This window comes from Erigeron canadensis, chromosome 1 (assembly GCF_010389155.1).
Source record: "Erigeron canadensis isolate Cc75 chromosome 1, C_canadensis_v1, whole genome shotgun sequence".
Taxonomy (NCBI): Eukaryota; Viridiplantae; Streptophyta; class Magnoliopsida; order Asterales; family Asteraceae; genus Erigeron; species Erigeron canadensis.
Genome location: NC_057761.1, coordinates 30,090,701 through 30,160,519, shown reverse-complemented (window position 1 = coordinate 30,160,519; position 69,819 = coordinate 30,090,701). Strand labels below are relative to the sequence as shown.

At 33.2% G+C, this 69,819-nt stretch overlaps 5 protein-coding genes across 5 annotated transcripts in view; all 5 read left to right on the top strand.

Annotated features, from left to right (window-relative positions):
* The first annotated feature begins 11,346 nt into the window (after positions 1 to 11,346).
* Positions 11,347 to 12,351, top strand: LOC122589448. The gene is made up of 2 exons (XM_043761744.1): positions 11,347 to 12,006; positions 12,274 to 12,351. The coding sequence occupies exons 1-2, from the start codon at positions 11,347 to 11,349 to the stop codon at positions 12,349 to 12,351; spliced, it is 738 nt and encodes a 245-aa protein (XP_043617679.1).
* Positions 12,352 to 15,140: 2,789 nt separating this feature from the next.
* Positions 15,141 to 16,184, top strand: LOC122589438. Its single transcript, XM_043761733.1, has 2 exons — positions 15,141 to 15,869; positions 16,041 to 16,184. Exons 1-2 carry the CDS (start codon positions 15,141 to 15,143, stop codon positions 16,182 to 16,184), a joined length of 873 nt encoding a protein of 290 aa, XP_043617668.1.
* A 5,904-nt stretch (positions 16,185 to 22,088) lies between these two features.
* On the top strand, positions 22,089 to 23,620 carry LOC122589427. The gene is made up of 4 exons (XM_043761722.1): positions 22,089 to 22,142; positions 22,243 to 22,464; positions 22,629 to 22,779; positions 23,073 to 23,620. The coding sequence occupies exons 1-4, from the start codon at positions 22,089 to 22,091 to the stop codon at positions 23,618 to 23,620; spliced, it is 975 nt and encodes a 324-aa protein (XP_043617657.1).
* A 19,569-nt stretch (positions 23,621 to 43,189) lies between these two features.
* Positions 43,190 to 45,916, top strand: LOC122589416 (replication factor A protein 1-like). Its single transcript, XM_043761713.1, has 10 exons — positions 43,190 to 43,333; positions 43,421 to 43,688; positions 43,784 to 43,880; positions 44,222 to 44,309; positions 44,459 to 44,526; positions 44,616 to 44,754; positions 44,833 to 45,044; positions 45,133 to 45,436; positions 45,534 to 45,569; positions 45,716 to 45,916. The coding sequence occupies exons 1-10, from the start codon at positions 43,190 to 43,192 to the stop codon at positions 45,914 to 45,916; spliced, it is 1,557 nt and encodes a 518-aa protein (XP_043617648.1).
* Positions 45,917 to 66,182: 20,266 nt separating this feature from the next.
* The window catches only part of LOC122601563 (ABC transporter B family member 20-like), an 11,985-nt gene continuing 8,348 nt past the window's right edge, over positions 66,183 to 69,819 (top strand). Inside the window, exon 1 of the mRNA XM_043774317.1 lies at positions 66,183 to 66,982. Within this exon, the coding sequence (XP_043630252.1) occupies positions 66,611 to 66,982 (372 nt within the window). The 5' untranslated portion in view covers positions 66,183 to 66,610. The remainder of the gene's footprint in view (positions 66,983 to 69,819) is intronic.

Here is a 69,819-nt window from a genome sequence, read left to right as displayed (position 1 = left end):
CCTGACTTATGTTTGCTACTTACCTTTGTGCAGGTATCAAGCCTCCCTAGGGAGTCCCATCTTCTTGCTGTCAGCGTATTTTCAAATATCTCAAAGGGACTTCCTCTTTAGGTCTCTGGTATACCCAAGGATTCTACTTTGACTTAGTTGCATACTCTGACTCTGACTATGCGGGCTGCATGTTAGATAGGAAAGTACCAGTGGTGGATGTCAACTGTTGGGGGGGCTGACTAGTTGGTCTAGTAAGAAACACATACAGTTTGCAGCAAGTTTTTGTGGCACAAGTCCTCTGGATGAAGAACCAACTTGCTGACTATGACCTAAACTTTTCCAAGATCCCCATCATGTGTGATAACACAAGTGCTATTGCTATCACACATTCCTGTTCAGCATTCCAAAACTCAACATATTGACATTAGTATCATTCATTCGTGATCATGTCATGAAAGGGAGGTTGAAATTTACTTCATCCCCACTGATGACCAACTTGCTGATATCTTCACTAAACCTTTAGATGAAAAGAGATTCAAGATCTCATTAACAGGTTGGGTATGCTAAATTTGATTTTACTATTCAACATGATCACTCATGTTTTTGCTGCCCATATTCCTTTTATGAAGATGAGCAGCGACTTCTTAAGTCAAAGTTATCAGCGAGCTCTTCCTTCTACTCGCTGATCCTTGTTGCTTTGGGAAAAGCAAATAAAGGCAATGGAAACCAAAAGTTTCCATCTAGTCCAGCGGCAAACGGCTGCTGGTAAAGACGTCTAAAATCCGTTGATCCTGATGCTTTGGGAAAAAGCATAACAAAGTAATAGGGTGCTGAAAGTCCCTATCTAGTCTAGCCTCAAACGGCTACTGGTAAACGTCTAAATCCTTTGATCCCTGATGCTTTGGGAAAAAGCATAACAAAAGTAATAGGGTGCTGAAAGTCCCTATCTAGTCCAGCAGCAAACGCTGCTGGTAAAGACATCTAAATCCGTGATGGCTGACAATTTGCCAAAATTGTTTGATGCTCATCAGCATCCACCTCTTCTGTTTTTGTGGTGCTGATCAAAACTTGGTAACCATTACTTCTTCAAACCATACAACTCTTTCAGTGGATACCTCAAGTTATCTGAGTGGTGTTCCACTACGTATCTTGTAATATTATATTATATATATCTCAAACGGTTACCTTGATTTTCTCCCAAATGGGCAACTTGTACACTGTATGCGCCGTATGAACTCGAGTACAGTTGAAATCGTGGTTCATATGGTCACATCATACATCTCTCATACGTATATGGATACAGTGTCCTTTTATTTCAAAATAATATTTTTTGTTGCCACGTATGAAAGAGAGTACACACGACAACTCACTTTTTGCAGTCATGGGACCCATATCCATGCCATATATATGCAAATCTCTTCCATTTCACCCTCTCTTACGTTCATTTCTTTCTACTAATCTTTCGAATTCTCTTAAACTCTTCATATTCTCTCAAATCTTTCTTATTTCCTTACAACATTCATTCTTCTAATCTTTCTTCACTTTCATCAAAAATGACTTCTTCATCTGAACAACAAAACATCTCTTATCTCAACTCTAAGGTATATGATAATGAAGGCATAAATCCTTCAATCAGTATCTTTCCAGCATCAAAACTGGTCTTAAGGTCACCAACACTATCTGGGGTCTGTAGAGATCCCATCAAAAACAAAGGGTATTCCTATGTTGGACTTCATTATGGGATGTTCTGCCAGAAAGGCTATCTATTCCGATCCAAAGGAGATGAGTGTCCATCTCCTTAGAGAGTTTTGGTGGACATGTGATTACAAGGTTGCCAGTAGCACCATCACTGGAACTGTACTGAAAGGAGAACACACTATCTCCCTCTCCGTAGACTCGTTGAGAGATGCTCTTCGTCTTCCCAAACAATCTGAAGAGCATCCATATGTGGAGTTGGTCCCCATTGGAGTGTGGAAGTTATGGTTGTTAACCATTGGATATGGGACCAACACGGAACCTGCATAACCTGTGCACAGCAACCCTTAGAAGAAATATCTGCCGGGTGTATGGAGGTTGCTGTTCACCCATGTAATCCAGTGTCTGGGTGGCAACAGTGGCTCTTTTGATCAGGTCACTGCTGCACAAATGCAGATGATTTCTGCGCTGGCAAATGGTCGCAACATTGACTTTGCCAGCGTAATTTTTGAAGATCTAAAGGGGAAGGTCACTATCAAGAACAGATCAAACTCTGTCCCCTTCACTCGCTTTCTCTCTCTGATTTTCAAGAAGGAGCTGAAGGAAAGGTATCTCCCAAAAGGGGCTCAATTCATTCTCTCTCCCAAGGTTGCAAGCTCTGTTTACAAGATTCCAGCTTGTGATCCTGAGCAGTTCGATACCAAGTACGCTGTGCTCACCCCATAAATGAAACAGGTACTTTATTCTGTATATCCTGACGTATATAGACCCAACCCTGCTGGAGCTGGTATGCTGATAATGCCCCCAGCAACCTCCAAAGCTCCCAAGAAAACCAAAACACTTTCTTCTTATTCCACTTCACCTCCTGCTGCTGTCCCAAAACAGCAGCAACGAGTATCAAAGGGCAAAACTACTAAGTTTAAGAAGTCCTCACTGCCCAAGGACAATAGAGACCCAGCCAGCCCATTAGCCTCAAAAAGGCTGCTGACGAGAAAAGGGTAACCGCAAGCACCACCTCAAACTTCTGTAGGCGAGGTTGGTGAAGATCAAGGGCCACCCCAGCCCATTAGAGTTGAGTCAACCGATCTAATCATTCCCTATTCTTCTCAACCCTCTGAGTCGTTGTCAGCAGCCATATCACAGGTGATGCTAGAGACAACAAAATCTACGGCCGATGATGCTTTGGTGATACAACACACTGAAGCTGAGGCACCCGGTTCCCCTACCCCTCTAAACTTCTCTGAAGAAGGGATGGATGTCGAAGGTGGTTGTGTAGAGGAAGGTGGAAATGTTGAAGGGGATGATGATGAGAGTGATTTAGATTTGAGAGAGTTTGTGGCTGATGAATTCCAGCTGGACTCCTCCATCCAGGCTGATGAAATGGAAGCAAGTGATATGGAGGTTGATGAAGAGGCTGCTGCTGCTGCTGGTGAAAATGCAGCAGCCATCAATGATAATGCAGAAGTTGCTGCTACTGACAACATTGCAGCAGCGACTAATGAAAATGCACAAGAAGCTGCTGCTGATGACAATGCATCAGCTAATACTGAAGTGACTAAGGTGCAACCTCTTGCCACACCTGTCGATTCTCAAATTGTTGACAGGCTGGCCAAAGTTGAACATCAGCTGAATGATCTCACCAAGGCTGCCACAATCGCTGTTCAACTTAAAACTCATGAAGATGACAGATTGGTGAAAATCTTGGAGAACTGGTACAGCAAGCAGAATGAAAACACTACCAGCATTGAGACAATAAAAGAAAAATCTGTATCGATGGCTGCTAATCAAGAAAAACTTCGCACCTATACAAATTCTATCAAAAAGGATCAGCAGGTCATTCGTGGGCTCTCTTGATCGTTGTGCAAGATTGGACCTGTTGTACGGTTCTCAGCACAGAAAGCATGCAGCAGCAGTGACTCCGCTGCTGCTGAAGTAAAAACAGTGGCCGACCTGGTTTCTCGTCTTTCCACCCAGGTTGAAGAAAACACCAAGGCTATCAAGGCCTTAGAAACCACTGTGGCCAGTCTTCCTCCTCCTCAAGTATCATTTACTGAGGAAGATCGTAAGTGCCAACAAAAATTGGAGCAAGAGGTTGGGGATATCAAGAAGATGTTATCCCAACTTCTCCAACAGCAGTCAGCCCCAACAGCGACGGTGGAGGTAGTAGTTAATGATACTACCTCCAAGGGGGAGAAAGTGGATGCCGCTGTAATGGCACTTGTCAGTGAAGCAGTGAACAAAGCTGTAAATGACATTTATGAAGCTTCTGCTGACAAGGTTGCAAATGAAGAAACACTGTAGCGCCACTGATGAACTGACCATAGTGGCCGTTAGTGAAGAAAAGGTGGATTCTTCCCCTGCTGACACTGAGGGGAGACAAGAACTGATGAAGTTCTCCCTGCTAGTGTTGAGGGGGAGACGTTGGTGAAGCATCTGCTGAGGGGGAGCAACAACTGATAGTTGCTGAAGCTCCCCAAGTTGAGAAGAGGAATGAGTCCTCGTGCAGTCAGGGCAGCTTGGGAAGCCGTTTTGCACAGGAAATGGCTAGGACACATCCAGGGAAGTGCTCAATATTTTCCATCCTCGCTTCCTTGGAAATGCTGAAGTGTCTAGAATAACAGCAGCTCAGAGAAAGCAGCTGACTGATGCTGGCTTTTTCAAGAATCCCTCGCCGCTGACTGCACAGAATGCATCCATCACATCCCCAGCAGGAAATCAATTTCAAGTCATCGATATTTTATCAATTACTGCTGAGGGAAAAACTCAAGAGGAGGCCCTGGAGGAGCTGGATAGGCTGAAAGCTAACAAGGAAAATGAGAAGAAAAATCTCGAGTATATCAAGCAGCTGGACCTCTTGGAGAAAGATGAGATGGATGGAGAGCAAAGAATGCTGCTAACCACTGGTGGGCCTGAAGCTCTCTACAGACAAAAGCAAGCTGATGTAGAGCAGCAACTGAAAGAAAAAAGAGAGAGAAATTTGAGGTGGAAAAGGCCAGGTGGTTGAAAATAATGAATGATAGGAAGAGGCCAGAGAGAATCACAGCAGCTGAAGTTCACAAAGCTGCCATGGGAACAAAAACCAATCTGAAGTTCCTGAGAGAAGGACACAGTGCCCCAACTAAGATTGAAGATGTAAAGTTAACCAACTTGGGAGCTTCAGAATGGTATGAAATTTATATGATCATCAAGGATAAAAAGGCTGCCAGCTATGAACAACTTCAGGGGATGCTGAAAAATTACTTTGAAAAGGCACTGAAGTTCGAAACAAAGTTCAAGGCAGACCTTCCCATGCCGAGGGCAGTATTTGGGTCTCCAGCAGCTGTCTCCTCCTCAGCAGGCAGGCGTGTCCAAAAAAGAAAGCTTGCTGCACAATCCTTGCCTGCTGACCTTCCTCCTATCTCTGTTGATGCAGCATTAAATCTGAGGCTTCCTCCCAGGTGTTCTTTTGAAGAAGGGAGAATACTAGAAGACCCTGCTGGCATTTTCTTCCAAAACTTCAGAAATGATCAACTCTTTTTTAGACTGGCAGAAATTGAACAAGCATCCACTGGTTTCTTGATCAGCATCAGAAGAAGATTTGCAAAGATGATCAGTGCTCGCTCAGTAATCAGCAGGATTGATGAAGAATTGATGAAGCCAGAGAGAAGAGAAGATCCAGTGCTTAGAATTGCCAAGCAGGAAGATGCTTGGGAGATAGAGGCAGCAAATCTTTAGATGTATATTTTGTAAAAGCTTTATGCTTTGCTTGTAACTCACTTTAATGATATAAAAGACATCTTCAGTTCATATTACATTCTTCTTACTTATTCAGCAAGTCTCTACAGCGAATAGGGGGAGATTGTTGAGACCTGGATTCGCTGATAAGACTTGCTCGCTGCTATGTATAATCAGCAAGTCTTCAGTGAGTCCAATTATGCTCTTCAACGGGATGCATGCTGACCAAAGTTCATCATGGCGGGAAACATTCAAATTGCATGAAGACAAAGAAGTCACATGGTGGTTAACCAACTGTAATTTTCCCTGAATGGCAAATGTACATGTTGGGACCAAAGCAAGGGTTCTCTCTCTCTTACCCGATTTGGTATAGAAGACAATGGGTACATGATTCAAGTACCATGAGCCAATAGGAAGTCGACAACCACCATCAAGTCACAATCAAATCAGGCTGTGTTGCCCCAAGTCTTCCCCTATATAAAGCAACACAGCCACATTGTATCAGCGTGTTAGTCACCTTAAAAAGTGTGTGTCACTTGTAATTGCTTAAGTTTTTAGTGTGTCTAGACTTAGCAATTATATTTGTTCTTTTGTATTCTTGTAAGTCAAGTGTAAGATCAACTATGTATTTATCGTTTAATCAATGATACATATGATTATCCTTGCATTGATGTATTACAATTGAACTCTACATTGTTCTTGTTATTTACTTACCTGCTTACTTTCTTTCTTATCTATTTAATTAAAAACATAAGTTGTGCATCGTGGATCATCATTTTTTTTGTTGAGAATATGTGAGGGTTTTTTTTAGGTGCTATATATATATTTATAAATAATAATAATAATAATAATAATAATAATAATAATAATAATAATAATAATAATAATAATAATAATAAATAATGAAGTAGCAATCCTATACTAATTCAAATTAATAGTATAATTTAATAATGAGATCGTAAATCTCTCTATATGACTAAGAGAGGATAATTTTTTGATTAGTTGACAATTATGAAATAATGTCATGTAGGATTTTGAAAGAGTGTCATGTAGGATTTTTTATTAAGTGTCATACTTAGATTAATTTCTTAAGTTTAAACATTCTTTTAAAAATTATTCTTTATCCTAAACATCAATAATTAATAATAAAAAAATTATAAAAAAAAAGAACATAATAACAATTCGGCCAAACAACATAACATGTCGGCTAACAAGTACAGTAAATAAGTTAAAATCTTCTTATATTTCCTCCTCATGTAAACTTAGAAGATCATCACATTGACTATTTTCAAGGCTACAAAATCGTGGACTTTGTTACATTGTTTTGGTAACGATAGTTATTAAATTATGAAATTGATTATAAATTTTGTTTTACTCCACTACTAATTCAGCAAAGCATTTAGAAATTTTATATCCATGTAACTCATACACACCTCTTTTCTTCTCCGGTTTCTTAGATTCCATGTTTTAGTGTTGTCTATGGTTAGACTTGATCAACAAACCGATCAAAGGTAATATGATGGTAATTTACCAGTTCAATCTGATTTACGAATATGCCTTCTTCCTTTTTTTCTTTTCTAATTTTCAATTCAAATACCATGTGAAATCATTTATAAAACAAGATATCGATTGATCGAATGTTTTTCCCTCATTATAGATCAATTATGGATGAAGGCTGGTATGTAATTTCCATATGATCATTGTTTACATGTATAAATTTGTTTGTTTAATCTTTTTAATTTTTAATAATTGTTTAGTTGTTACGTTTGTCTTTACAATTTAAGATTTCACATCATTGCTTGGACATACACCATTAAATGTGGTTATATATTACTAATGAAAACTGATTTGCAGGTTAATTTGTTTGTTTTGAAATAATTTGGTAGTAGTATTATATACTATATATTGTTTGGTTGTATGTTTAAGCACATAGATTTAATGGTTTTCGGTTGTGTATGAGATGGAAGACTATGGAAAATAAGCCAGACTTGCTATTGTTGTCGTTGTAAGTTTATACAAATCTGATAATCATCAGAACATGCTTTTATTACATATCATTGTATTCGTTGCATTAGTTTATACTATGGTTTTCGTTGTTTTGAACATCAGAACATGCTTTTATTACATATGTATTTAGTTACCGTGCAACGCACCAGTTGAATCTAGTAAATATATATATGGTTACTTGTTTATATGGTTACTTGTTAACATATTGTCGGCCTACCACATTTAATTTAATTAATAAAAAGTTATTAAAAAAATATAGAATTAATTCGGATGGAGGTTTAGACTAAGGAAAAGGATTAGAGTGCGAGTGTACCCCAATTCCCTCTTTTAGTTATATTATAGAAGATAGATATGAATATTTGTAATCCACGTATTGAAATCTATAAAAATTAACGAAATACCGTTGTTATTAATACCTAAATCCATAGGAAGATATACATTCCCACATATTAATTTTGAATTCTTGAAAATACTAAATTACAATAAAAAGTAACAATGCGAGAACATTATATATGCAATTCCAAGAAAATTGTTGAGAAACGAAACATCATCAGAATTTAATTAATTCCAAGACAAGCATGCAAACCCTGATTAATCTTCCCCAACTAACGGTCCAAACCTACACATATATATGTATATAAAACCCTCATATCTATCATATCATAATTAAGTTGACAATAATCCTTCAATGGCTACCCCAAAAATGAATCTTAAACTTCTTGTTGACAAGAAAGGCCAAAGAGTTTTGTTTGCGGAAGCAACAAAAGAATTTGTTGACTTTCTTTTCCAAATTCTCTCTGCCTCTTGGCACCCTGATAGAGCTTTTGGGTTCAAAACAAATGGTGGGTTGCTTAGGAAAACTTAAAGAAAGTATCGACACCTTTAATGGTACTTACCTTAACCTGGCATAAAAGAAGATGACATCTTTAATCCCAAAACAGCTTATGATGGAAACATACTTCTGTTGTCGTATAATGCTCCTTCTTTCCAAGATATCATTGCTTCTAAAGCCATGTACAGGTGTACTCGGGTGACATCACAAATATACTATGATTATGTTGGGGATGAACGTCCAGCTGATGCTTGTCTAACATATGTGACACCGAATTTGGATGCTGAATGTCCTGGTTGCAATGCTTCCATGAATAATAAGATAACCGTACGTTGTTATTCCGAATAACGAAAAAGCGGTGGAAGTGGAGAACAATGATGTGAATGGAGGTTATGTAAAGGAGGTGGTGACATATATGGTGATGGATAATCTTGTGGTGAAGCCCATGTCCACCATTTCAAGCATTACTCTCATCAACAGCTTTGGTGTTGTTGATCTTAATTAGCCAACTTGAAGAAATGGAGGTCTTTTTTGGTAAAGATGAGGTATTTTCAACTTCAACTAGCTTGTTTTTACCTAACAAATTTTTATAATCACTTAAGTAAATTACACCGCGTGTATTTTAGAAAGTATTCGAGTAAATAAATACAAGTTTGGTTATTATTCTTTTCAAAAGTTCAACAAACTAGTTGCAACCATTCAAAATTAATTATTGAAAAAGATATACTGTATTGTTTGTCCTGATTGTTCTGTATTGATATTAACTAATGTGTATCTTTGTTGTTTTAATCGATCTGGTAGGCGCTGAAGTTGTTAATGGCATCTTTGAAGACGGACAAGGTGCTAAGCGCTCTGTTTCTTAACAATCATCATGCTTAGCTCTACTTACGTACTGTTTGCGAACTCTACTTGACTGTCTTCGTCTGTTTAGTTTCATTATCATTTTTATGTTATGCAGTTTTATGTATTTCTGGCTTTTGTGGCTCATTCTTATGGGTTGAATATTATCAGTACGGGTATTTTTGATGTTTTTAATCACTTTCTCTTTTCAAATATGCTTGTTCATTTTATTTTTTAAAGTGGTCAAGGCTACCAGTATTTAGCACCATATGGTATTGAGGTAGATTTATATACCTATTATTATTGGTGAAAATTATAGAAGCTTTTTATTTGAAAAAGAAAATAACATTAATTCAATATATTTTTACACACTAAAAAATGTGACAAAATTTTTAATTTGTTCACATTCACCTAAAAATGTGAAGAAATGCAATATGATTTGTAGTGAGAGGTTAAAACTATAGCCGACATTAAGTTTTCAACGAAATTCACCTTTAAAAAAAAAAAAACTATAGCCGATTGTGACTTGTGAGGTAAAATAATCAAGAAATGAGCAATCCTGTTAAAAATTAACATTATAAAGAATATTGCAATTATCCACTTTTACTTAACGTCTACAAATGATAAACGTTTGTCACGGTTTTATATATTATCTTGAATTAAAAATGGTTTAGAAATTTATATACACTAATTAAAACGCTTGAAGTTTTAAAAATTCATAAAATTAGGTGTAGACTTTCACATATAATTAATTTGTCAAATTACAAACCATAATAGTTGGTGTGTACAAAACAAATAAAATATGAAACTCCACACTTTACAATTGCTGATTTTTAAAACTTCACTTCTTTTAATGTGGATTAGTTTTTATACACTTTTAATTATAATTTTACACACTTAACTTTTATATTTTGTTCATGCAAATTAAAAGAGTGGATATTTGCAATATTATTTGTAGTATAGCCTAAAAATCCTTAAAAAACAATAAAATGATAACATGTGGATTTCACTGATTCTCTTATCAATTATTATATGTCATCTTTTAATTAAAGGATTTTTTTTTCCGAACATCGGTCGGTATACGACATTAGGGATACCTAACCGTTTAATGGTGAAACTTTTGTACGTATACTAGACAATGAGATATTGACAATAGGTCGTTACAAGTATTCGGAAGGCAAAGCCTAAAGTTGTCATCTTTAAAAATCGAACTGATCGAAGATATTGGATAAAAACGAAAGTTCAAAGGGTTAATCTATTGAGTCATGGATTCACTGAGGGACTTAGCGAGCTAAGTTTATCACTCAGCAAATGACTTCTTCAGTGAGCTCTCAGCGAGCTTCTGTACCAGCAAGCATTCAGCAAAGCATCAATTATCTTCATGTCTAAAGGATAAGCTCAATGACTCACCGTCCAGTTATTGTAAATTAAAAATGGGCGGGAATATGAAGATAAGAAGGCTGGTCCCAAGGACACGTGTTGATCAAGAAGGATGAAGACATGTGACCTTGTACCAACAATGGTACCTTGATGTTTCTCTTTCATACCCGATATGGAAACAAACAAAAGAGAAACAGAGAACTCTACAGATCTGAGTTTTCCACCAATAGATGGTTGACAACATTTGAGGTGTCAACATCAACTAAGGTTGTCATGTGATTCCAATTTGCCTATATAAGGAATCACTTGACCTAACCACCAATTTGTTGGTCTTTGCATCTTTGATACTTAGAGTCTCCTTTGTATTTCATTGTTAAGTTTTTGGTGTGTCGAAAAACTTAACAATCTTTTCTTTTCTTCTTTGTTCTTATTGTAAAACCAACCGACCATGTATTCACTGTTTAGTTTATAATACATATAACTAAACTTTCTTTCTTTTTTGTTCCTGTTTTAAGTAGTTTACATTAGTTGTTAAATTTCAATAATCTTGCAAACGTTGGGACTTTCATAATCATTTCCCAAAATAATCCCCTTACTAAGATTAAGTTTATGTTGTAAAACTCGTCATTCGTCAAGCCGAAGTTATTGAACTTAAAATAACATCTTTCGAATTGAATCGAAGTCGATTCAGCTCTTAACAGCTAGTTAGTCCACAACCTGAATTCTAAATATTAATTCATCAATCGGAAGATATTCCGCACATCTTTAATTCAGAATTTAATCCGAGAAGACTTGCATGCAATGCAACACTTGATTATTCCGTAACGGACCAACCTCCACTTATATAAAAACCTCATATCTATCATAAGTACCTTGACAACCCATCAATGGCTTCCCCAAAAATAAGTCTTAAGCTTCTTGTCGACAAGAAGGGCCAAAAAGTGTTGTTTGCTGAAGCAACAAAAGAATTTGCGGACTTTCTTTTCCACATTTTCTCTTTGCCTATTGGCACCCTGGTAGAGCTTTTGGGCTCTAAACAAATGGTGGGGTGCTTAGGAAAACTTAAGGAAAGTATCGACAACTTTAATGGTACTTACCTTCAACCTGGAATAAAAAAGGAAGATATCCTTAATCCAAAAACAGCTTATAATGCAAACACACTTCTGTTGTCTGATGATGATGATGCTTCTTCTTTCCAACAACCCAATGCTTCTAAAGACATTTACTGTTGTTATCAGGCAGCACAAGGATACGGTAATGATCATTGCCGAGGATACGCAACACTGTATTTGGATGCTACATGTCCTTCTTGTAAGCAACTCATGAATTATAAGAGGATCCTTGTTATTCCGAACAAGGAATTGAAAGCAATGGAGGTCGGGAAGAATGTGAATGGTTACGTAAAGGAGGTGGTGACGTATATGGTAATGGATGATCTTGTCATGAATCCCATGTCTACCATCTCAAGCATTGCTCTCATCAACAGCTTTGGTGTTATGGATCTTAGCCAACTTCAAGAACTGGAGGTCTCTTTCGGTAGATATGAGGTATATATTACAACTTCAAATTGTTTTTACCTAATTAACAAATTTATATAATTACTCAACAAAATTACACCGCGCGTATGTTAGGAAGTATTATTCCAGTATTTATATATTTACAAGTTTGGTTATTATTTTCTTTACAAAAATTTAACAAACTTTTGTCGCAACCATTCAATATTCATTATTGAAAAACATATACTGTATTATTTGTCCTAGTTATTTTGTACTGATATTAATTAATGTTTGTCTTTGTTGTTTAAATTCTGATAGGCGCTGAAGCTGTTAATGACATCCTTGAAGACAGACAAGGTGCTTAGCACTCTGTTTCTTAACAATCACCATGCTTAGACGTACTCTTTGGGAATCCATTTGACTGTCTTCCGTTCGTTTCGTTTTCATAGTTTTTTTATGCTGTTATGTACTGTCTTGTTTTTGCGGGTCATGTCTACGAGTGGAATATTATCATTTGTGCAATTTAAGCTATTTTTGATGTTTTTATTTATTCCCTTTTCAAATTTGATTGTTCTTTTTATCTGCAAAATGGTTAAGGCTGTTTAGGAACCTTTGTTATAGTGATGATTAAGATAAGGTTTATGATAATGATTATTATATACCATTATAAAGACCAAAATATAATTCAAATTCAAGATAAACGAGATATCTTCAATTCACTTATACTTCGTATTTTGAATTTGAATTCAATCAAAAAGAAATAGAAAAAACTATATATTGCCGAAAAATCATGCAAATTCTACTCTTATACGTAAAGCATCCATATCCATAATTAGTCGAGAGTCCAACAATGGCATCCAAAGAGAAAATGAGTCTAAAGCTTCTTGTTGACAAGAAAAACCAAAAAGTATTGTTTGCTGAAGCCTCAAAAGAGTTTGTGGATTTTCTTTTCCACATTTTCTCTATGCCTCTTGGCACCCTAATTGAATTGATCGGATCCAATCAGATGGCTGCTGGTTGCTTGAAAACTCAAAGAATGCATTGACAATTTCAATGATATTTACCTTCAACCAGATATTACTAAAGATGACATATTTAACCCGAAAAGACCTTATAATTATCATTACAACTTTTTGTTGTTTAATGATGATTCTACAACTGATGAGAAATCTGGTACATCTACAACAGTTTACATGTGCCCTAAAGCAACACAAAATTGTTATGATTGTCGCACTTTTTGTCGACCAAATGTGACACTATATGAGAATTCGAGGTGTCCCTCTTGCGATAGGGCCATGAGTGTTGAGATGTCTTCCCTTGTACCCAAAGGGAGAAAAATGGAAGGCGGTTATGTGAAAGAAGTTGTGACATATATGGTGATGGATGATTTAATGATAAAGTCCATGTCCGCCATTTCAACCATCTCTTTTATCAAAAACAATATTGGTGGTAAGGATCTGAGTCAATTAGAGGAAAAGACGGTTACTCTTGAAAGCGCTGAGGTATATATGATATTGTAATATATATTGTTAGTTAATCTTTTGTAGAGCTGCTCAATAAGTAACACCCAATGCCGTCTTCCACGGGTTTTGGGTCCCAATACCTCGACGGTGTATGGGGAGGTTAAGATGTAGACAATCTTACCCCTACCACGACGGTGTAGAGAGGCTGCTTCCAGGTTCTATCTAAAGATAGAAAAGGACCTCCTGCCTTGCAAGGGATGAGGATAGAACCCATGACCTCTGTCTCCAGAGGCAAGGGTGTTAACCACTTGATCCAACCTTGCTGCTTGGAGAGCTGCTCAATGCCAGGCTTATTATTGTGTTTAAAAAGCTATGAAGGGTTAAAATGAGGCTCTAAAAGAATTAGAACGGACAGAACGGGATAGATCAGGCCAAGCTTAGTCAGACCCACAAATTTTTTGAAAAAGGTCCAGCCTCCCTGGTTTAGACCGGGATCTGCTTTGGGTTGTTTTATGCCCTTTGATGTCTACTTTTAGGTCTGCTTGAGACTTCTAGGCCGGCTTGCTGGGCACAGGGACCTAGTCTGACCTTTTTATACTTTTGAAGTTTAACAAGTATTTACTTCCTATAATTTTTTTGATTGAAACTCTTTGCTCCTACTTACTGTCTTTTGATATTAATGAGAGTTTTTGTTATTTGAATTTTGATAGGCATCGAAGCTGTTGAAGGCTTCGTTGATGACGGATAAGGTGTTAACCGCCGTATTTCTGTAAAACAGCCATGCTTAGAATGCCAGGCAATTGCGTTAGTCGTTCTGTCTTTGTCCCATTTAACATCTATATTTATTCCGAATTGTAATCCAATTCAATGGAAAATAAAAGTTACACCATCAAAGATGTTTTCCAGCTTAGTGAGTGCCATCAAAGCAATTTTTGATTCGAATTAGTCCACATAAGCCATAATGTTGTTTGAATAAGAGCATTGTGGGCTACTGCTCGGCAGTATCCCATAATGTTCTGTCATGTTCAAGCGCAGCCGTAGTTGTGATGTTCTGCCAATCTGCAATTGCATTTGATACTTGGCTGGCCACATTGCAATGGAGAAGTAATTAGTATTCACCCGTATCATATTTTGAATTGACCTAAAATATTCTTGTTTGTGTTATATAATACTTATGAAAATTATATGAGTTGATTGAGTTTTAGATTTATTTTCATTAGTATAATTTTCATCAATTATAATATAACACAAAAAATATCATATAAGGTCAAAGTTGAGAAACAAGGAGTTTAACAAGACACTGTTAATACTTATCAAACTGGAGGAAAGTTCCAATAAATTGTTTAGATTGGTGTTGGATTAGTGGGTACATCGATCATTACTACAGTTCTAGTCTACTAAACTATTAGTCTATGAAACAGAAGATCAATTTTGACTGTTTAAAAAAAAATTGAAAAGTATATTTGTCTATTACTAATGACAAATCAAAAGGTGATCACTTAGAAATTAAGATTCATAAAAATTAACGATTAACCTTGTAATAACTAAATGCGTCTCCATTCAATAGAGAAACCAAGAGACAAAGTTTAAGATAGATGCATGCATTATTCCCAGGCATTTTGAACACCTTGCAAGAAAGGCCAAAGAGTGTTATTGCTGATAACTTTTAAGATGTATATTTAAGTTTACATCACCAATCATTCATACTCAAAAAGTTCAGCAATGGCTTTCCCAAAACTGAGTCTTAAGCTTCTTGTTGACAAGAAAGGTGAAAGAGTGTTATTTGCAGAAGCCTCTAAAGATTTTGTGGATTTCTTTTACCACATTTTCTCTTTGCCTTTGGGTACTCTCATCGAGCTCTTAGGATCGAAAAACATGGTGGGTTGTTTAGGAAAACTCAAAGATAGCATTGAAACCTTTAATGGAATCGACCTACAACATGATATCCGTGAAGATGACATTTTTAATCTCAATTCAGCTTTTAATGAAAAGAATAAGTTATTGTTGCCCTGTAATGACAAACCTATTATCTCAAGTAAAATGCTCTACGGGTGTAGTTCGTTTCATAATGACGAAATGAACGTGCCTATGTATATTGACCAAGAAGAAGACGACGACGAGTCTGATGAAGCATATGACAATGATGCAAGTTGTGAGAAATATGTGACGGATCATCTGGATGCTCTTTGTCCTTCTTGCAATTCTTTGATGAATGCCCCTTTAAACTATGTTGCTCCCTCAAATAAAACTTGTACGAGTATAATTGAAGATTGGAAAGAGAAGAAAAAGTCGTGGAAAGGGTATGTGAAAGAGCCTGTAACGTATATGGTGTTGGATGATTTGGAAGTGAAATCCATGTCCTCTATTTCAACCATCTCTTTTATCAAAGACATTGGTGTTAAGGATTTGAGTCATTTAGAGGAAAAGATAGTAACTTTTGAAAACGCTGAGGTATATATATCGTTCTTGATTACTATTTTTGAAAAGCCCGGCTGGCTAAAGTGTTTATTTTCATAATAACGGAAATTTTTGAAAAAGTTCCGGCTTTTTGGTTAGGTCGGGTTCTGGTTTGGGTTCCTTTTATTGCCTTGCGGCCTTGGCGCCTTTGATGTCTACTTTTAGGGCTGTTTGGGACTTCCAGGCCTTGTTACTGGGCTTAGGCTCTGGTTGGACTTTTTTACATTTTTGAAGCTGTTGAAAGCTTCGTTGATAACCGATAAGGTGTTAACCACTGTATTTCTACAAAACAATCTTGCTTATGAATAGGATACCAGGCAACTGCAATATTTGTTCCGTCTTTGTGCCATTTTAACATCTTGATATTGAGATGAGTTTGTTAGTTATGAATGGGGATGTAAGAAGTTGCTTTGTTGAAGTTAATTATATATATATCATCTTTTAATTTAGCATTTCACATTATTTAATCTTCTTGTTATTCAAAATTTGGCATTTTTAATCCAACTTTCCTTTTTATTCTTGCAACAAATTTAATCAAACATATAGCATAGATTTACATGTGACAATCCAAACCTCCAATTTATAAGTAGATTCGTCTACCAAATAAATATCGACATTTGATTAACCAGAACATTTCATTCCTATTTTTCTTTTTTTCTTATTTGTATAGAATCAAACAAAACAAATAATATTACGAGATTAAAAAATGAAGCAAAATAAAAGGTGATTGGAAGGTAGTCGATTCAATGAAGAGACGTCTCCATGACACACACAAGGCTCAAGGAGTTTTACTACTCCATCTTATCAAATTAATAGCCTCCGTCATCATCTCCATAGTTGTTTGACTGGTAACAGTATACGAGTATATATATATATATACATATATGGGAGAAGTGAAGGTGGTGCTGTCACACACTTAAGTTAGGTGAAATTCCCCCACATACTAATTTTTTAATCCATAAATGTATAATGAATAAATTATGGGCTCCCATATTTTTTATGGATTAAAAAACTAACATGTGAGAGAAATTTCACCCAACTTAGGTGCCTAACAGCACCACATTCACTTCTCCTTATATATATGTATATATATATATGGGGGTAACAAGTATGTGAGTATGTGGTTGTTCCCCCATTTAAGCTTAGATGGGGGACAACCCCATACTCACTTTTCCCATATATATATATATATATGAAAATAATAAATCCTCCTAATATATCCATTTCTTAACACATTGAATTCACTAATTATCTTTCCTAATCTCACCCCATGATCTTTCACATGTCACAATCCTATTAATTAGGAGGATTTTTAGGCTAATAAGTTATGAGGATTGATCATTACCCATATATATATATATATATATATATAGGGGTAACAAGTATGCTATTAGAAACACCATACTTCCATGATTTTGTGAAGGGGGGGGGGAGAGATTTTGTATTTATACATGTGATTTTCATGGCGGGAGTTTGTAATGGGGAAACATGTTTCTTTCCTACTGCTGGAAGCATATTGGTTTTTCCCAATATATATATATATATATATATAGGTTTTAGGTAAAATAAAACAGTATTAATGTAAAACAAATAAAACAATAGGTTTTTCTATAGTGATAATCACCGTGCATCATAAAAATCATAGTACATCAATTGTTTCGTGAATCTTCGTGCATCAATTTAACCATGATCTAAGGGTCAAGATCTTGTCCTATTTGTTTTACTTTAATACTTGTTTTACAATACCCAACCCCTATATATATATATATATATGAAAAAGGGAATATAAGGTTGTCCGGCACCTAAGCTTAGGTGTGGAATCCTTCACATACCAATATTATATTATTTCTTGTTTAATGAATAAATGATTAGACCCCCATGATATTTATGGTTTAAAAAATTAGTATGTGAGTGTTCCATACCTAAACTTAAATACCCGACAGCCTTATATTACCATCCCTATATATATATATATATATATATATAGGGTGAGGATCCTGGAAGAAGGTGTCTTAAGGAGAGAAGGAAGAGAATTGAAGGTCCTATTAGCTAATCAGAACGCGACATGTGGCAAAATTTAAAGAAAAGCGCGGTGGCAATTTTGTAAATAAATGAAAGTTTTGTGAAGCTTGGTCAGCTTGGGATCTCAGTGGGTTGGGTCAGCTTGAGTTGGATCAGTTTTGTTTGGTTCAGTTTGATTAGTCAGTCTGGGTCAGTTTGTCTGGGTTAGCTTGGGGTCATGTCAGGTTTAAGCCAGCTTGGGGTTGGGTCAGTTTGGGGTCTGGGTCATCTTTGGTCATGGTTGGGTCAGCTTGAGGCCTGGGTCGGGTCAGTTTGGGGTCTGTTCAGGTTGGGTCAGCTTAGGGTTGGGTCAACTTGACACAATTTACACATAATCTACACAAATATAGATTATGGGTTTTGGGTCAGCTTGGGGTCAGGTCAGGTTAGGTCAGCTTGGGTCAGCTTGGGGTTGGGTCAGTTTGGGGTATGGGTCAGGGTTGGGTCAGCTTGACACACAATCTACACAAATGTAGATTATGGGTTTTGGGTCAGCTTGGGTTCTGGGTTGGTCAGCTTGGGTTCTGGGTTGGATCAGCTTGGGTTCTGGGTTGGATCAACTTGGGTCAGGTTGGGTTAGCTTGGGGTGTGGTCAGCTTGGGTCAGCTTGGGGTGTGATCAGGTTGGGTCAGCTTGGGGTTGGGTTAGCTTGACACAATTTACACATAATCTACACAAATGTAGATTATGGGTTTTGGGTCAGCTTGGGTCACGTTGGGTGAGCTTCAGGTCTGTGTCAGGTTGAATCAGCTTGGGTTCTGGGTCAGGTTGGGTCAGGCTGGGGTTGGGTTAGGTCAGCTTGGGGTTGGGTTGAGTTAGCTTAGGGTTGACCAAGCTGACCAACCAACCCCAAGCTGACCCAGAACCTGGGCTGACCACCCAAGCTGAACCAGAACCCAAGCTGACCCAGAACCCAGACTGACCAAAAGTTTGATTTATTTACAAAAATTTCACCGCGCATTTTTTAAAAAAAACGTGTCACACTCTGATTGGTTAATATAACCTTCTCTCCCTTCTCTCCTTAACACGCCTTCTTATTTGATCTCTCTCCTATATATATATATAGGGTAGGGTTAACGTGAGAACCACATATTTGGAGAGAACCGTAAGAACCACTAGTTTCCCTCCTTCTTTCTTCTTTTTTTGTGGTTTTTTATTTTTTAATTTTTGCTTTTCACTTTTTTCAACTTTTTTTTGTTTTTTATTTTCTTTTAACAAAAACCCATTCCAAAAAAATATTATTATTTTTTTTTTTTATAAAAAATCATATGGGTTACGCGTTAAGAAAACGTATGGATTATATATATGTTTAACTTAGTAATTAGTGATTAATAGTTATTGCTTGTCACAACCAATTGTGTTGTATGAGGAACTCAAACCACGCATGCTTGAGATGAAATCAAGGACTCTCGAAAAACTCACCTTAATATATAATCCACTCCTACAAATGTATGAAACAAGATTCGAACCCTAGTGGATTTTCCAGGGTTTAAAACCTTAACAATGGACCACCAACCCATTGGACTCGAAAACATAATTTTTTACTCGTAATTCGGAACGTGACTCGACTCGTAAGAGTTAGAACATATTTAAATATTACATTATATAGTAACTATATGTATGTAACGTTTAAGAAAAAAAATATAATTTCATTATATTAATAAATTTACCATAATATTATATATTTAATAGATTTGGATCTTTAACTTACAATTTTTTTTATCTCCGTGTTCGCATTTAAAGCATCAAAATTACATAGATAATACACTAAAAACTGTAGCAATAAATATAATATATAATCATATTATCAAATTATAATAATTATAAGTTTGTGACGCGTGATCGGTCCAATTTCACACAATAACTCGTAAGAGTCTGGACAAAAATTAGTTACCTAACAAGTTGACTTGTTTTTGATATAAATCGACTCAACATGTAAAAACCGACTCGTGACTCGTAAGAATTTAAAAAGCATAATTATTTCCCTTATCTATACGTCTATAACCATTAATTTCCCCTACTTGCATACGCCATTCTATATATATGGTCACAAGTAGCTTAGTCAAAGATCAACACAACCCATCTATCTATCGCTTCCCCAAATATGAGTCTCAAGCTTCTACTAGACAAAAAAGGCCAAAGAGTCTTGTTCGCTGAATCCAACAAAGAGTTTGTGGACTTTTTGTTCCACATGTTCTCTTTACCTCTAGGAACCCTCATTGAGATCCTAGGATCCAAACAAATGGTGGGTTGTTTAGGAAAACTCAAAGACAGTATAGATAGCTTTAGGGAAACATACCTTCAACCAGGACTAAAAAAAGATGATATCTTCAACCCCAAAACAGCTTTTAGTAAAAACACTTTTCTGTTGGGCTATGAAACTCCCACTACTGATCATCATTGTGATGCATGAAAAGAAATTTACAGATGTTCCACTGCTTCAAACCATTGCTATGATTGTAGTGGTCAAACAACTTGTCGGTTCAACGCGACTCTCTATGCAGGTACTAAATGTCCAAATTGCAAGGGTTTAATGAATGTTAAGATGACTCGTGTTATGCATGAGAAGGAAAAACATGAGACAGAAACTCATGCAATTAAGAAAATGAAAAAAGGGTATGTACAAGAGGTAATGACATATATGGTTATGGATGATTTGGTGGTGAAACCTATGTCCACTATTTCAAGCATAACTCTTGTTAGCAAGTTTGGTGTGAAGGATTTAAGTCAACTTGAGGAGAAGACGGTTTCTTTTGGCCAAGAAGAGGTACTATGTTTTATGACATTGACTTTATTAAGTACTTTCCGATATTAGTTAATTGTTATTTAATTTTATGACTGACTATGTTATTGTGTCTTTAATTATATATGCATTGTATTAACTGATTGAAAATGGCATGTAATGTATAGGGATTGAAGCTGCTAAAAGCATCTCTGATGACGGAGAAAGTGTTGACAAGTATCTATATGCCTTAACTTGATCAGCTCATGTGAATCGAATCTGGATTTAATCGTTACAATCTTTTGACTCCTTTTTTGTTGTATCACTGACTGTATGGTGATATATGGATCCTTTTGGTAATATGAACTTGTGGCTACTAGTCTATAACTAAACGCAAGTACTTTTGGTTGTGTTGTCTATTAGTGCTACATTTGATGTAATATTAGTGGTGTACCAATGTACCATTATATATGTATCTTTTGATGGTTTAATGAATTCAGATCCGTTGCTTTAGATGAATATGTTCCTTCATTTGTTTCCTATCGTGAATAATTTCATATAATCTTCTTGGGTAACAAGGAAAGATAGAATGTATTTCCACCTTTTTTTTTCCCTACATACATCCCTTAATTTGTGTGCAATAAGCAGTTGTACAATATAGATTGTTTATTGCACATTGAGTGTTGTATCTAGGAAAGAAACGTGAAATTAAATAGGAGCATCCAGGATAGCTGTTGTTGAGTTAAGAGTTAATTAAGACGGTGTCTTTAGTTACATATATTGTTTGTTGATCTATATATACAATCTTATTTGTTGAATAAAAACTTCAATCTCACTATACGAAATTTGTTGTCAAAGATTCCATTTTCGTGGATGATTTAGAATGATAGTTGAGAATTTTTTTCTAGTCTTTTAACTTATGAAGTGAAAAGTCGATCCAAAGTCAAAATAAGATGTGGTTTTTAAATTTTACTCTACTTGTGTCCTTTTTATTTATGACATGGTCATGAATAATACTCGTACTCCGTAAATGTGCACGATGTGTCGCAATAATATATAGTTCAAGTTAAAAGTCTGAAAATAATTTAAATTTTCATCCTGTATGTGGATGATGGTTCCGTCGAAAAATTGTATAGCCCACGTACAACATCTCATAAAAAGCTTCTAAATTAGTATTACTCAATGAAAAAGTATATCTGGATGGTCAAACAAATAGAAACAACTGACACGTGGCGAGAGGATAGATTGCTAAAGTGATACGTGTCTCCTCACGTGTCTTCTTTCTAAAATATTAAAGAAGAAAAGAAAATAGATATTCCCAGTTAAATATATATACTCCGTAGAAAAATACATATATAATATGTGTTGAGTGCCCGATCGATCTTGTAGTACTTATCCTGGACACCGGCAGATAATTGTGAGATATAGAAATGGGACAAGGAGAAGAGGTGAACACAAGAAACCCATCAGATGTTGAGATTCAGGTACATATACATACACACATATGATTTGTTTCCTTTTGTTAATTTGTGTTTGATCGATTTAATCCTAGCTACATATATAAAAATATATGCATGAGTGCAGGAAAGAGGGGAGATATATTTCTTTTACAGACCAAAAGTGGGCAAAGAAGAAGCACATAGCTCCGATGATGTCCAGAAAATGTACATCGTTCTAAGGCCAGAGTCCGGGGAGACATCCACTGAAGTCAAGCAAGCAGAAGATGACCATGATGATGAGGAGAAAAACAAGGAGGATGTCCAGCCATCATCATCTGCTGGTACTCAGGGTGGCCATGGTGCCCAGGTGTGATTTTATTGTTTAACTGTGTTTTTTTTTTTTTTTTTTTTTTTTTTAACGGGCTAATTTGGATTATTGGAATATCATCGTGCCACTAGTGGTACCAATTTTTATTAGAGTTTATATGAAAAGTATTAAATGTTTTTACATATGGATTGTTAATTAAATAGGAGGTCAATATAGAGAAGGAAACACTTTTAAGGTTCATTGTTATGGGAAAGAAAAGCCTTCCTGATCCAACCAAGAAGAGCATGCCTTTTTGGGGATTTGTTGAGTTGGTGACCACCAAGATTCAAGATGTTAAGGATGCTCTAAAAGGAGGTATGATATGATTTGGCACTGAACATATAATACATGCATCCATGCTTTGATTTTGAACAAATATCATAGAATAACATTTTATGTTTGTAGTTTTTTGTTCATATTATTGTTAAGTAGCTGAACTTATGAAATGAAATAAAACCCAATGGTCAACAAGAGGTAACAGAATAAGTAGATGATGTTTTATTCTATGCCTGTTAGTTATGGTTCTTGAGAAAAAACGAGTCAAAAGTGTTTAACTTAATTTATAGCATTGATTGATAGAAATGGTAAACTGGTCGAGTCATGTACAGAAGAATATGATACAAAGACTAGAGGACACAGGCACAAGCCTCCAGCCAGGGCATTAGGTGAAGGCATGTATCGCATACTACGCCACCACGTAGGAGGTGTAAAAGACGATAAGAAGAAGAAGATGCACACTCATCTAATTTACAAGCTAGAATTACCATCGGAAGATGTAAACGAGCAACCACAGGAAGCTTTAAACGTTGAAAGGGAGGCTTCTTTCCTGATACAGATCAAGAATCCTGAACAAACTGGCAAGCAAGGACGGACAGAGTTTAGAGGGCTTCAGAGAAAAAGACGGGCAGTGTTTCCTGCCCACCTTCAAGGACAGTTCGGAAAACTACGCTACCATGCCGCTGATCCTCCTGACTTTCTAAATTATGAAGGATGCGAGTTTTTACTAATATCGGCATCTGATGACATTGAAGAGGAACTTGGGCTGGACTTGGAAACAGAACAAACCCATGATGCTTCTTGTTCTGACCTTGTTAACACTTTTGGTGTTGGGGAGACTGGATCCGCAGATGCGCTTCTCAGAGGCATTTGGGTTTGAATATGCTATATGGTTAACTTCTTTTCGGGTAGAGGACTATCTGTCTATGTAGTATATATGATATGTATGACTGATGTACAGAGAAGTTTGGCTTTTGTATATTCATGTATACTGTTAATGTTGATACTTGTAGCATCTGATGTATGTATGCAGCTATGTTTTGTCAAGTTAGAAATTAGTTTGTGTTAGTTCGTAATAGGAAGTGTCTGCACCATAGAAATGGTATTTAGTATTTTTTTTAAAACTCAACTTATAGGTCCATTGTATAGTTTCAGGGTCTCGTGTAATGTGACGGCGTTTGTAGTGGTGACGGTGTGGTTGTGGGGGCGATTGTTGGTGGTTGAGGTGGGGTGGTGTTGTGTGGTATTGATAATTAATGTTAGTGGTGTAGATAAATGATAGGAAATATTAATTGATGTAAACATTAAGACATTTTACAAGATAAAGAACTGATTGGTAATGTCTTACAAGATAAAGAACTGATTGGTATCTTTAAACAAATTTTTCATGTAAGTTGATAGTATAGAAGTATAGATATAAAAACCTTTAACATGATAATTCATAAACCACAAATCTTTGATAGCTTTAAGTTAATACTGGCACTCAAGTTTATTTCTAGAGGTATAAATAACAGCTTACCAATCAATGTGGCTCGAGTAGTTTAAATACTGCTAGTGCCATACTGATATGGGTGTTCAGATGAAAACAACCTAGCACAAAATTAAAGTTCAATATTAGGAAAACATGCGACTGGCTAACAGCTTGTTGCCTGCCACGTTAGTATTACATCACTCAAGACTCATCCAGGACTCCCCCTACTTATAAGACAAACTTCTTTAGAACTTTTTCACTACATCATCAATTCTTTTATATTTTCTTTATTAACAAAATATCATTTAAATATAACAAAAACACATTTTATTATTAAATGAACACATTACATTATTTAAAAATAAAAGACAACACATAATTAAAAATACCAATTTAAATATCATTTCATTGTTAACACATACGAGTATATTTTTAAAATGTCAAACTAATATACCATTTTTATAAATATCAAATAATGTAGGGTCTAAATTATAAACTTGTTTGATAAATAAAAAAATATGTATCTGATCATCTCTATCTCTTTCATTGCGACACATACAATTTTCTATCTCTATAGTTTTCTATTACCATGATAATAATAATAATAACAATGATAATAAATAGTAATAATTTATACAGCTCCTACCCCACATGCTACCCCACTATCACGCGTCCTTCACAGTCTTCGTGAGGACTCCCGATTGAAGACGCAAGGCTAGGACTCCCGCTGCTTATAACATCCGGCGTCCTCTTCCCCAAAGACGCACGCCTAAAGACGTTATAAGCACATGCCTTATAGATAATCCAAGCTACCAGTTTTAGCTGCCCATAAAAAATGAAAAAATAAATACGAGTAAGAAATTTCTTTCGGATTCGAAAAATTGTCTCAGAACCTAATTTTCAGCTGGGAACAAGGATTATAGAGTGGAGACTGCATGGCTTTCTTCCTTTTCTTCCACGAAGTGCTTAGGAGATAGAAGCGGCTTGTCGGCTAGCCTAGCAAGATGGCAGAGTTCTTTCGATTCGTCTATGAAATTGGGTCCAACAAACAACAGTCAAATTGAGAAGTTGTGCATCATGAAAGCGCATTAATGTACATAGGTTCTAGGTAACAAGTATAAATGTAAAACAAATAAAACATGAAAATCATTGTGCATTAATTTAACCATGATCTAAGGGTCAAGATCTTGTCCTTTTTGTTTTACTCTAATACTTGTTTTACAATACCCAACCCCAATGCACATATTTTTATTGTATAAGTCTTCGAATATCAATTTTAAAATATTATTATGTTTACTTATCATTAATTCTTGTTTTACAACATATAACCCTTGTTTATATACTATTTGTTTTAGATTAGCCAAACCAACGAGGTTGGATTAAATGGTCACATTTAGTATAACCGAACATCTCTACCACAAGCACTCTAAGGATGCTTAAATATTAACCTCCATACACTATTTTTTTATTATTATTTTTTCCTATTTGTTTTTATTTTAGATTAGTCGTTCCTATTTTATATATTAGTGATATTTTATCTATTACTAAAACCAGCACGGTGTCTGCCTAATCTAGCGACCATGGCGTCAGTTTGTTGGTGGTGATAAATGGTAATGGTGGTAGTAGCATCAAATGACATAGGTAATTGATATAAAGATGTTTGATTTGAAAGTTATACTATTAAGGATTGATGGTGATTTACTTCATTAAAGTAGTTGATCAATTCGTATATCCCAATTTTTGAACTTTCAACATGAGATATAATTTCCAATTTTTATATAGTAGTACAGATAAATAAAAGAAACACGACTTTATAAGTATAGTTGTAGATAGAAATAAATAATAAATAAATAAGTTATAAATGAGAATATTAGATTTAAGAGCCTCCAATAATAAGTTAAGGTTTACGTTGTAGTGACTTTAGAAGGACTATTATTTTTTGAAAGACATGCATCATTTGCTCGTAACAAGATCATCCCTCCACCTGTCATTATCATCCCTAGGCGAGGGTTTCACATCAATGGCTTCTTCAAAGATAACTTTGAAGCTTTTAATCGACAAAAAAAGGGGAAAGAGTGTTGTTTGCAGAAGCAGGTAAAGATTTTGTTGATTTCTTGTTTAGTCTGCTTACATTACCAATTGGTACGGTCTTAAGCCTCGTAGGAAATAATTCACGACGAATATGTAAAATCTGACCAGAAAAAAGACGCCCTCTTAAACCCTAAACCTTGGCTTCCTTTCGTCCCTCCACAAGTCCCTCTTTTACCCCTCAAACAATGGTCAGATTTTTATGTTTATGTGAAAATAAAATGCATTTAGCTATGCTAGGCCTTTAATGCTTATTATGTGTTCATCTGGTGACAATTAGGGTTTAATTCTCATAAATTTATTTTATAACCTCTTTCATATGTGATTGATGAGAATGTCGATTTTAGGTTCTCATTGGTCATTGTTGATCACTTAGTTCATTCATTTGTGATTTGAACTCCTCTTCTTTGATTGGGCATAAGTATCAAGATCAAACTCGTGCTACTGCATAGGAATTTGTCTAATCTCGTGTAGAGTATAACTCTTTAGGCGTCATGTCTCTCGTACCTTGTTTATGATGAGATTAGGTTCTGTTGAAATGTACGTTGTTCATTTTGGAGGTCAACATGGTTCAATTTTTTGTTTATTTGCTAACAGACTTTTTCATGTGTTTCCAAGTTAGTTAGTGATGTCCAAACTGCCTACATCAAAGGTAGACAAATCATTGACTATCCCCTCATCTTCAATTAGGTTTTCTCTTAAGCAAAATAAAAACATTAAAAATTCTTCTTGTTTAAAGTTGATTTTGACAAAGCTTTCGATTCCATTGATTCGGCTTTTTTTATTCCATTATGGATCCAATGGGCTTTCTCTTCAAATGGGGATCGTGTATTTTGGGTTATCTTGGTTTGGCCCTTTCGGGTACGCTTCAGTTTTTGTCAATGGCTCTCCCATTAAGGGCTTTAGAGTCAAAATGGCATCCTCTGGTGTTTCTACATGTCTTCAGGTCTAAAAATAAACTTAGACAAAAGTAAGCTCTTTGGATTCCATGTATCCCAAATTGAGATTGATGACCTTTTGCTCGTAATATGAATTGTTGGACATACTTTTTCTCCACTTTTAAAGCCTGAAAAGTGTTTTAGATATGCTTGAATGGAATCGAGGCCATGTATTTTGGGATGGCTCGATTGGAGAAAGAAATATGATTTGGTGACTTGGGAACACATTTCCTCTTCCAAAACACTTGGTGATCTCGCCATAAGTAGCCTCAGAGCCACTTTATCCTCTCTTCCCAAACACAACATCTATATGACGCTCTGTTTCTTAGAAAAATTGGTCACGGTTTCTCTACCTCTTTTGGGGATGTTTACTGGCTTCACGGTGGCAGCACCTCAGTTCCTGATATAATAGACTTTGGCACCTGGACTTGGACTCGCTCTGTTGTATAGCTGACCAACTACAAACCACCAATGGCATGACTGAGTACAGGTGGGCCTGGACCAGACCCATCAGGCCTGGCCCTTTTAGTCTCTCTTAAACCGAATTATAACAAACTCTCTGTGACGTTTCCCTTCTATATCAGCCGGACAAATGGATATGTACTCTCAATAACATCAATTATTATCTCAGATAATTTATCTGTCACTCTCTTTTACTGTCATTAATCCTTTATGGGAATTACTGCCAACCCGATCACTTGGCATAAGCTTACCCCCATAAAATCAATATCCACTGTTGAGATTCATGCTACACAATTTAGTGGATGAGAACATCGATATTTGTTCCCCTAGATGCCCAATTTGTGACAACTACATTGAACCTACTTATCTAGTTAGCGTATCTTCTTTCTTTGTGTTACTGCTTGCCTAATTTGGAATCTCATCATTAAATGGTGGAACATTACACCTTCGAATGCTGGGACTGTTTAATTAAGATGTAATCGAGTGGGCAGCTTCCACAACACACAACAAGCTATCTGTTAGAAAATTTGATGCATTTATCAGGACGCCCCTTTGGATACTTTAGAAAAACATATACGTGGCGTGCTTCCACAATACCACTTCTAAACTGGAGTGCCTTTTTGATGAGACTGTCATCCTATCTTATAACTGTATTAGCAATAGGGATTGGGATGGTAATATTAGTCGGTTAGATTACACCAAACATCCTTTTCTCTGTAAATATTGGTTGTGCATTCTTAAACTACTAGCACCTTGCTAGGAGTTTTTCCTTTTATAGTATATATAATTACAAGCTTAATGCTGTTCAAAAAAAGCATAGTCAGATCAAATTCTTTTTTCTTTACATTTTTATTCCTGCAAATCATAGTAAAATCAAAATCTGACAATCTATTTAGTTTATCTATTAATCGTTTAGTACTGTTCCATTTTGAATATTGAATCATGTGCTATATTTTTCCTTCTTATTCAATCAGTAAAACTGTTGGTTCAGGCATGTAAGTAATCTTTAAAACTAATTTTCTAAGGATTCTGGAGTGAGCTTAAATTGTTTAGTGAGACCCAAGACGTCTATTGCAGATTGGCTTGATAGTTTTCTTTTTTACTATATTGAAATAGACATCAGATGGATATACTCGGTTAATTATCACTTGTTGTTACTAATTATTTGTTTAACCATTACATTTCCTGTAAGGTGATGAGTAATTAATAATGAAACGGTCTTCTAATGATGTAGGGCTTGGAACTATTGAGGCATTCTTTGAATTCTAAGACAGTCCTTCCCAATGTCTTCCTTGGTGACTTGGCTACTAAGGTGAAAAATGTACAAGAGGTCTAAAGAACATGGTAAGCTATATTAGTAATGACATGTTTAGATTGATCCGCTATGAGTTCTTCTTATGGTTGTTGAAAGTAAATGATTTATCCTCTGATTGAACTCGATGAACATGGTAAGCTATATTAGTAAATGTTTTGTTGTCACGAGTATGAGTACGTTTTATATATATGAATCTCATCTGTTATGTGTTTGAGTTTCTGCATAGTTGGTTGATGTAAGTTCTATGACCATAACTAAAGAAGCTGCATAACCCAAAAGTCCGTGTCTCATCAGGTATACCATTCTTAAAGCTTTAGATAAAAAGTAATCAAACATCCATATATTTTTGAACATGGGTAAGTTTTAAAGGATCATTCTCTCCCACTTATTTTCAACACTTCTAAAAAGAATTTGTGAAATGAAGTATATGCACTACTTGCTGATATATTAAGATCAAGAGTTACCTATTGTTTTCATACTGGAACTGGACATTAATTGGTTACCAACCGAACTAGATTATGGGTCGGACCAGTTAATCTGAAAAAACTTATAGTGACGCAAATTTCATTATAAAGTGATTAAATAATAACAGTGACGCAAATTTCATTATAAAGTGAATTTGTAATAAACGTTTGTGATAGTATTTTCTTTTCCAACTTTGCGTTTATTACATTAACTAGATTATTACCGCGTAATTTGTGGGAAACATATAGAATTAATGACATCTTAAATTTTTATAATATCATAATTTGACAAATATTTAAACAGATAAGATTTAAACCACTAAAAAATATGAACTTAAATAAGTGGTCGTTTAAATTCCGGATAAGAGTGACCAGACAGTTGATAAATTGATATATCATCTATTAAAGTTCTCGCTAAGTAAGGTTTTCATTTTTTTGAATGTCTTTCATTCATCCTGATATGTCTGTATTTTCATTGTACATGTCCTTTAACATTTTGCTTGAATAATTTAATGATACACTAAAATTACTAAGCAACTTAGTTATCAATCTATATATCGTGTTGTGTTAGTCTAAGTTAACATTATGCATATTATCATTGCAATATTCATACAATTATTTTTTTGATATATAATCGTGATAGTTTACTATAAACTCCATATTTGTTTTTTAGTTCTTTTTTAATAAAAATATATATATATATATATATATAAAAACGTATTACATTAAAAAATAAAATTTTATTGTAAAAATATTAAAAATTATTTTTAATAATAAAAAATAATGTAAAATATAAAAATATTAGTTTTTATAATTATCTCATTAAAAACTATAATTAATAATGTCTACAAACTTAAATAAGGAAATAATAATAATTTAAATTTATTAACATAAAATTAAATCTAAAAAAGTTAAATAAAGTATATGATATCATCATTTGATCCGATTATTCTAATTAAAAGTTGAACTTTATCTAAAGGTCCATACTTCTCTAATTATGAATTAATGTTTCTTTTTTATATATATTTAAAAATAATAACTTTTACCAAGTAAAAAAATAAATATTCGTTTTGTTAAAAACAACATGACCTTTGTCATTCGTGATTTGGGCACGATAAGGTATTTTGGGGCTTAAATTTTTGCGTTCTTCAAATTTAATCGCCAAAATCTTTTTTTTTTATATATTTTTCATTTTCTATTAACTTTTTAACCCATCGATGATCAAGGTTACCCTTGTTTTTGTAAATAACTAATTTTTTTTGGGGTCAAATACCTTCTCAGGTACCCTTCGTTATAGTATAAATTATATAGCCTTTAGTACAAGTGTACAACTTAGCTATTTTCATTGTGGAATACGCTTGATGTTTTCACACGTACGTCATATTCCAGATAATTGTTATTTAATTAGTCTAATGTGCAAATGTGGCATCAAATTAAGATGGGCACACAATCTAGTCTAGCCGTCTAGGCCTGGACTTATTACAAAGCATATTTGAAAGAGCTACTTAAGGAGTAAAAATGGATGATATTTTTAATCCCAAAACAGCTTATAATGGAAACACACTTCTGTTGCCATTCCTGTTGATCAATCTTCTGCATCAAAAACACCTTACAGTAGATGCTTCAATGCAACGAAAGGTTGCACCTTACAGATGCTTCAATACTCAATCTTCTGCATCAAATCTCTACTTAAATCAATAAAGTATAAACCAAAAAACCGGATTGATTCGGTAGGAGCCATCAGCCATGGTTCATATTTTAGTTGACCAAAGTGAAAGTTTTGAACGTACCCAATTTGTTTGAAAGGTTCTATACATATAATTTCAGAAATAGGTTCATAACGGAAATAAGTTCAGGAAATAGAGCTATAAAATATATTTGAGTTGTGTAAAAAGTGAATAACTTTTCAAAGTTTTAAGTTTTATAGAAGTTTAAATATGAAAGAGAATGAAAGAAAGGAAGTTCAAAAACCTCTTCTAGCTTAGAAGAAACTTGCTAGTGGCCTGTGGTGATCGGGTGGATGTGCCGTAGTCCCGAGATGATCGGGTCAATAATTCAATTCTAATCTTGTATTAAAAAAAAAGGTCTTCTGATATTCCTTGGTAGAATATTAAATAAGAAAATAATCTGTTAGAATATATCATTTGTTTTATTTAAGTAGAGATTTAAAAGGATGACCATTTTACTTTTTACAGATAGTAGAGATTTAAGTATTTAGTGTGATGGTCTTGTATAGCACAGCATATTTTTTTCACAAAACATTTTGTTCATTAAATTAGTTTCAACTTTCAAATGTTTTTTTCATTTTATTTTTTTAAACATGTGAAAGAAAATTTTTTTACCACCGCAACAAACATACAGTCCAACATTACATTGAGTAGCCCAAACAAGCCCAGCAAACAAATTTCAAGAAGCCCAACGTTTGAAGATTTATTTATTCTAAATAATCGGCGAAAGCGTGAAACTAATTTGGTAAATTGAATTTCACAATCATTTCAAATCCTGGTTGTTGAGAAATTATAGCAAATCATATATCATTTACCTTTTAAAGAATTATTTATTCTATATAATATATACGGGTATATATATTTCGGTCCTCTCATTATCATTTCTAGGTTGCATCTATAGGGTTTCATATTATTATTATTAACATCTTTATATAAATCAATCAACAATGGCTTCTTCTTCAAAGATAAGCTTGAAACTCCTAATCGATAAAAAGGGTAAAAGAGTGTTGTTCGCAGAAGCAGGTAAAGATTTCGTCGATTTTTTATTCAGTCTTCTCACTTTACCAATCGGCACCATTTTAAGCCTCGTAGGAAATACACAAATGGCTGGTGGTTTGCCTAAACTTTACCAAAGCGTTTCCGATCTAGACCACGAGTACATCAAACCTGGCCGAAAAAAAGACGCCCTCTTAAGACCAACTACACCATCCCTTCCTTTCGGCCCTCCACAAGTCCCTTCCTTTTATCCATCAAAGAATGGTCCGCGGCTAATACCCCAACCGAGGGAGCCATTAATCTATACAAATGTGGATATACATATTGCACGTACGGCATGTTATCTGCTACATATGGTTCTAGATGCTCTTGTGGTCGATCAATGGACACGTTGGCGGCTACTAACCCAACTGAAACGGCTACTACTCTTTACAGCAGCAGCAGTCTTTTTACCACTTATGGCTGTAGTTATTTAACGAATAGCACTACAAGAAAACCACCATTTAGCGACACACTATTAAAAGACGCTATTTTGAGACTCAAGTAAAAACTCGTTTAGCGTCACCTTGGTTTTGATCGTCGCAACTCAAGTCGAAAACCGAGTCGCAAAATGTTCCTAGTTTACGATGTCGCAAATGTTGTAGCAAATTAAGACGCTATTTTGCGATGTCTTTGAACACATGGCTAACGTCGTCGCTAATATTGCGACTTATGGATCCACATCGCTAATGATGTCGTTAATTTGCGTCTTTTTATAAACTTGTCGCTAATGGTGTCGCTTGTTTCATAATGTCTTATTAATAATTTGATTTGATGTAAAACGAAAAATATTTCTATAAACTTACCATAGCAATTTTTGTTGTTTTTGCCTAATGAAAAAAAAAAAAAAACTTTTCTATTTCCATAAATTAATAAAGAAATATGGCTACATATATTTATTTTTTTTAAAAAAGAAGTTAATATCATGGTCAATACCTTGTGCTCAAACCTTTCACCAAACCAAACCAAACACGTCACTTAAAATGGCAGATCTAACTCATCATCATCAATAAAATCTCATAGATCGCAGCTCCACCAGACACTAATTTCCGAACAGTATTTTAAAACATTCGTTAAACTTCACCAATTTCACAAACCTTCATTTTTCTCTTTTCAATTACTTTCCAAATTTCACACCACTAATTTCTAGGGTTTCGCCATCATCGGCGTCGTCTATCTGCCATATCTCCGGCGTATATCGGTCGTCATCTCGGTAGTACCTCCGCCATAATCGCTGCCGCACGTCCGCCATTCTTCGTTTCTAGTCAGTTGGTCGTCAGACTATTAATAAGGTGTGAGTTTATAATCTCTATCTATTTGCTTTATTGTGTGTGAGCTATGACATATTCTGGTTTATATATATTAGATTATTTATTTATTTGATTGATATTTGAATTTATGTATAATATATATATATGTATGTATATAGCTTGGATACCTTAAATTAGGTATAAAATTGAAAAGTCTGTATAATGAAGAAACTTGTTTAGAACGCACACTAATTGTTCGATCAAATGTCTAAATGAAATATAGTATATGTTGATGTTTGGCTGAGACTGTTTGATATTGTATTATGCGTTTGTTTCGATATCCATGAGGTTTGTGATTGACACTAATTGCTCGTTATTGCTGCTTGGTTTTTGTAGTTAAGTTGTTTGCTCAATTTGTTTGCTAGAGTTTATAGATCACACCCATGTTACAATATGCACATATTGGCCTTTCCAAAACAGCCTTCTCATGGCAACCAAATGCTGTATCATATTGCGTCATCTGCGAATATACTTCGAATTGTAATATTCATGTTGCCTAGAAAAAGAACATTAGTTATGAGGATGCATTAAATGGACTTAAAGTTTTCATGTGTACAAGAAACATGTAGTTGGGGCATTGTGATGGTCAATCTTGATTGCATTATAATATTTCTGACTTCCCTTCGTAAAACTTGTTACTAAACTTCGTAAAACTTGTTATAATATAGCTTTTATAATCTTGTATAAGCTTTGAGAAGTCACTTCTTGCAGCATTTGGATCAGTCCAGTTTGTTTCAAAAATCGCATTTTCCTACCTTGTTTTGAACAAAACAGTGACTGCCAAGTACGTCTTAAATGTGCATCACAATCTATCAGGTTATTTCATTTTTCGAATTGTCATTTTGTTTTATTCTCATTTGAAATTTACAGTTACACATAAGAGAGTTGGTAGAGAAATACAATATCATTACCTTTCTTCTTTTAGTTTACAATGCTTTTCTTAATTTTTTCAGTTTACACATGTTGCACTTGCTCATGAAAGCCGGAAAGGTCATGCTCAAGAAACGGATATGTGGTCACTTAAGTGGTGTAAGAAGGCTGTAACCTTTTATGTCGAGATGTTTACTTTTTTTTTTTTTTAGAAGTTATACTTTGGATGTTAAATGAAATATCTTGTTATGTAATTTATAATAGTTTCGATTCGGATATTAGATCCTTCATTTGTATAATTATCAAAAATGATATGGAATGTGAAAATTTTTGCTATAATTAGCGTTACATCTAGCGTCATGTATAGCGACTTGTCTCAGATTAGCGACAAGGTTACCGTTATAATTGTCATGTCGCTAAATAAAAGTTAGCGACTCGATGTAGACAACGCTATTATTGTCGCTACTTTTAGCGTCTTACATATTAATGACGCAAAAATCTGTGACTTTTTTCTAGAGACATCTCACTTGACATCGCTATGCCTGTCGCTAGCTTCAAATATGTCGCTAATCAAGTCGCTAAACATGTCGCTAAATGACATTTTTCTTGTAGTGTAGGACCAGGCATTTTGAGAGTGGGAGGATAATCAGGGGTCGTGGACAAATAATGACAAATGCTGTCACTGACTATGTTTCAAAATCCCAGGTGGATACGCAAGGAGGGTTCGTGAAGGAATCGATAACGTACTTGGTGGCAGATGATTTAAGTGTTTCTCCTATGTCTACAATCCTCAACATTTCTTTGATTAACAAGTTCAACATCAAGGATTTGGGTGCTTTAGAGGAGAAGGTTGTTCAAATCGCCATGGATGAGGTAATAATTAATATTATCCGATTTACTTTATATTTCAATGAGTATATGAACATAATTGTTATGCGAGAAATACGTTATGTAAACTCTTTAATTATAATTTGATATAATCTGATATAACTCGAAAGACGGCTTGTGATGGATTCCTGCATCTGTAATCTTCTTTGCAAATTACAAATACTGTTCACCGCGAAATCTTCTTAACTAGGTAGCATAGTTGTCAAAGGCGAGAGCCTCTTGCCAAGGCTGAAACCCAAGGCCTAAGGCCCACTTATAAGCATCCGTTTACATTTTCTATATCTATATCTATATTCCCTTATAAAATAAAACTCTTTTTTTATTTTAGGTAATTCTACCCTTACCAGCCTTTGACTTTTTATGTTTAGCCCTTAATGAATTAATTTACACTCTAAACGTTTATTTTAATAATTAACACTTTAAATCCTTATCTTCTAAAAATTTCCAATATCACAATTACACCAACCTACACCACTTGACACCGCCACCACCACAATAGTACCATCACCGACACCACTAGACCGCATTCCCCATTAACGCCACCGCATTGCGCGGGTATCATGTTCGTTTCATATAAATAAACCCTTTGTATCTCAAGGACCTTTTAATGCGTGTCAAAGAAAACATCACTTACTGCATGAATCTTTGTTCCACATACATCAATGTCATCATCCATCAGAGAGTAATGTTTTTTCTGATTTTATGTTATTAAGACTCTTCTTCTTCAGTTTGGTCGATGGTTTTGAACAATTTGGATTAAATAATTTATTAGGCCCTTTTTGGTTGAAAGCATCATGGGTTATTTTAATGGTATTTAGTAATTTGAATGAAATTGGTTTGTTTTTACCTAAGTGCGCGTTTTCTTTTTTGGTCCGTGTTTTTTTTCGCTTCTCGCCTAGGCCCCAATATGGGGTCATTGCGCTTTGAGTTTGCTTTTGCTTTTTGACAACTATATATGGTAGGTAGTAATTTTTTTACTATATTAAAAAGACATCATATACGGTGATACTAGATTAATATAATCACCATTTTCCTTAGTAATTTATTACAGTATTACATTTAATTTCCTGAAGTAAGATGATGTTTTAATTAATAATTAAACCGTCTTGTAATAGTAATGTAGGGCCTGGAGCTATTGAGGTATTCCATGAATTCTAAGACAATCCTTACCAATGTATTCCTCAAAGAGGTGGAGGCGAAGGTGAAGGTGGAGGCGAAGGTTAAGGAAGAAATCGTGAATTTGGACTCGGACTCCGACAACACTACTACAAGAAAAAGGACCTGTCGCGGAGCCCCTTGTGCTCGCTAAAGGCCCCATTTGTTTATGAGCTTAGAATGGGTGAAGGTGATCAAAAGGAGTGCATCAATAATTTCTTTGTTTTGCACATTAGTTTGGTACTTTAGAGGTTTCAAAAGGAGTGCATCAATAATTTCTTTGTTTTGCACATTAGTTCGGTACTTTAGAGGTTTCAAAAGGAGTGCATCAATTCAACTGGTAATAAATTCATATGCAATTGGATATTTCTTTCATTACTTGTTAGTCGTGTTTTTCTTTTCTTGGATTCCAACTTTCCAAGTTGATTTAATTATTTTTCAAATTAAGGATATATATATATATATATATATGTTTCATTCTTTTGATGCATCTTTCTCTGGGGTTACTGGGCTACGATGTACAATTGTGTTACTTTGCTTTGCTTTATATCATTACGTAAAATTAAGTGTGTTACTTTGCTTTGCTTTATATCATTACGTAAAATTAAGTATCTCTTTTTGAAAGAAAAAAAAAAAACTTGAAACTTTCTGTGTAAAACTTGCTTAAAGTATATGCATGAAAATTAGGGATATGATGATGAAAAAAACAAAAAACAGGATTTGGTAGGGTCCATCAGCCATGGTCCATAGATTAGTTGACCAAAGTGAAAGTTTAGAACGTACCTTTGCTTTAAACTTTGAAAGGTTCTATACATTTTAGAAATTATTGGTTCATAACGGAAATAAGTTCAGGAAATAGAATGAAAATATACTAGGTTATACCTAGTCTATATGTGACACATAAATAATGGGACAATCTCATATATCCCCCTCCTAAACTTCAAAATAACATATTTATCCACTTAAGCAACTTAATATCATATTTACCCAAACCAAACCTTAAAATTTATAAATTTACCCATTTCGTAAATTAAAAACTCAATTGAAAACTAAATTCTCATTTTACCCCTAATAATTAGAAAGGTAAAATAATTATTTAATTTTTTCAGCACTAAACTAAAAGATTATGAAAGAAATTGCATTTTGTTATACATAACTTTGCATATCAATGAATACATTGGTCTCAAACTTAAATTGGGTTATTGATTTTTAAGACTTTAAAATCATTTTAAATCTAGTACATGTAACGCTTTTATGTTGTCTTCTACTAAACTACTAGCTCGTTTATCTTTTATTATTATTATCTGGTATATAAAAAAACATGGTGGATATATTAGCCAAAATTCTATACCAACTATGTAAAATGTCTATTCTACATAAAGTAGAACATAGAACCTGATTTTTAACAAACTGCTTTGTATAATTTCTTTAAAGCAATGAAATAAGTGTGGTTAATTTATAAAGTCAGGAAAAAAAAAATTTGATCCTTTAAATAGTATAATAATTGTTGATAATTAAATTAATCTATGGTTATTAGTAATTTTAATGATTTTATTAATGAAGGGTAAATTTGAAAGTTTTAAGCTTTAAATTGGATAAATATGATATTAAGTTGTTTGAATGGGTAAATATGTTATTTTAATGTTTAGAAAGGGATATATGAGATTTTCCCCATAAATAATCGATTATTACAAACATCAACTGATCGTAATAAAATCTGCATTCTAACAATTTTATGTTTGTTTTTTTTTTAAACATCAACTGATCATAATTAAACCATTCAACTTTCAATTGGTTCTTTTCTTTCTATAATATTATATTTTTACGGTCAGGGAAAAGATAACTTTATTAGCACCAAACATACAGTCCAATATTATAAAGAAGCCCAACAAAAAAATTACAAGAAGCCCAACGTTTGGAAAAAAGAACACTATGATGATTAAACATTTAAATGGTGAAACTAATTTGGTATAATTAGCAATGTTTTGAAAACCGGACCGGAGACTGAACCGGTCTCACAATATTTTACTGGTCTCACAATAATTATTAATTAGTTATCCTCCACTACTTGTTCTCGCAGTTTCTCTGGCGATAACTCCCCCATCAATCCATCACCACCACGTATGATTTTTATAATATATAAAATGGATTCAATTATTCAAATGGGCCTAGATTGGTCTATTGTGGCTCATCTCCAGTAATGGGTTCGTATCAATTTCACTTAGGCTAAACGGAGTGGGCGGAATTCCCATTTTGTCGCCCAAACTTTCGTCCACCATATCGGCCCGTGTTGCCGATTGCGCCCCAAAACACAAGCGGAATATTTATCTCACCCAATTCGTTGCACCCAATTTAAAAAAAAAAACTTTTTTTACATTTCATTTTTATACTACCATCTATATATAAATACACTATACCTTTTACATTTTTGCTTCTGCTAACTCTTTCTTTCTTTTCTTCTTCTCTTTTCTTTACATTTGTTTACAATGTTTCCTAATAAGAATAATAACTTTAACCCTTTCAATAATAATAATAATCGTTCTATCCGTCCTAAGAATCAAAATCAACAAGACGTAAACGATCCTAATATGCTACCAGACGCGATGTTTTTCCAAATGATCCAACAAATGGGTGCTACGCCACTACAAATGTCGGGTTTTATACCATATTATGCGGCACAACAAGATGGTTTATACGGTTTTGATGAGATTACGCCACCACAAAAATACGCCGGGTTCATTTTTTGGTAACTTTATATATTGTATTTTACTTTTTATATAGTAAATAGTTTATACATATGTCTTTATTTTTTATATATATAATTTATTTTTTTGGTAACTTTATATATTGTATTTTTTGCAACTATATAGTTTACATATAGTTTATACATATGTCTTTCTTTTATATATATATATATAATATTATGTCTTTCTTTTTTTATATAATATTGTGTCTTTCTTTTTTTTTATATATAGATCGACAACAAGTTGTCGACACTCCATCGCCAAGACAATCATCTTCAACACCACCATCCCCAAGGCCTGTTTCCCCCGATGTTGAAATTGTACAAGAAACTCAACCCGAAAACCAAGCGGGTGGTTCAAAGCCCAAGAAGCGTTCACACGAAAAGAAAGCCCCGGCGAAGTAAGGTTGAGAGCACCCCAAGGCCTGTTCCCCCCGATGTTGAAATTGTACAAGAAACTCAACCCGAAAACCAAGTCCGTGGTTCAAAGCCCAAGAAGCGTTCACAAAAAAAGAAATCCCCCGGCGAAGTAAGGTTGAGAGCATCCTCGACTTGGCTTGGCTATCGGTTACCAAAGATCCGGAGGAAGGTATACGTTTTTATATAAAATTCGGTTATAATTTAATACACATTTTTGTTTTTTTAGCCAACTATCTTTATATATGTATATTTAATTCGGTTATATATACATATATAATACGCATTTTTTTTGCCAACTATATGTATATATGTATATTTGATTCGGTTATTTATACAAAGTAATACGCATTTTTTTGTTTTTTTAGCCAACTATATGTATATATGTATATAAAATTCGGTTATTTATATAAACTAATATGCATTTTTTTTTGTTTTATTTAGCTAACTTTCAAAGAGAAAAGACGTATTGATTGAGGATAACGGATGGTATGAAAACACTTTTAAAGAAGCGGAAGATTATCGTGACGCGGAAGGTGTTAGTGCAAAATGAAGGAATATGCGTCCATTAATCTAAAACTCAATTCAATCTACACTCGTCTCACCAACGCGAACAATCATTTAAGTGGTGCAAATGATTCGGATGTGATTAAAAGAGCTCTCGCCGAGTATCAAGGGACTTACAAAACGCCTTTCAAATATTTGGATATTTGGGATAAGATTAGATGATCGTCGAAGTTTCATTATGTGACCGACATTAATGTTAAGGCAACTCGTAGAGAACCGACCACCAAAAAGTCAAAAACGTCATCATCCAACGAACCACAAAGTCAAGGTATAAATTTCATTTTTTTTATAATTCGAGTTTTAAAAAAAAAAAAATTCCGTCCTTTTTTTTTTACTAATTGCAAACATGTACAAAGGTTCGGATGCACATGTCAACTTTGATCCAAATGACATTACCGAGGATGAGTCGGCGTTTCCAGAGCACCCGTCCGGGAGAGAAGCGGCTAAGAAAGCCGCTCATGGGGGGTTGTCGAGTTCGTCCGGCAAGGGAAAAGGGGTGGCTAGGTACTTTAGAAACCATAAATAGAAGCCCAACGATAAATCAGAGCTGACATCCAAACCTGTTCCGATTCTCTTAAAGTTGCAAGTCAACTTCAACTTTAGCAAGAGTTTCAGAGCTGACATCCAAACGATTAACATCAGCTAATTTAAAACCAGAATCAACAACATTTTGAAAAATAATTCACTATTAAGTAACACTTTGCTCCAGTATCGAACAAATTTATGTACCAATAGCTAAAAATAAATCAAAATAATAGAACGATAACTAAAGCTATAACCTCACGGCAACTCTCAAATCTACAAGTAACCACTTATTCAACAAACTTTGACATATTGTAGTTAAAAACGCCCAGTAATATACATTTTAAATTAATTTCAAAGTAACCTATAAATTGATACTGTTTGTACTAAAAAGGTACTCTGTTTTCAAAAATGTAACAAAAATCAATATCAATATCACTACATTCATGTACAATATATTAATAAAGAAAATAACATGTCTTCTGAACAACATAAATATTAGTAAGTGGTACAGTTAAAAAAAAAATTTTGTCGAAAACATTTGCGTCACCATCAATTTAGTATGATTGTGATTTGCTCTAAACCAAGTATATTTTCTCAACTACTCATTTGAGCTAATTCAATTAGACTTACAATAGATTTTAGTATCAGTTTATCAGAATATATGAGACAATTTAGATATCGGATTGTCGGATAAACTTATATTCACTTTTGTCATATATAGGGTGTAACAAAGAAGCTTACATTCTAACCATTTACCGAAAAACAAAAAATCTCACATTCACAATATATTTCAAAGAAAAAGTGATTTCCATATGAGGCAAAGATAACAGTATAATTCAATCATATGAGACAATTATGGTGTTACAATTTTTGAAGTTAAGTAAGAACCAAAAAATTGGAAAATAAAAAAAGAAACCTAAAGTGAACAGATAAAAAAGCCCTTAATTGAGAATACCTGTAATGGATCAGAAAATTGCCATTTAAATCTTAAACTGACAATCTAAAAGATTAGAACACAATTCCGTCAATGATATAAAAATCATCCCTTCAACATCCACTGGCCTAGATAAGAATCCTAGGAATGGCTAAGTAAAATTGATGAAAATGATGTTATTGTGGACGCATATTTACTTTCAGTTTGGAACACATCGTCGATTTGAATCTTCAATGGAGGAAATTAACTTGATACACCCCTTTTATTGTTAACCCTATTTTTTTAGATTGGGGATTTGTGAGAGATTGTCTAAATTGAAACATAATAATAATTGAAACTTGATGGATCTAACCACATACACCGTTGATGTTAATAATGGTTATTTAAAATATAATTAGTTTTTCACTTTTGTTTTTGAACGGCACATTTTTTTTCACTTTTTTTTTTTGTTAAGCTAAAGAAACTAAGAAAGAGCTATGCTGCCACTTGGCAAATTTTTAGAAGCATTAGTATTAAGAACCTTGTTTTATTAAGGAGAGAGACTTCAACTGATCGTAATAAAATCTGTATTCGAACAATTCTCTTATTTTTAAACATCAAGATCATAATAAAATCATTCAACTTTCAAGTGGTCTTTAATTTTATTTTATTTTTAATTGTCAGGGGAATTGGGGAAAGATAACTTTGTTTAGCACCAAACATACAGCCCATTATTACATTGAGGAGCCCAACAAACAAATTATAAGAAGCCCACCGATTGAAGATAAAAAAAAAATCAAAGATGAATAAATGGTGAAATTAACTAATTTGGTAAATTGAATATCACAATCATTTTCAAATCCTGGTTGTTAGAGAAATTATAGCAAATCACAATTCATAATACTCTTATCATTTACCTTTTATATACAGTATAATAATTTAAATTTATTTACTTTTTATATACCTCCCTCTCCTACTAAAGGACCGCATCACCTAAGCCTTATGTGTCAATTGCTTAAGCCACTTTCACTAGATTATACACATCTTATACACCTAATGGCTTATGTCACAATGTGTTTAGTGTATAAAATTCGTATGTATATGTATATGTTCAATGTAGGATGGCAGGATGCGTTTATCTATATGTTCAGTGTATAAAATGGTATATTTGCAGGGGATTATGTAGTTTCCTAGGTTTGTTTTGCAGGGAATTGTAGTTAGTGGAGGCTTATGTGTGTGAGCATTTAATGAATTTGGAGGGAAAGCCTAAAGCAAGTGTTACAAGAGCATCTTTGTAGGGAAGTACAAGATCAGCACACAAATCACATCCCTAATTAAATGCTTAATGGGATTCAAAATTTGATTTTAACACTAACCAACTCACATATAGAGTAAATCTATATATATATATATATACATATATTTTGAGCGGGATTTTGGTGCATAGAGATAAGGAATGGGATATACATAACCCTGATTAGTATTATTCATATCTTATTATTTCACAACCAAAAATCTGTAAACTCTCTCTCTTTGTCTACTTAATCAGTTTCTCTAAACCATGGCAAATGATAATAATAATGATGGCAATCTAAGCTTTGTTGAGCAACTTGATCCTGGGCAATCGTTTTGGAACATCAAAGTTAGATGTATTAAGAAGTGGAGACAAAGCTATAGGCAAGACTATGTCTTCATCGATGAGAAGGTAACTTGATTTGTTCATATAATCTTGGTTGATGTATTCTTGGTTTAATATTCATAAAAATTCATTCTGTCTTATGCTTGATTTTAGGGACATCAAATTCAGGCATGTGTCAGGAATGAATTAATTCCAAACTTTGAAGATCTTATTAAGGAAGATGGTGTTTATGTTCTTCGTAAATTTGGCGTGGGTGTCCAGGGTGATTTATATCCTGTTGTAGGTCTAAAGAAGAAGATCAACTTTTATCGTTGTACCTCTGTGACTCCTGTTGAAGCATTCAGTGGTGATCCTTATGGGTTTCACTTCTGGAAGTTTGATGACATTAACAAAGGCAAAGCTGTAGAAGTTAAAATAGTTGGTTAGTGTTACTATTATAGATATTTCCAAATTAATTGTCTATATATATATCTTGTTCAAGTTTTCATAATATGAACTACATTTTTGTATATGTAGATGTTCTGGGTAGGCTTGCTTGGTGTGGTGATTTGGACATCTGGACAACTAAAGCTAAAGAGACTAAAAGACTCATATTCGATTTGCAGGACTTGGAGTAAGCTCTTTGATATGATTTATTCATACATATGATTAGTATTTAATGCTACACATGATTAGTATATATGATGAGTATTTAATGAGTATAGATATGTATGATTAGTATTGAATGAGAAGTGTATTTATTGTCAATAGTATGATTAGTATTAAATGAAATAGATATGTATATGATTAGTATTCAGAAAAATTCATAAACATCAATACTGGAGGATTACATATGCATATGATTCAGAAAAATTTTAGACCATCAATAGTATGATTAGTATTAAATGATTACATATGTACTGAGTTGTGAAGTGTGTTCTGCATATTAACTCTAATTTTGTGTTGCTTAAATAGGGGTGTTGTGCTTAAATGTACTTTTTGGGGTGACTTTGCTAATGAATTTCATAAATATGTGTCTTCTAATACTCAAACTAATGAGATGGTGATTGTCATCCTGCAACATGTTAGGGTGAAACTATGGAATGGTATGTGTACATAAATCTTTAATACTAATCAAGCCCTGTTTTTTTTTTTTTTTTGTCACTGATTGGTTTTTTTGGTAAAATGTATGCATAAATGCTTGGGGTTCAGAATGATAAGTTTAGTACTCGAATTTTTTTCAATGAAGATCTTGATGAGGCAAACAAGTTAAGAAGGAGGTTAATATCATACTTTCTCAATTAAACTTATACCATTAACATGCATTTTGTAGTTTAAAGCATCTGTTAATATTCTTATGTTGTTTTAGTCTGATAGCCAAAGGTGATAAAGAGGGTACATCAACAACTTTGACCCAATTGTCAACTCAAACTAATTACCCACTTCGCAATGATTTCTTGGTTGTCACTCCTAGAAAGTATGTGGAAGACATTCTTGAAACTGAAAAGGTAGTTACCCCATCTAATAGACACACTCTTAGATTAAAGGTGTTTTTGATGCTAAATAATTATTGTTTGTTATTATAGGACAAATTCTGTGTGGTACTGGCCACCACTACAACTCTTGAACCAGAGTATGGTTGGTACTACATAGCTTGCCGCACTTGTCAGTTTAAAGTGTACTCAAAGATGGAATTCTTGACAAAGGCCAGTGAAATACCTGAAGGTTTTGAGGAAGCACCAGGAGAAAGTATGTGGTGTGTCCAATGCAAGAACATGGCTAATTCTATGATGCCTAAGTAATTATTCTTTTATGATTCATTATTATCTCAATTTTTCAACTTGTATAACTACAAATTTCTAATTCAATGCAAAAATTATTATTAGGCTTAAGTTTCAATTTAAGGTCCAAGACAAAACTGGTTCTGTATCTTTCATATTGTTTGATAAAGAGGTTATGAAGATTCTAGGAATTTCTGCAATTGATATTCGTGATAGGCAACTTAAGTCTGATGATATGGACTCATTCCCTCATGAACTAGATGGTTTGCTTAACAAGTTGCTCGCTTTCAAAATCAAAGTCTCTGCTTACAATATTGATAACCAGAAGTATGTATATACTATAAAGCAGTTTACCGATGATCCAGAAATCATATCTGAGTTAATGGAGAATGATGATGCAAATGATCAGGTTACATAAATATTTTTACATGCATTACATAAATAAAAATGAGAGTTACAAATGTAATTGTACCTTGACATTGTTTTGCTATGTTATGTTGCTTCAGGATATCCCAGAACCTCAAGTTGGTGAAATTGATACTGTGAAGCTTTCTGAATCTTCCTAGTGTCTAGTTGATTCAAAGGTGAATATATGTACATTGGTATTTCGTTTATATATAAGCATATTTGGAAGTAGTAAAAGTATATTCCTTAATGCTTGGTTAGTTTTTTTGTAATTTGTTTGAAGGATGCTGCGTCTGTTACCGGAGGTTCTTTGGCATGTGAGGTTGTGAAAGACACTGCAATCGGTCTTGGGAAACGGTCGAATCCAGATTTGAATGAAGATAACAAGTCCTTTGTTAGCCCTGGTGTTTCTTCTGAAGCTAACCAAGACAAGACCTCTACAAACAAAAGGGCGAAGAAGAAGAATATGAAATATAATGCATAGATGCATTAGATTATCTGCCCAGACTTATGTATTTTGGTCAATATATTATCTATGTATTCAAGACTTAATTCTCTTTTGGTCATGTCCCATATTGTATATGGGACTTGTGTTTTAATGTTCTTGCTACTATATTTCAACTCTAAGTATTCAACTCTATGCATTCCCAGTATTTAAGTAATCTAAATGTTATATGTGTTATTTCTGGTATGTTAAGTGACCTACTTGATAAACTGTAATTTTTATAAAAGCATTCTACTTAACTCTCAATTATGACTTCTAAAGATGAAAATTGTAATTGAAATTGTGAAAGATTTGAGACATTGTAATAAACAACATTGTACCAGAAAACTGTTTGAGTCAAGCAACCTTGTGACTTTTATGAAATCGCAATTCTTGGTTAAAAGTCCCTAAATGATTTGAGAGATTGTAAGACACATCCATTTCCAAATTGAAATTGTTTGAAAATTTGAAAAAATTTTAAATGAGAAAGTGTGTTGTTAAAATGTGATTGGAGGGATATAATTTGAAAACTACCTCTTTAAAAATTTGAGAGCTCAAAAGTAGTTAAGATAAATTTTTAAAATTCCCTCTCAAATATAGTCTCCAAATTTGAAATTGGTTTCCTTTAATAAACTTCAATCTCCACCACCAGTTAAACTTTAATAAATCACGGTAGATATTTTAGGATTAGATTAGACAATATTTTCAGATTTAACCCATTACTTTCGGTGGTTTATAAAATCAGCACCAAATTTTAGTTTTCTAAAATTTTAATAAAACATATATTTGTTAACTAGGTCTTTTACCCGCACGATGTGCGGATTTTTTTTAAAGCAGTATAATAATAAACTATATTATGAAACATGAAAAATATAGTGACCTCTAATCTTTGGATGATTGATTATGTAATGTGAACTCCATGCATAATGTTTTAACATATAAATAGACCTATTTTGATACATCTATTATCGTCTATTAGTTCATATAGAGTATATTATTTGCACATCATGATGATTGAATCTTTTGACTACATAGAGCTTGATGAATGTTTAACTATTTGTTAAATAGCAATTATATACATACACAAAATAAAGCTTAAAAAAAACCTTTTTTATAAAATTACTAATGTGATTAGATTATATTACCATTCATCCTAAATACATACAAATGGAATCAATAACAAATGAATTTGTAATCGTAAGTACAATTCTAACAAATATAAAGATTTAGTAATATAGAATTTGTAATCGTACGTACAAAGTGACGATTTTATTAAAAATAAAAATAAAAATAAATAATAATAATAATAATAAATAATAATAATAATAATAATAATAATAACAACAACAACAACAACAACAATAATAAAGGGTATGTAAGAATTTGTGGATTTGTAATATTCTTGTCAAATTAATGTTGATTAATCCCATAAATATATTGTTTTTCATATACGATATATCCAATTTTATAGTTTTTATATTCTAATTTATACTATATTTTCTATAAAAAAGATTGATAATTTAAAAAAAAACATGAAGATGCCAGATAGGATAAATCTTATGTGGCAACATTTAAGCATAACTTTGATTTAGAGAAGATGACTTAAAAGGCTAGGATTTCTACTATTTTAATATTTATATAGACAATTTTTTGTTTTAATTATTTAAAATTTTTTCCAAACTTTAGCCCGTGTTTTCACACGGGTTCTACATCTAGTATATATATATATATATTATATTATACTGTACGTGGTATATACATAGAGAGAGATCTCTTCACTTATACGCTAGGCTATGGCTACTTCAATGCTAAGCTTGAAACTTCTAATTGATAAAAAGGGGAAAAGAGTGTTGTTTGCAGAAGCTAGCAAAGAATTCGTTGATTTCTTGTTTAGTCTGGTTACTTTACCAATCGGTACCGTCTTGAGTCTCTTAGACAACAAAAACATGGCTGGTAGTTTGCCTACGCTTTACCAAAGCATCTCCGATCTAAACGACGAGTACATAAAATCTGGCCAAAAAAAAGACGCCCTCTTAAAACCAACTACACCTTCGCTTCCTTTCGGCCCTCCACAAGTCCCTATTTTACCCATCAAAGAATGGTCGGCCTCTTATAAGCCATCGGCTACCCCAACTAGAAATACAGCCACTTTTTACAAGTGTGCGTATTCATATTGCTCGCCCAAATTATTGTTTTCTACAAGATCTGGTTCTATATGCTCGTGTGGTGCACAAATGAACGTGGTGACGGCTATCCCATTGGCTACCCAAAATAGTACAGGCACTTTTTACAAGTGTGGTTCTCTGCTTTGCGCGGGCAAATCATTGTTTTCTGCAACATATGGTTCTACATGCTCGTGTGGTGCACAAATGAACATGGCGACGGCTAACCCATTGGCTACCCAAACTAGTACAGGCACTTTTTACAAGTATGATTCTCTGCTTTGCGCGGGCAAATCATTGTTTTCTGCAACATATGGTTCTACATGCTCGTGTGGTGCACAAATGAACATGGCGACGGCTAACCCATTGGCTACCCAAACTAGTACAGGCACTTTTTACAAGTGTGGTTCTCTTCTTTGCGCAGGCAAATCATTGTTTTCTGCAACATATGGTTCTACATGCTCGTGTGGTGCACAAATGAACGTGGCGACGGCTAACCCATTGGCTACCCAAACTAGTACAGGCACTTTTTACAAGTGTGATTCTCTGCTTTGCGCGGGCAAATCATTGTTTTCTGCAACATATGGTTCTACATGCTCGTGTGGTGCACAAATGAACGTGGCGACGGCTAACCCATTGGCTACCCAAACTAGTACAGGCACTTTTTACAAGTGTGATTCTCTGCTTTGCGCGGGCAAATCATTGTTTTCTGCAACATATGGTTCTACATGCTCGTGTGGTGCACAAATGAACATGGCGACGGCCAACCCATTGGCTACCCAAACTACCGGGTCAGCTAGTCTTTATATGTGTGGGAATTGCCGCAACAACAGCACTCTTTCTACCACTTATGGTTCTAGTTGTACGAATAAACTCGGTCCAGCTGGGACGATAAATTGTTGTGGAAAAATGACCATTGCTGTCACAGACTATGTTTCAAAATCACAGGTGGATACACAAGGAGGGTTTGTAAAGGAATCGGTAACGTACATGGTGACGGATGATTTAAGTGTTTCTCCTATGTCTACAACCTTTAACATTACTTTGCTTAATAAGTTCAACATCGAGGATTTGAGTGCCTTAGAGGAGAAAGTTGTTCAAATCGGTACTGATGAAGTAACTCGTATTACGTTTTTTTACTTGTATTCTTTACATTTAGATTTATCGATCTATAATTAATTTCAAATATTTTTACATTTGATCAATTTACAAGATTTTCTCGGTTACATATAAAACGGGTTTAAAATAGACATCAGAGATTCGGAGATAGAATTACACTAAATCGGTCTAATTGCATGTAATTATAATGTAGGCTCTGGAACTCTTGAGGCATTCCTTTAATTCTAAGACTGTGCTTACCAATGTCTTCCTTAAAGAGGTGGAGGTGGAAGTGAAAGTGAAGGTGAAGGTGGAGGAACACGTGGACTTGGAGTCAGACTCCAACTGCACTACGACAAGAAAAAGGTCCTGTCGCGGCGCCCCTGTACGGCGTCGCTAAAGGCCCCATTTGTTTATGAATTTAGACTGGGTAAAGATTGAGGAACTCAGACTCAGACATTATAGATCCAGTCCATTTTGTATGCTAGCCGGTTCCGTAATTTTCTTTTGTTTATCGGCCACACCCATTAGTTTGGTACTTTAGAGGTTTCAAAACGATTATCAATTCAAGTAATAATTTCATATGCAATTGGATATTCACTTCATTAATTATTTGTTATTTTTTCTTTTCTTGTGTCTTTCAATTTAAATCATGGATTTGGTCTTCAATTTAAGGATATGAATATGTATCGTCTTTGTAAGCTGAATATTGTTAATTTTTTGAAAAACTAACCCACGTTATATGATCAATAATTGTATTTTGTATGTAAATAAAAACAACGAGCAAAAGTTTGAACATTTCCAACTGTATAAAGCTAATCTGTCAATCACTCATTCAAGGGCTTGATTTTGTTAAATTTGTTAATCATTATTACCAAGTTTAAATTTGTGACATGATGTAAGGTTAATTTCATGTTTTCAAATTTATAAAATTGCAGTAAAAATATTGCGCAATGTATAATATACTTCGTGCAAAACTTCATATTTTAAAAAGATATACTGTATCATTTTTGTTAAATAGGAAAAAGATTTGTTAGAATATTATATTAGGTGTCTTACTTTTTTGCATTGTTATGTTCTAATTAAGGGTTTAGTATCTTGGATGAAAGTAATTTTTAAATTTTTCTGAATGTAATTTTCATATAGTTCATTGTATATAACTAACTCATTTAATTAAACGATTAATGTAAAAGTTTATACGTGGCAAACTATATGACCTGTCACGTAGACGTTTTTTATTGGTCAACGTAGAAACTTTACACTAATCGTTCAATATAGCGGGTTAGTTACATATAATGAACAAAATGAAATTTACATTTTTACAATAAGAAAAATAAAAAACTTACTTACACTCCGGATACTTAACCTTTAATGAAAAGAAACTTTTTAAAAGATGACCATAGATTTGTTTTCTAATGATGTCTATAATATAGGAGGTTGGGGTACACTTAACACCTTTTAAAGCCTCTTTTGAGCCTAAAACTCTTCCCTAATTATTCTGGCTCTTTTTTCTTTTTTTTATGATTTTTTTGGTTTTTTATTTGTTTATTAAATTAAATAAATATATTTAAAACTCTATTATAAAGTTTTTTCTATCAAAACAAATCTTTTTCAATCTTAAAGATATATAATATCCTTAAAACTTTCCCAATAAATATATATATACACAATTACCATCTAATTTTCCTTTTTAAAAAATTTATGATATGTACAATCTAAACTTTTATTAATCATTTTCATTCATTTATTCTGTTGCTTCCTATCTTTAATTAACAAAATAGATTTAGTAATTTTTCCAAAAAATAAAAAATACGGGTTTTTTTTATATCAATTTAATTTTATTTGGGATAAATATCTTAAAATGTAAAAAACTTTGGATAAATGTCTATAATATGAAATAACTAAAGTCGTGTGTATTGTATGTAAACAACTCAAAATAATGTTTATTGTATGTAATAGAGCATACGTGGCAGCCATATATAGATGTCACTTCTTAGATTTGTTTTGGTTGGAAAAAATTTCTTACATACAATAAATATTATTTCGAGTTGTTGACATACGATACACACGACTTTAGTTATTTCCTATTATACACATTCGTCCAAAGTTTGTTACATTCCATGATACTTATCTTATTTTATTTTAGTATTTTGTTTGTGTTTATTTATTATTTGATATTTAATTATTATGTCATTGTTTAGTTGTTGTCAATTGTACTTGGATGACATTTCTTCAACTACAAAAATGTTTATTAGTTTAAATTTGTTTTTGTTTATTTTTCATTTTTTTTTGTTATTTATTAATTGTTTTGTTATTTATCCGAACGGTAGTGAAAGACTAGTATAATATTATGTTTCGTATATAGCTATCGAAATTAACTAGAACGCGTTATGATTAATTAGGAAGATAAAATGGTGAAACTGATTTGGTAAATTGATTTTCACAATCTTTTCAAATCATGGTTGTTGAGAAATTGTAGCAAACCATAATTAATGAGTACTATTAACTACTCGTTTAATAATCCTTCGATACGTGGTATATATACCCTCAATCTCTTTTATATTTATCATCATCATCATCTCTAAGCTAGCTAGGGTTTCATAATATTCATATCGATCAATGGCTCCTTCAAAGCTAAGTTTGAAACTTCTAATCGATAAAAAGGGTCAAAGAGTGTTGTTTGCAGAAGCGGGTAAGGAATTCGTCGATTTCTTGTTTAGTCTCTCACTTTGCCAATAGGTACAATCTTGAGTCTCGTAGAAAATAAAGACATGGCTGGCAGTTTGCCTATGCTTTACCAAAGCGTCTCGGGCCTTGAGGACGAGTACGTAAAATCTGACCAGAAAAAAGACGTCCTCCTAAATCCTACAGCTAAGTTTCCTTTCCTCGCTCCACAAGTCCCTCTTTTACCAATCAAAGAATGGTCGTCGACATCTAATCTTACCCCAGCGGGTACGGCTACTACTCTTTACAAGTGTGGGTGCTCATCCGGCGCCAGCATTCTTTCTACCATATGTAATACGTATTGCTCAACTTGTAACAAATATAGGACCATTCCTGTCACAGACTATGTTTCGAAATCCCAGGTGGATACACAAGGAGGGTTCGTAAAGGGATTGGTGACATACATGGTGGCCGATGATTTAAGTGTTTCTCCTATGTCTACAATCCTCAACATTTCTTTGATTAACAAGTTCAACATCAAGGATTTGGGTGCCTTAGAGGAGAAAGTTGTTCAAATCGGCATGGACGAGGTAATAATATTTATCTTTCCGTATATGAATAAAATGGATTTAATTAGATATGTTAGGCCTTTATGTGTTCGTCGATCTAGAGTTAATATACGTCAATCAAAGGTCAAGCAAAACGTTTACGTATAGGTTAAATGTTTGAACATCTATGAAACTGCAAAAAATATTTTTAAGTTTTCTAAGTTTTCAGTATTGTAAATCCATGAAGGAGGGTGGGTTGGTAATTAGACAGGAAAGCTTTGCGTAATTTTTTCTAAAAAAGTATGATTAAAACATGTAATTTGCTTTATTTCATGTTCTTTTGAAAAACAAAAATAGAAAACCAAGTATTTTATCAAACTTTTAAGTTTTAAAACTTAGTCTGTTTTTCCGTATTATCTATACCATATTAATAAACAAACTATCATTCTCTCTTTTTAACTCTTTACCTTTAAAATACCTAAAATACCTTTAATTTTCAACATATTTTAACTCACACTAAATCTACCTAATATATTCATAAAATATATTCCACCCATATTTATCAAAACTATCTATTTTTTATTTATTAATTAATTTAAATATTTTCACATAATATCTTTATAATACTCTTAATAATCTTATTTACAAAAGATACATCCATAACCATAAAATAACTACACTACCATTTACATCAATCACTTTTAGATTAATAATCACATTGTTACCATCACCACACCAGCACCACCCGTTGCCGGCACTACCCCTTCATTGCGTAGGTACCCATCTTGTATCAAAATATATATAGACATGAGAAATGGTGATACTAGATTGATAATATCACCAAGTTCTTACTTATTTGATTTACCATAGTATTACACATAGTCACATGATTCGCAGTTCGTCCCGGTTTGGGTTCGCTATTCGGGATCGCAATTCGCGGGGGGGCGTGAATCCGGTTCGAGAGGGCTAGATTCATTTTTGATCACTTTGGTTCGGTGATCCCAAATTTAAAAGTACAATAACAGATTTGAATATTGAATACTTCAAAGTCAAAACATTTCAATACTTAAAAAAAAACTTATAAGTCTTTTAAGCTTAAATGTTTACAACAAAATACATAAAAATTACTTTATCCTTTGTAGGGATGTGCGTGGTCCGGTTTTGACCGGTTTTGCTAAAAATCTCAACCAAACCAATGTAAACGTTTTAACATTTTTTCAAACAAATCCGTCCAAATTGTTATGTCAAACCAAACCAACCAAAACCAATTAATCGGTTTGGTTTGGTCCGGTTAAACGGTTATCATACTTTGGACGTTCATATATAAAAACTTTAAGTAATACCAAATTGTAAACGTTTCACTCATACTTAAAATGAAACACAAAGTATTTGAAAAAATATAAATATTAATTAGCTTGGTAATTTAGGGATCGAATCTTTAAAAAATTTAAATCTAGATATTGAATAAGTTCAACTTTAAACCAGCTAATAATTTGTTATTTATAATTTATAATATTGAATATTAATATATACATGTACATATACATACATACATATATATATATATTTTTCTTATTTTGAGAACATTTTTTTATAAAAATCACGAGAACTCTTAAATTATATATTTGTTCATATGTTTTTTTTTGTTAATTTACATGTGAAATATTATATATTTTTTTTTGTAGAAAAAACTTTTTAAAAAATCTTCAAAGTAGCCTTTTGTGAACTTATGAATGAATTTGTTCACCTTTTTTGTTCACATGTGACAAGTATATGATTTGAGAGTTCTCACGGTTCTTAAAAAAAATGGGTTCTCGAAAATAAGGGTCTCATATATATAATAAACATACCATTGATATAATTAAATGGTCCGGCTTGGTTAAACCGGTTTGATAAATCTCTAAAACCACGAACCAAACCATAAGAATGGTTTATTAAAAAGGCAAACCGACGGTTTAATTTTTTGATTTTAAACAGACCAATCCGTCCAATTACTTCGGTTTAAACGGTTTAACCGGTGTAGACCAAACCGTGCACATCCCTAATCCTTTTTTTTATTCATCCATTTAATACATTTATTTTGATAATCCCAATATTAATTATTACTCTCTCTGTCACATTAGAAGTGTCTTAGTTTGAATATATTTAAAGTCTTAATCTTCAAACTGCCATAAATATAATTCTTTGTATTATATTAAACTTGATGAAAATTATATTATTGAAAACATTTCTTAAACACAATCAATTCATATGACTTTTATCACGTACTATCTAACACAAAGACGATTATTTAAGGTCAAAGTTGCACAAATTAGACTTTGAAAATTCAAAACATGACACTTTTAGTGGGACGGAGTACTAGTTAAATCAAAATCGCCGAACCAAAAACGAAATTCGTGGGGCGCTCAGTGAATACTATTACATTTCCATTACGATGATGGGTAGTTAATTTGATTAAACTGGTCTTGTATAATGTAAGGCCTGGAACTATTGAGGCAATCCTTGAATTCTAAGACAGTCCTTACCAATGTCTTTCTTGGTGAAGTTGCTACTAAGGATCAGAAAAATCTGCAAGAGGTCTAATTAAAGAACATGGTAAGCGATAGTTGACTTGTTTAATCGATGCGTTACGAAGTATTTCTTTTGGTTGTTCAACGACAATGGTTTATCCTTGAATTGGATTTGATGAACATGTTTTGTGGTTGGTTTTTTTTTTTGGTCACTAGCTATCTTATGTACTGTTGCATTTATCTAAATCTCATCTTTTGTCATGCATTTGAGTTTCTGCTTGGTTGGTTGATGCAAGTTTTTGTCAGTTGTACGATCACCTAAAGCTTTCAATAAGCCATTCATGTTTTTGGCCCAAATATATGCCCAACAAAGGTTTCCCTTGACAGAGCTACTACATTGTTCTGATATAGTACTATCCATCTGAGCTGATGTTCCAGGGTCGGATGGGGGGTAGGGTGGTTGCCCCACTGACCTCCCACCCTCTCTCAACGTTCCAAGCCAACTATCGCTTATAAATTCAGTCCATTATGTTAGTTCCTTATATAATTTACTTAACAAGTTTTCTTTTATTTGTATATGAATATGAATTATCCATTCAACCATTTACTATAAAATGACTGATGGCAAGATATATAATTTACAGCTATCCTTTTGAATCAATAATCAATCCATCAATGGCTACATCAAAAATGAATCTTAAGCTACTTGTTGACAAAAGGCCCAAAAAGTGTTGTTTGCAGAAGCCTATAAAGACTTTGTAATTCGTTTTCCAAATTTTCTGCGTATGTTTGGCAAAGGGCTTTTAAGGGCTTTTAGGAGCTTAAAAGTCCCGAGCTTTTGAAAGAAAGCCCCTCAACCCTGTTTGGATACGCATCTAAGATCAAAATCCCCAACCCCGAAAAGCTCTTAAAAAATTTTTAGCACCTTACATCCCTCAAAAGATGTAGACTTTTTTATATATGTAAACTTTTTTAGCACCTTACATCCCTCAAAAGATGTTAAGTGCTAAAAATGTTTACTTTAAGGACGAAATTCACTAAAAAAAAATTAGATGGATGAAAACCATGAAAATGTGCAAACCACGGGATTGATTTATGCAAATAACTCGAAAAGAAAAGTATTTGAAAGAATTCATTGAACCTAGCTACCTTGGCATAAAAAAAATTACATTTATTGTCCCTTGACACGTTTTTAACTTTTTGTCCACAAAGTAATAAAATAGCAAAAAAAACCTAAACTTGACATATTTTTCACTTTTCGTCCCCGTGATAATGACGTTAATTTTTCTCCGTTAAAGTTGCCAACGTTCGTTAGTTTTTTTTTGTTCACTTTTCGTCCTTCCCCTTTTTTTTCACTTTTTTTCATTGTGATAATTTCAAAATGCCCAGCGATTTAGAAATTGTAAAGAAGTAGACAACGAATCTTAGAAGAAACTATTGAATCAGAATAATCGGTAACAAATAATACAAAGGAAGCACAAAAATCTATGAATACATGACGATTTTCAAATGAGAAAATTACATAAAGATACAATTAACACGATGAATAAATAAAATCAAACACATAATATGTCATTTTTAATAGGAACAAATTTTGGTTTTCATATATTGCTCTTTCTGTTGATCAATCTGTTGCAACATCTAAAACAGATGTTACACAACATACTATGGTAACCAATTAGCCTGGAAGAAGAATTATTAGAATGATTTTTAATAAAGATATACTTCATTTTTTGTCTTAGTTAAGAAAAGATTTGATAGAATATATTGTGACTTTTTTTTAGTGTTATACACCTTTCTAAAAGGATACTATTTAAAAGATAGCCATTTGCTATTTTAAATACTAGCATTGTACCCGCACGATGCGGTGGTGGTCGTGACAGCGACAGTGTGGTGGTGGAGGTGAGTGTTGGTGGTGGATGCGACGTCGAGTGCCGTAGATAATTCATATAAAAGTAATTGATTTAAAAGGTTAATGGAGATATTTTAGAAAAATAAAGGATTGATAGTGTAATTTAATTCTTAATGTTAAGAGAATAGTGTATGTGAAAATATTTTAAAGGGTTGTAGCCTTGTAGGTGAAAATATTACATAGGAGGACATTTTAGACATTTCCCCCCATGTAACTTTCAACATAGGGGGTATTTTCTTTAATATAGAGTATAGAAGTATAGATTATTTTTTGAATTACTAAAATCTTCCGTACTAAATTACATCAAATAACATTAAACTAAAAATTGAATTTTTAACTCTACCTCAATAGAAACAATTTAGCTCGGGCTAACCTCATGTACATTGGTCTTTTTTAAACATAATAATAGAGTTTTTATTTAATTAGTGTATGTTACTTGGTTAGGGGTTGTACAAAGGGTGCCAAGACGGGCCAATTACCCTTCAAAATTTAAATTTTGTCATACGTTTATACAAAGACGAATCTTATTAAAAAGACTTACGGGGCCTGACCTTTACGATTTTTCACTTTGTAGTGCTATTTATCTGATTTTCTTCACACAATTTTTTTTTCTAGTATTAATTATTTCTTGTTCACGTGACTTTTGGGCCTCTCCGTAACTTTCAATTCCTTCTAACTTCCTTCAAGATCTGCCACTGAATTTGTATTTTCCTTATAACGTACTTTTAACATTTTTTCCCCTTTTGAAATTTTTCTCTATTTGCTTTTTTTTTTTTTTTTTTCTTCTCGTTTTGGTGATGGTACGTCTTGTACACTTTGTTTTATACTCCTTTTTGCTCCTTAATTAATAATGTCTATCGAACTTAATTAGATTTCAACATTTCATCTTAAAAATTAAGAAGATAATGTTCAAAAAAATTATATGTTTTAAAAAAAGATAATAATGATTAATTCGGAAAGCATATAAAATGGTGAAACTGATTTGGTAAATTGATTTTCAAAATCTTTTCATATATATAGATTTAGATTTATTTTTGTAGGCATATCTTTTCAAATCATGGTTGTTGAGAAATTATAGCTAATTAATTAGCTAAAATGCTAAATACAGCTCTAAGTGCTGTATTTGATGTGCATAAAAAACTGGTACCTTCCATATTAAAAACCGTCCCTGATTTTCATGGTAAATGTACTTTATTTAGCAAACCCTATGTATAATAATCATATGATTTACCTTTTTATATAATACGTAGTGGTATCTATATAGCAGCCCTAGATCGGTCCTCATCTATCTGCTATCATATCTAGGCTATATACATATAGGGTTTCATATTTATTGATATCGATCGATCATCAATGGCTACTTCAAAGCTAAGTTTGAAACGTCTGTTAGATAAAAAGGGACAAAGAGTAATGTTTGCAGAAGCTAGCAATGAATTCGTTGATTTCTTGTTTAGCCTTCTTACTTTACCGATCGGTACCATCTTGAGTCTCCTAGACAATAAAGACATGGCTGGTAGTTTGCCTATGCTTTTCAAAAGCGTCTCGGATCTTGACGACGGGTACGTAAAATCTGGCCAGAAAAAAGATGTTCTCTTAAAACATACAGCTAAGTTTCCTGTCGTCGCTCCACGAGTCCCTCTTCTACCGATGATCAAAGAATGGTCATCGTCTAATAAGCCATCGGCTACCCCAAGCACTTTATACAAGTGCGGGCCTTCATCTTGTGCGTACAAAATGTTTTCTGCTACAACTACTTCTAGATGCTCGTGTGGCAAATATATGAACGTGCCTACGTCTAATTACCCATTGGCTAACCAAACTACCGGGTCAGCTACTCTTTACAAGTGTGGGTCTTCATATTGCTGGAACGGCAACAACATGCTTTCTACCACATATGGTTCGGGTTGCACGGGATGTGGTTCACAAATGACCACTGTTGTCACAGACTATGTTTCGAAATCCCAGCAGCAGGTGGATATACAAGGAGGGTTTGTAAAGGAATCGGTAATGTACTTGGTGGCCGATGACCTAACTGTTTCTCCTATGTTAATGTCTACAATTGCGAACATTTCTTTGCTTAACAAGTTCAACATCAAGGATTTGGGTGCCTTAGAGGAGAAGGTTGTTCAAATCGGCACTGATGAGGTATTTTTATTCAATTTTATCTTTCTGTATATGAATAAAATGGATCTAGTTATGCTAGTTATTTAATTGGGTCTCATACAACTTAAATTTATAGATTTCCACAATTCTATGTTTTAACTATCGTCTTTTGAATGTTCTTACTATATTGAAATAGACATCATATATAATACTAGATTAATAATCACTAATTTCCTTTTACTACTTACTTGTTTTACCATATAGTACATTAGTATTATATATCCTGCAGTTAAGATGATGAGTATTTAACTAAACCGGTTTTATAATAAATAATGTAGGGCCTGCAACTATTGAGGCATTCCTTGAATTCTAAGACCGTGCTTACCGATGTCTTCCTTGGTGGCGTTTCTACAAGTAGAAAAAGGACTAAAGGAAATGGTAAAGCATTAATAGTTGCATGTGAAGTGACTGTATTTCTTTTGGTTAACAAGTGTGATTTTTTTTTTTGTCTAGCTCTTATTTGCTTCATTTATCTAAATCTCATCTTTTGTTATGTATATGAGTTCCTTCTAGTTGCTTGATGTAAGTTCTTGGCCATAACTTATAAATAAGCAGAGCATCATCCAAAATATTTGTATCATCAGGTATACCATCACCTAAAGCTAGCTTTAAATAAGCCATTAAAATTTTTTAGCCCAGTTAAATATGTCCAATATAGGTTCCCCTTGACAGGGCTCCTGCGATTTTCTAAATATATAGTGTCCTCCATCTGAGGTTTCAAGGAAGCCAGATACAAGGATGGAAGCCAGACTATATAATTTCTTTTGTAATCGGCTATCCCCAATTAGTTTGATACCTCCATTTGTTTTGCAAATTATTTTGGTTTGGAGGTTTCAAAATGAAGCATGAATTCAACTAATGAATTCATATGCAATTGGACATATACTTCATTATTTGTTAGTTTTTTATTTTAGGTTTCACTAAATACAGTTTGGGGCTTGTAAAGTGCATAAAATAGTTATACAATCAATATAAAATTTAAGAGTAGAAATTTGATATAAAAAGTACAAGCATAGCCCAGCACTTTCTTTTCTTTTAATATGCCAAGTTAAAAATGTAATATAGTCTTCGAACATTTTTATTGTATATAACTTGAATGGTGCTCATCCAGAAAGCTAAAAGCATCTATAGTTTTTATTTTTATTTTAAGAAGCAACTTTTGGTGACAACATAATGTTGGGATATATACTTCTTTCAGAATATTAATTTGACTTTTTTTCCTTTGCCTCCAAATAATCGAAAATTGAAAATATTCTCTGTATACGTTTGGATTACATCGCTGAAAAGCTTTTTTTTTTAGAAAAATTGATTTGTAATTCCCCCCAGGCAAAAATGTTCCCTCAAAACATTTGGTGACGACTATGTTGTCGGGAATTCTTTTTAATGTTCTTTAAGTTTATTTTTGTGTTTTTTTTCATTATTCATTTATAATATTATAAATTGAGTTTATATATTATCAAAAACTTAGATAATAAACAACTAATATTAAATTAACTAACATATGACATACATACATAATGCAGGCATTGTAAAACTCGAAGACGATGTATTGTGATGATAGCGTTCGAAGACGAGGATGAGTGAAAGATCAAGGTAGTGAAACATCAAAATTTTCAGAACTATTTCTTATAATTATTGAACATTTGGTTAATTGTTCTCCTTGTTAAACTTTCGTTGTTAGATAGACTTTTGGTATAGTACTTTCGAAATTGTTTAGGTAATTTATGCTTCAAATGGGTTTGTTGATGTTGTAGTTGCCGTTATTGTTAATGCAACTTGTAAAGGTATCTCATATGTTCTATATCAAATGTCTAATTATGACTTGTCTAGATTTTCACTTTCAAGTTTGAGTATAAAAAATTTTATTTCTATTATATAACAAAATTCGTATAAACTATATGGAAGGATTGGTATCACCGGCTAGATGGTGTTGATATGTTGAAATCATTATTAATGTAATACATGACACCACCAGAACGATTACACCGACAACTGCTCCTTACATATAGAACGATTACACCGACAACTGCTCCTTACATGTAGGTTTTGAGTTTGCCTGAAGGGAGGTTACAGAGTCACATAGAGAGAGGCTTGGGAAAGTGTATGGGATGTAACCTAAAAATTAATTTTCACAATCTTTTCAAATCTTTTTTTTTTCTTTTGTAAGGCCAAAATTATAGCAAATTAATTAACCTAATCTACCAATAAACTAAAACAGGATTATAACATCTTTTAATCGACACATGACATAATATCTAAGCAACATGTGTTACTTTTAGGTCGCGTTTGGTTCACAGAATCTGATGGAATTGGAATTGAATTTTATTCCTTAGTGTGTTTAGTTGGTTAAAGATGGAGGAATCACATTCCGTTGGAATGTTAACATTCCCTCATTTGATGGAATCTCCATTCCTTAGAGATGGGAGAAGGAATCTCATTCCGTCCCTCACTTGAATCTTCAAAAAATCAAAAACATTCCGTCAAATTCCATTCCTTCAGATTCCAATTCCTTTGAAAGATTTCATTCCTTCCAAAAATATTCCGCGAACCAAACGCGCCATTAATGTATATCCTAATTTGTAGTTTCCTAATACTAATCAAATTTGTTACATTTTATTCGATAATCTATAATATAACTAAAAGAAGGGGTTGGGGGTACACTTGGCACCCCTAATCCATCTCTTTGAGTCTAATCCTCCCTTCTTATTAATCCTCTAATTTTTGGTTTTCCATCACCAATTTACACTTTAACCCCAATCTAAAACAATTAATTTACATTTTTTGATTTTTCATCACCAATTTACACTTTAACCCAATTTAAATTAATTAACGTACACTTTTTGATTTTTCCATCACCAATTTACACTTTAAGCCAATTTAAAAATAATTAATTATACTTTTATATAGTTTACACTTTTAAAATATAAGAAACTGTAAATTTTTTATTTAACTAAAGTTTGAAAAAAAAAAGGTAAATTGGAATCAATATTTATATGGAGTTAACTTTCGTATGTTTCTTCTATGGACGGATAATTTTTGGAGTATTTTGACCGGAGGTGTAGCTATTCAGCTAGCAAATTTCCAAGTTGATTTCGGTATATCTGTTTAATATATTTGAATTCCAATTTTTAGCTTTGATTAATATATTTTGAGACTACCCGTCCATTGGACGGGCCTGAACACTAATTTATTATATTCTTTATGACAATTTTGGCAGTAGACTAAATTGAAAACAAATCCAAAGATTTCTTTTCTTCTAACTTTTATTATTCTTTCTTCTTGTGCATTCGAACACCAATGCTAAACAAAAGAGCTTTTGTCTTTTTATTATTCTTGAAGACTAGCATAGTCCTTCTAATTAAAGTTGATTGAACTATATTTTTACCGTTTATTATAATTTAGCTTTGATAATCGATTTATTTTAATTATAATTTATTTTGATACTCACAAATTATGTATACGGTATATTCGAATATCTTTATAATATCATCTATATAGCTACAATTACGCTTAAAATCTTAATATATATACATTAAACTTTATTTATTTTTAATTAATTAATTTTACATGTATATGATACAACATACTATTGGATATATATTAGTTATTATTTAATTAAATATATATTAGTTATTATTATATTAGATATATATATTAGTTATTATTATATATTATCTTATAATTATTGGGTAAAAAGTGTAAATTTGTGATGGAAAAGAAAAAAGTGTAAATTAAAGTCAAAATTGAAAAAAAAAAAGTCAACATTAAAAAATTAAGGGCTATGATTGGTCGATAAGTTATTAGAGCAACTGTGCTTTAGTATAATAAAAGATTAAGATAAGGATAAAGATTGACCATGTTCTTATTGATGTCTTGCAAAAAAAGTATTTTTATTTTTGTTAGTCAAAACAATAAAAGTAGCAGTTTGTTCATCAGTTCTCAATGCTTCGTCTGTTGTGATTTTATTTGTAGGGTTAAGTTTATATATGTCAAATCTGTATCCTAAATATAGTTTGATTCTAATTCCTGATAATAACAATGATTATCCTAGCTATAGTCTGATTACAATTATTTATAATAACAATATTAAATTAATAATTATTTTTAAATTGGGTTTATAGTTTAAATTGGTGATGAAAAATCAAAAAATGTAAATAATAATTATGTTTATATTGGGTTTAAAGTTTAAATTGGTGATGAAAAATCAAAAAGTGTAAATAATATTAATTATAACAATATTAAATTAATAATTATTTTTAAATTGGGTTTAAAGTGTAGATTGTAGAAGAAAAATTAAAAAGTGTAAATAATTATTTTTAAATTGGAGTAAAGTGTAAAATTAGTAATGAAAAACAAAAAATGTAAATTAATTTAGACATGTGTTGATTTAAATAATTTTAAGAAATTAAGATTTGTGATTGGTCAATTGGGATTAGGTTAGTTATCTTTTAGTATATATAACGATAACGATAACGATGTTAATATATTTGCATTTTTAAGTGTATACAATAATATCATTTATATGTTTTAGGTGAAAATACACAACAATATTGATTTAGGTTTAGTAATTGTATAAATAAACAATGCGTAAATGATATAAATACTTATATAATTTTTTTTTAAAATAAGTATTTGAAGTTTGTACAACTTATTTTGATAGATTTGTTGTCATTATTGTAGTGTTATTGTTACTAATATTGTTTGGAAGACTTGTTAAAATTATAGAGTTATCAAAGGGTATAAACTTATAAACTTTTCAAATTCAAGTTGGCCCAAACTACAAGTGATGAAAAACAGACGAAATCCGAAAAACCAAAATAAACCCAAACCGAAAAAACCGAAAACCAATGATTTTAATTTCAAAAACTAAATTATAACGGTTTGTTTTCGGTTTCAGTCAAAAACCGACCAAACCGAAATCCTTCCCAGTCAAACGCGGCGTATTCGAATTTTGATCGCTTTTACGCGAGAAAGGGGAACATCTTAAAAAAGAAAAAAAAAACGTAGTCCGATTATAGTAGACATGCCCAAGGTCATCTATTTTTCATTCCACGATTTCTTTACACAATCTCACTTATGGTTCGTGGATTCGGGCTATGTTCCAATCATATGAAAGGTTAAGTTTGAAGGCTAACTTTACTTATGTGGATGAAACACTCATGTTACAACTTGGTCATATTAAATTAAACAATTGGCATTGAAAAGGCACAGTCAAGTTACACATTGTACTATAAACTTCTTACATAACCTTTATACTATAAACCTTCCTGTTAATATATGTACAAACGTTGTAATGATTACCTTTGGTGATAGATAACTATTGAAAGATAAGAAAGAAAAATGAATATCTAGGATTAAAAATTAAAAGTATAGGTGATTGATCTACTTTGCTGTTAAGCTAACTAAGAGGTGTTTGGCTTAATTTTTTTTTTTCCAAGGCTTTTAGTTTTTTTGGTATGTTAAAGAATAAAACCTATTTTAGTATTTGGCTTAGCTTATAAACTTATGGCTTTTGGGTTTATAAAAGCCATTTTATAGAAGCTATTATAACATTGGTTTTAAAACAAAAGCCAATGGCTTTTCTTGCTAGAATCTTTTAAAAGACCCCTTTGCCCTCCATGCTTTTATAAAATGGCTTTTCTTACTAGTATTTATTGGTAAGGTCTTTGACTTTGGGAGGATCCACCTAGGTTCGAGTCTCAATTCCTACATATGTGGGATGGATTAATTGAGGTTTTTTCGAGAGTCCTGGTTTTTAGGCATACGTGTAATTCAGTAGTAGGAGTAGAATAGAATATCGTTAAAAAAAAAATAAAAAATAAAAAAACCCTCTTCATAATAATATGATGATTATTCTATTTTGGATGGGTGCTGCTCCAAGTAATGAAAACTAACACTAGATTTATCTTTTTTCCTCAATAGTTTTGGTTTGTGTACTCTGTTTGATCATAGTGCGTGTATAATATTGTGTGCATATAGCCTTCTTTTGTAGATAAAGTTGTAAGTTATAATAAACATAAATTTATCCAAAAAAATTGTTATAACTCATCAAAGGAAAAGTGGATACATCAGCATGTCTTTTTTTGTCATTTTTCCATCATAAGCTATATAAAAAAAACTAGGCCAAACACTTAAAAAGAACTTGTTAGCTTATAAAATATAAGTTAATTTCAAACATTAAAAAAAACATATAAACTTATGAAATAAAAGCATAACGAAAAAAGCAACAGCCAAAGATAAAAAGAAGCGTTTTGATTGTTAAACAAGATTTCCAAGTGTAAATCAATTGTATTTCATAGGTTATTAGGATATTTACATTATTGTATATCTTGGTTCCGTAAAAACCTTGTATTTATTTAATATCAATAAATATAATACACTTAAAAATTATAAAATATTGTCTCACCAGTTTACTTAACTGTTTATTTACTGCATTGTCACTTATTTACTTGTTTAACGCATGTGATCAGTAAACCAACCAGTAACTTGGTATAATGTTTACTAGAACGGACTCCAGTCTAGTCCATCGAACTTATTGCAAAAAACTTACTATTGACAAAGTATTTTCAGTAGTATTATCTCTTGAGTTGAAACTTACATACTTCAAAACACGTATCCACACATTGTTTACTAGGCTATGAAAAGACATACATGGTTCATTATGCTATTAAAAACTAGTTCATAACTCATAAGTAATCATCTAAATTTTCATTACTCTTTTTTCAGTAAAAAATTGGACATATCATGTACAATAAGATATTACACAAGTTATATAGGATAAAAACCGTTATATTTTTATTTATGTAAAAGCAAAAGGTCTGTTTTTAAAAAGACTTTAATCATGATGTGTTAAAGTATATATACAAAGACATGTGTTTGTGTCATATCTCATGAGAAAAACAATATAAAAGGGGCACATGCATATTATTTTTTTAAATCATGGATTATAGTAATATATCTATATTTAATAAATGATACAAAATAGTTGGTTGTAGCATCCAACAACCTATAAAGAACATTTTGTGACCTATTTATGTTTGACTTGGATTTTAATCCAAGGTACTTCTAGAAAATTCACAAGAACTATTCAAATTTTCCTAAGCCAAATAAGATTCTTATCTAACTTTTACAAATTAGTTGATTTTTGTAGAAAACAAAATACAAAAGTCTCACCAATTCATTTTCATCTAGTAAAATTTAGCCCCAAAACTGCCAAAACACCCAAACTTTACAAGATAAAAATTTTCTTTTACACAATCAACCCTCCAATAAAAAAGCAAAACGGCAGTCCCTACAATCCCGACGGTCCAAAACGACGTCGTTTATCCAGCAGCCAACCAAAACAAAATAACAACCCAGACGGAATCAAAGTGAAAAAAGTTCAGTTTCCGAGTCAACTTTCTCTCCTTCTTCTTCTTCTTCTTCTTCTTCCATATTTCACATACTGAAAACACACACAAGCTGAAATCTCAACAACTATACAAAAGTATCTTCAAAACGACGTCGGATCGATGAGCACAAAGTGTAATTATTCACATCTCTAGGGTTTCGAAACTGTAAAAAGGATCAAAACGACGAAGTTTTAGTAACAACCTAGGGTTTCGAGAGTGTAAAACTTTAAACTGTAAATATAAATAATGGTACCAAGAGGAGGATTATTCGGCTGGTCGCCGCCGCGGCAACAGCCGTTAACGCCGGTATCGGAAGTATCGGAGCCGCCGGAATCGCCGTCGCCGTATATGGATGCAAGTACGGATGCGGTGGCGCCGGAAGTTGATGACGTGGATGAGGAAATGGAAGAGATCGAGCCGCCGCCGGAAGCTGTGCCGTTTTCGAGATTGTTTGCTTGTGCTGATAAGCTTGATTGGGTGCTTATGTTTGTTGGATCGGTTGCAGCTGCGGCGCACGGGACCGCGCTTGTCGTTTACTTGCATTATTTTGCGAAAATTATTCATTTGCTTAGTCATGATGATGATAGTCCGGATTTGCTGTTTCATCGCTTCAAAGAGGTAGTTTTTAACTTTATATATTGTTATGATTTTTAAGATAGAATTTTAGCTTCCTTTGAAATAGTTGTCAATGTGAGTGTATATCTGTATAGCTTATTGGTTTGTACTAAGGCGTAGTGCTATGTTTCTAGAATTCGGTAGCTGGTATAGCAAGTAAATGATTTGCTGATTAGGTGTGGATAGTTAGCTAACGGGTAGTTAAGGCTGTTAAGTGCTCGGTCTTTTTTGTTTTTCATTAGAAGTTAATAGGTAGCAAATTTTTGAGGTTCCTTTTGTTGGCGAAGCAAAACTTTTTCTCTGGGAGAAGAGTCTAAGTGTGTTGAGGTTAATAGGTACAAGTTCTTAGGTTGTACTAACTATTAACTGCGAGGGTATCATGTTACGTCTTTAGCAATCGTTTCACAAATAGCAAGTAAACGGTTTAGGGATTTAGGTGTAAGTGGTTATGTAATATTTTTATATTTTTGTTCGGATATGGTTCTCTATACTTTAGTATGTCTTTATGTTTTGCTAGTTTCTATTTATAACTAATTGTTGATGAGAGGATTCATATTTAGTTCTCGGCATCACTATCAGTCTAAAATTCTAAGGTATCGGGGCATGAAAGATTTAGGTTTCACTTATTATTAGCAGTCACTACAATTATCTAAAATGCAAGAATGAGAATAAAGATGTGGATACTAGTGTTAATATGAATATTTATAGAAATAAGATGAGATTTTGATTTGTATTATGATCCTTAATGAGTTATAAGGCATCAATGTAATAGATGCTATTATGGGTTTTTTGTATCCCTTGAGCCAGTAATGGAAGTGTATTATGTGGAAGTAGCTATAGCAATGCCATACAACGTTACTTTTTGCGTCAATTGAAACCGACAAATAATGCTTTAACATTATTAGTTTATTACTATTGAGGCTGACGTATTTCGAGAATCTTATAATATAGACCTGCATTAATTATGAGAGCTCGGCTTTATCCCAATAGACTTCTGTATTAACTAGATGTGGTAGTATTGATGAAAATATAAAATCGTCACAAGTTGGGGATTTTAGGAAATAATAACCCAAATTGTGTCCACAAGTCATGGGTATTCTGTATTTCTGTATTCACTTGTCCAAAATCAATCACTAACACTTGGCAATTTATACGTCATCTGTTCCCACCTTTAACTGCTAACCACCATTTATTGTAACCATCATCAGTACCCACATTCCACAGTTCCACCACCATATGCCTGCCAGTACCTACTGCCAGCTGACAGATAACTACCATAGTACCATACATATTCGCCATCCCGAAACCAAAATCTAGTAAGCAAATAGAAGAAAAGTGATTAAAAACCATTTATTGTTGTCGTCACCACCACCTCCTGAAAGCCAACACTGTCTCTGGATAAATTCTATTCACATTAAGGAATACCAAACCAAAATCAAGTAACCAAACAGAAAAATTGATTGTAAACCAAGAATCCTCAATCCTTAATTATAACCTGCAACTTGTGATGATATGACTGGGTTTTGTGGTTAGGCTATGATATTTTTAAAGCTTTTGTTCACGTTTCTTTGAGTTTGCATTAAATAAGGCGAATAAGCTATCTGTTTCAATGTGTTAAGCCACTCATGACTACTTGAACCACTTTTTAAAATAACCTGAACCCGTTTTTGCCAGAACTCACATATCATGCCATGCGGAATTACAAAGCTAAAAAATTTGTAATTTCAAATGTAACAAATACCAAGAAACATCATAAAGCATGAATAGAGTGTGCTAAGATCTTAAACAGATCTACCAGATGTTTCAGTGACAAATCATTAAATTAATGATGCACCAGGATATTCTAATGAGATACAGAATTTTGCTTCATGAGATAAATTGTTTGCAAGATCAAAAATAGTTTGGTGTTTTATAATATCCACAAAGATCATGCCACCTAGTTGAGAAAGGTGAACAAAGAAAAAAGGTTGTAGGCAGAGATAATATAGTGGAAGGTCCAACCTCTTGTTCATTCAGAGTTAAGCCAAGAGAAATAGTTTTAACTTTATCGAGTATCTGTTGCTGAGTTGATCTACATTTTTTCTTGATGGTTTGTAAGATGCGAAATTCATTTCGTTCTCAACCATCTAAAGTGACTTATTTATAAACTATATCTGCAAAACTGATGCTTGAGCTTTGATGGAGCACATGTTTTAAGTAGCACTCATTTAGTTGGTTATGAGTACATCACACATTGTTAGTTTCTCTCTATACTACATGCAGCTATGGGTTTCTTTTGTATGCTTTGAGCTTTCAGTAGCACAATTGTATTGTGTGAAAGTACCTTGGTGATTATCAGATGATGCATTTCAAATTATTCACAGATAAAAATTTTCATGGGATGAGGCTGGCATATTCTATGTATATGGTATCCATGAGAGGAAATTAAGTAGTTATAGCGACCGCCTTCTTTTGCACTTAATTTGAAAAATGTTCTGTGGTGCTAACAAGTTCTTTCATCCTCTAATTTGTCATTAGGCAGAAGTGTGGCAATCCTATGTACACGTGTTTGTTAAATCATGTGGTGCCTCAAATACAATCTCTCTAAAATAGTATACAAACAAGTGTGTTCGTGTATATATGTATGTACATAGACCCACATACGCACATGCATATCTATATGCATACACATACCCACTAGTTTATATGGCTTGAATAGAGAATGAGGCCATATATCTCATCAATATACTCGGCATATAGCAGCATAAGGATATCCTGAATTGTTGGATTATTCGAGAAAGTTAGACGGATACAATCTTTTTCCTGAGTAAGCCAGAGGTATCAAGAATTTTAGGATAATG

Coding starts and splice junctions, on each gene's coding strand:
- LOC122589448 (XM_043761744.1), top strand. CDS start 11,347: ATGGCTTCCCCAAAAATAAGTCTTAAGCTTCTTGTCGACAAGAAGGGC. Junction 12,007..12,273: donor TCTCTTTCGGTAGATATGAG/GTATATATTACA, acceptor AAATTCTGATAG/GCGCTGAAGCTGTTAATGAC.
- LOC122589438 (XM_043761733.1), top strand. CDS start 15,141: ATGGCTTTCCCAAAACTGAGTCTTAAGCTTCTTGTTGACAAGAAAGGT. Junction 15,870..16,040: donor TAACTTTTGAAAACGCTGAG/GTATATATATCG, acceptor GTCTACTTTTAG/GGCTGTTTGGGACTTCCAGG.
- LOC122589427 (XM_043761722.1), top strand. CDS start 22,089: ATGGGACAAGGAGAAGAGGTGAACACAAGAAACCCATCAGATGTTGAG. Junction 22,143..22,242: donor CATCAGATGTTGAGATTCAG/GTACATATACAT, acceptor GCATGAGTGCAG/GAAAGAGGGGAGATATATTT. Junction 22,780..23,072: donor TAAGGATGCTCTAAAAGGAG/GTATGATATGAT, acceptor AGTCATGTACAG/AAGAATATGATACAAAGACT.
- LOC122589416 (XM_043761713.1), top strand. CDS start 43,190: ATGGCAAATGATAATAATAATGATGGCAATCTAAGCTTTGTTGAGCAA. Junction 43,689..43,783: donor TGTAGAAGTTAAAATAGTTG/GTTAGTGTTACT, acceptor TTGTATATGTAG/ATGTTCTGGGTAGGCTTGCT. Junction 45,045..45,132: donor GCTAATTCTATGATGCCTAA/GTAATTATTCTT, acceptor AATTATTATTAG/GCTTAAGTTTCAATTTAAGG.